Source organism: Callorhinus ursinus, unplaced genomic scaffold (assembly GCF_003265705.2).
Source record: "Callorhinus ursinus isolate GAN/ISIS: 27379988/994484 unplaced genomic scaffold, GSC_fseal_2.0 scaffold27, whole genome shotgun sequence".
NCBI lineage: Eukaryota > Metazoa > Chordata > Mammalia > Carnivora > Otariidae > Callorhinus > Callorhinus ursinus.
The window spans coordinates 3,723,421-3,795,509 of NW_027397089.1; the positions used below are offsets into that span (position 1 = coordinate 3,723,421).

General features: G+C 38.7%; 1 protein-coding gene across 4 annotated transcripts; it reads right to left on the reverse strand.

The window, feature by feature from the left end:
• Positions 1 to 10,710: 10,710 nt before the first annotated feature.
• Positions 10,711 to 38,773, reverse strand: RESF1 (retroelement silencing factor 1). 4 transcript variants are annotated; one of them, XM_025879586.2, is made up of 7 exons: positions 38,661 to 38,773; positions 37,293 to 37,369; positions 35,340 to 35,534; positions 25,001 to 25,066; positions 15,893 to 20,957; positions 14,520 to 14,603; positions 10,711 to 11,449 (listed from the first exon to the last, which is right to left on the reverse strand). In XM_025879586.2, the coding sequence occupies exons 5-7, from the start codon at positions 20,898 to 20,900 to the stop codon at positions 11,283 to 11,285; spliced, it is 5,259 nt and encodes a 1,752-aa protein (XP_025735371.2). In that variant the 5' UTR covers positions 20,901 to 20,957; positions 25,001 to 25,066; positions 35,340 to 35,534; positions 37,293 to 37,369; positions 38,661 to 38,773; the 3' UTR covers positions 10,711 to 11,282. The 4 variants fall into 4 exon arrangements, with proteins under 4 accessions (XP_025735371.2, XP_025735369.2, XP_025735372.2 ...); XM_025879584.2 differs by having other exon boundaries at positions 37,275 to 37,369; XM_025879587.2 differs by lacking the exon at positions 35,340 to 35,534 and having other exon boundaries at positions 37,275 to 37,369.
• Positions 38,774 to 72,089: the final 33,316 nt, after the last annotated feature.

Sequence of the window (72,089 nt, forward strand, 5' to 3'; positions counted from 1 at the left end):
AGAGTCAGATGCTTAACCAACTGAGCCACCCAGGCCCCCCCCCCAGTTATATAGTTTTGTGAATCAGAGAGCACCCCATCATGATGGACAGTTCAGGCTGCATAGTCGTTATGTCCTAAGTAGCGATATAGGAACTTCTTTTCAAATGGAGAATACTTGTCAGCAAAACAGGGCATGATGCTAGGATTCTCCTAAAACAAAACAAAACAAAACAAAACAAAAAAACAAAAAAAATGGTTTTTGAGAGGCTTCATATACCACAGAAATTCCCGGTACCATTTGGCCCTCTGGGCTATCAGGCCTGAGGGGCAGGGCAGCTTGCACCATAGCCTGCATATGCTATAGAGCCTTCTCTTGTGTGAGGCCACTATAAATCTGGAGTTATGTGAATTACATTATAAATTACTTAGGCCAGCATATCCGTATATAGTGTATGTTGCCCACAAACCCCACAGAGGTTCTTCAAACACTGTTCCTCTTTCTTTGTAGTGGGTGGTACAACTTGTGCCAGGCTATAGTCAGATCCCCAAAATCTCACTAATGTGGAAGTCCTTGAATTTTTGACAACATTTATTTCCATCCTCTGGCATGCATGTTTTATTAAATCTTATAGAATGCTTATTCTTTTCTGTCAGGTCCAATTAGCATAATATCATCACTGAAATGGACCAATGTTCTACAGCATATCAAGATGACAAATTTCACTCTATAAAAGAAAGGAAAATGTTTGAAGGCAGATGTCTAAGCTACAAGCAGGTATATTCATTGTTATATGTCCATGTCCTAGAGGCTGAAAGAATTACAATCCGGAGGCCAGAGAGCAGCCACGTGCTGAGTCAGCCCACAAGGAATCTCAGACAAGGCTTCAGACAGGCCCTACCAGGGTCCCACTGATAACTTGCACAAGCCTATGGGGATCCCAGTGACAGAGAAATACACTTGTGGAAATTTGCCACCCATTCCATTAACACTGTACTATCCAAGAAGGGACTGTGGTCAAATAGCCACATGTAGCTATTTAACTTTAAATTAATTAAAATTAAATAAATTAAAAATTCAGTTCCTTAATAGACACAGGTGGCTAGCAGCTACACTGTTAGACCTTATAGATACAGAACTATTGGACAATGCCACTATACGAAGTGCTTCTATTCCAAAGTAGGAGTAGCCAGTGATCTCTTAACTAGCCAACAGACAAGGTTCCTAAAGGTCTATCAAACCAAATAGGACAATCTCTACACAGATTCAGATAGTTACTTAGTGCTGGTTTTGCCCTGTCTAGACTACACCGGATTGTAGCTGCTACACAGGTGAATGAATCAGTGCTCTCTCTCTGCTTTACATTTAATCATATCCAAGAATTTTTTCATAAAAGAACAGTCTATAGGATGTTGGAGGATACTAACTCAAAGGCCATATAAAAGAGTTATTCTTGGGGAGGGGGCACCTGGGTGGCTCGGTTGGTTAGGCATCCAACTCTTGACCTCAGCTCAGGTCTTAATCTCAGGATCATGACTTCAAGCCCCGCACTGGGTTCCATGCTGGGCATGGAGCCTACTTTAAAAAAAAAGAGTTATTCTTAGGGAAAAGACAGTCTCTTCATTAAATGCTGCTAGGAAGACTGGACAGCTGCCTGCAGAAGAATGAAACCAGACCACTTTCTTACACCATACACAAAAATAAACTCAAAATGGATTAAAGATCTGAAAGTGAGAGCTGAAACCATAAAACTTCTAGAAGAAAACATAGGCAGTAATTTCTTTGACATCAGCCTTAGCAATATTTTTCCAGATATGTCTCCTCAGGCAAGTGAAATAAAAGCAAAAATAAACTATTGGAACTACACCAAAATATAATACTTTTGCCCAGCAAAGCAAACCATCAACATAACTAAAAGGCAACCTATTGAATGGGAGATGATATCTGCAAATGATATATCTGATAAAGGATTAATGTCCAAAATATATAAAAAACTTAAACAATCATCAGGAGTTAAGATGGCAGAGAAGTAGTGGCCCCTGGGCTTTCCTCACCCCTCAAACACAGCTGTATTGAGTTCAGACCACTTGGAACATCCAGGAAATTGATTGGAGGATTGTAAGAAGGATCTCCACAGTTGGAGGGAGACAGCGTGACAGGAGTAAGGTATGTGGAAATGAATTGAGGGAGAGAAAACCTGCCGTGCCATAGAGGGGAGGGAGCCCTTTCCGGGGGGAGAGAAAGAGGGATTAAGAGAGAGGTACAGTGTTGGGTTTGCACAAGAAGAAAACCTCTCTGGACCAGGGACTGGGGAGGAACGTTAAGTGAGGGTCACAGGTGTTCTGCAAAAAGTGTGTGGTGTTCAAACTCTGAGGTTTTGGAAGTGTGCAACTTTTGCGTGAGTGGAGCTGTGGCACGCACTCCTGGGGAGAAGGAGAGCACAGGTCAGAGAATGCACAAAGTGGTGTAGGGATCTCCTAGGTCGCTCTGGGAAAGAACGTTCCCCTTCCTGGAGTAGATTTGGAAGAAGGTATACTGCCTCTTCCAGGACAAAACCCTGCAGACACCAGCAAACGGCCTTTCATTGGCAGGGGACAGAAGTGCATGCCGAGTGTGTAACCTGGTCGCTGCTTTTTGTGGTGCTACAACATAGATTCCACGCCCTGCACAGGAGTGGACAGTTTTTCTGGGACAAAGGACACTAGTCACAGCACGATGGGGAGGCTCTACCAAGAGGAGAGAGATCTGCATGGTGCCAGGTCCTTTAAGACGTGGAGTTTTGAATCCCAGCTGTACGCCAAAGATAAAACTCAGGAGAGCTGTGGCGCCAGGAGCACTGATGGCCCTGGATTTTCTGTGAGGGCTTCCTGAACAGCAGGGGCTGTGAGATCCCCTGTCCAGGGACAAAGGAGTGCAGTGGCACCATTTTACCCTCGCCACCAACATGGTCAGACTTCCTAGAATAACAGAGCATTCCCCAGTGAAGGTGGGAGCCACTTACACCAAACCCTGTTCCCCTGTGCCTGGCAAGGGCATATTTACTGGGGCAGGACTGACTTTGAGCCAGCATGGCGGGCCTATCCCCTAGAAGACCAGCATAGGCAGCCCCCTGCATGCACCAAGTCCACTGATCATAGAGTGCTTCAAAGTGTCACCTTCAGTTCTGCTGGAAATAGGACCAGGCTATGTATTTTCTTTTCTTCTTTTTTTCCTTTAGAATCAGGCTCATAGTTTTTGGTTTGTTAGTTTTTTTCATTTCCTTTTCTTTTATTTGGACCAGACTTCTTTTTTTCTTTTTCGTTTCTTCCTTCCTTTTCCTTGGGAATCAGGCTTATAGTTTTTTGTTTCTTAGTTTTTTTCATTTCCTTGTCTATTTTTTGGATCAAGATTCTATTTTTCTCTTTTTCCTTTCTTTTTCTTTGGAATCAGGCTTTTAGGTTTTGATTGTCTATTTGGTTTTTTGTTGTTGTTGTTCCTTTTCCTTTTCTCTTTTTTTTTTTTGGACAGGGTTTTTCTTTCCTTTTCTTTTTTTCTAGGCTTATTTTAACAAATCAAAGCACACCTAGTTAAAGGTCCAAATACTCCCACTGCAAGCAAGGAGGAACTCTGCAGAGGCCTGACCAGAGGGAAAGAGCAGCCAAAATACCACAGCAGAGTGCACACAGCATACACTGGAAACACTTCCTCAAGTGCCAGGCCTTGGACAGAGAATGACCCCTTTTTAACACAGCATTACTCCCAGGTGCAGGAAACATAACAAGCTTTCATAACACGCAAAAGATAGGAACTTAGCCAAAATGACAAGATGGAGGAACTCTCCCAAAAAGAAAGGTCAAGAAGAAATCACAGCCATGGACAAGCTCAAAACCGATATAAGCAATATATATGAACAAGAATTTAGAACAATAATTAGTAGTCATGAGACCACTAACTGGGCTTGAGAAAAGTATGGAAGACACCAGAGAAACCCTTGCCACAGAGATAAAGGACCTAAAAACTAGTCAGGCTAAAATAAAAAATGCTATAACTGAAATGCAAAACCAATTGGATGTAATCACAAGGATTGAAGGAGCAGAGGAGATAATAGGTAAAATTATGGAAAATAATGAAGCTGAAAGGAGAGAAAGAAAACTATTAGATCACAAAGGTAGACTTAGGGAACTCAGCGATTTCATAAAGCAAAATAATCAAATAATCTCCATATCATAGGAGTCCCAGAAGAATAAGAGAGGGGAAAAGGCACAGATGGTTTATTTGAACAAATTATCGCTGAGAACTTCCCTAATCTGGGGAAGGAAACAGGCATTCAAGTCCAAGAGGCACAGAGAACTCCCCTCAAAATCAACAAAAATAGGTCAATATCATGACATATCATGATGAAACGTGCAAAATACAAAGATTAAGAGAGAATTCTAAAAGCAGATACAGACAAAAGGTCTTTAATCTAGTAGGCTAGACACATGAAGCTAGCAGCAGGACTCTCCACTGAAACTTGGCAAGCCAGAAAGGTGTGGAAAGAAATATTCAAAGTGCTAAATGGGAAAAACATGCAGCCAAGAATACTTTATCCAGCAAGGCTGTCATTCAGAATAGGAGAGACAGTTTCCAAGACAAACAAAAACTAAAGGAGTTTGTGAACACTAAACCAGCTCTGCAAGAAATATTAAAGGGGACATATTGAACGGGAGAGAGAGACCAAACACAACAAAAACTAGAAGGAACAGGGACAGGCTATAGCAACAGTGACTTTACAGATAATACAATGGCACTAAATTCATATCTTTCAATACTTACTCTGAAAGTAAATGGACTAAATGCTCCAATCAAAAGATGCAGGGTATCAGATTGGATAAAAAACAAGACCCATCTATATGTTGCTTACAAGAGACTCATTTTAGACCCCAAAACACCTCCAGATTGAAAGTGAGGAGGTGGAGAACAATTTATCATGCTAGTAGACATCAAAAGAAAGCTGGAGTAGCCATCCCTATATTGGACAAACTAGATTATAAACAAAGTCTGTAATAAGAGATAAAGAAAGACCCTATACCATAACAAAGGAGTCTATCCAAGAAGAAGATTTAACAATTGTATATATTTATGCCCCTAACTTGGGAGCAGCCAAATATATAAATCAATTAATAACAAACTTAAGGAAACTCATTGATAATAATACAATAGTAGTAGGGGACTTTAACACCCCACTCACAGCAATAGACAGATCATCTAAGCAGAAGATCAACAGGGCTTTGAATGACACACCGGACCAGATGGACCTACCAGGTATATTCAGAACACTTCATCCTAAAGCAGCAGAATACACATTCTTTTCAAGTACACATGGGACACTTTCCAGAATAGATCACAGACTTGGTCACAAAACAGGCCTCAACCAGTACAAAAAGACTGAGATCATACCATGAATAGTTTCAGACCACAGTGCTATGAAACTTGAATCATAAGAAAAAATTTGGAAAGCCAACAAATACATAGAGGTTAAAGAACATGCTGCTAAAGAATAAATGGCCGGGTGCCTGGGTGGCTCAGATGGTTAAGCGTCTGCCTTCGGCTCAGGTCATGATCCCAGGGTTCTGGGATCGAGTCCCGCATCAGGCTCCCTGCTCCTTGGGAGCCTGCTTCTCCCTCTGCCTCTCTCTCTTTCTCTGTCTCTGTCTCTCATGAATAAATAAATAAAAAGTTTAAAAAAAAAAAGAATAAATGGCCAATCAGGAAATTAAAGAATTAAAGAATTAAATTAAAGAAGAAATAAAATATACATGGAAGCAAATGAAAATGAAAACACACAGTCCAAAACTTTGGGATGCAGCAAAGGCGGTCCTAAGAAGGAAGTGTATAGCAATACAGGGCCTTCCTCAAGAAGCAAGAAAAGTCTCAAATAAACAACCTAACCTTATACCTAAAGAAGCTGGAAAAAGAACAGCAAATAAAGCCTAAATCCAGCAGGAGAAAATTAGATGATATAAAATAAATGATACAGCAATTAAACAGTAGAACAGATCAATGAAACTAGGAGCTGGCTCTTTGAAAGAATTAATAAAATTGATAAACCCCTGGCCAGACTTAAAAAAAAAAAAAAAGGATCCAAATAAATAAAATCATTAAAGAGGAAAGATCACAACGCACACCACAGAAATTCAATTGTAAGAGAATTTTATGAACAATTATATGCCAACAAATTAGGCAAACTGAAAGAAATGGATACATTCCTAGAAACATATAAACTAGCAAAACTGAAACAGGAAGAACGAGAAAATCTGAACAGACCTATAACCAGCAAAGAAATTGAATCAGTAATAAAAAATCTCCCAACAAACAATTTACCTTGAAATATCAGCTATGAAAATAATGTCAGGAAAAATGGTGTGCCCTGAGTACGAGTCCATTCCTCTCTAGAAACTATGCTGGGTTGACTCAACCACTAAAAGGTGTGGGTTAATTTACTCAAGACTGTTGCCTTGTAGGCTGACCTCCAGGTAAAAGCTCCATGGAAACTGGCCCATGCTTAAAGAAATCAATTCCTGGTCAGCCTAAAGACTTCCAACTCTCTATCCACTCGGTGGCACAATCCAGAAACAAGATTCCCCCGTCTTGTTCGGCCTTATCCAATCCATCAAGTTCTATTGGCTCTTCCTCCAGACCACAGATCCAAACTGTTTAGTACATTTTATATTCTAGTGCTCGATACATATACATAAGGCTAACAGTTACCATATTGGACAGCGAGGCTTGTTGATTACTTTCTGGTTACCTGTATTTACTGCATGTTTACTAGGATTACAGGCCTATCAAAATGCTACCAACTTGTATCATTCCTAACCTTTCCTCAAAATGCTTTCTTAAAGGTTATTCACACCCTTCTCAGGGCACCTTCACAATCTTGAAGCATAATAATCTGATGGTCAGTCTCAAGCTTTCTTCAGTATTTCAGAGGCTTTTTGAGTCCTGATGGCCTGATGGCTGTTTTGATGTGATAGTCTCAATTTAAGTCTAAAGGATCACTGCAATCCTGATTCATACTCCATAATCTCTGCTCTGCAATCTAAATTTAATATAGTAAGAGTTTCAAATACTTTTCCAAGTTCTATTTTTAAATATCTAGAGTTAGAAGAAAATGAACCTTGAATGCATTCCTTTAAACATGGAAATAGTTAACAACAAATCAACATTATTTATGTTTCTATTATAATAACAACACATTATTTTTTTATGATTTATTTATTTATTTGAGAGAGAGAGAATGAGAGAGAGAGTACATGAGAGGGGGGAGGGTCAGAGGGAGAAGCAGGCTCCTTTGCTGAGCAGGGAGCCTGATGTGGGACTCGATCCTGGGACTCCGGGATCATGACCTGAGCCGAAGGCAGTCGCTTAACCAACTGAGCCACCCAGGCGCCCATAACAACACATTATTTGTGCTTCTTTCTTTGGACCCTTCTCTTGAAGAGAAACTCAGATGAAAATGAGTTGGTAAGACCAGTAGTTGGTTTTGGCCACTTTCATCTAGATACAAATGGGCAAGAGAAGGCATTAACCTGGCTGTGGTAAGATAATAAAAGGCATTCTAAAGTCAGTAAGAAAACTTCTATAGTAATTTTTTTTTTTTTTTGGTTTTATTTATTTGACAGAGAGAGACACAGCAAGAGAGGGAACCCAAGCAGGGGCAGTGGGAGAGGGAGAAGCAGGCTTCCTGCCGAGCAGGGAACCTGATGTGGGGCTCGATCCCAGGACCCTGGGATCATGACCTGAGCCGAAGACAGACGCTTAACAACAGGCACCCCTATAGTGTTTATCTCTCATTTCATCTCCCCATTTATGCCTCTTATGAGTATTGACTGACATTTGGACACTTGCATCTCTTTATTTTCTAGATTGGAGATTCTTAAGAACTTGTTTTACTCATTTTTGCAGCTTCTATAATAGTACCATACTTTCCACAAAGCTTCATACATTATAGGTATTTACAATTTGCAAATTTATCTCCATCTCCAGGAAATAAGATATATGTAACATGCTAGTCAAGTGCTACCATTCAGATGGATTTTTCACCGTATTTTTCCTTTAAAATTAGTTCTTTCTGTGGTCATTCTTTAGATGAACATCCACTGATTTCTTTGAACTTTCACCCTTGCATCTAACTTATATTTTCAATTCCCTTTTTCCTGAGGGAATTTCATTGGTCTTTCTTTCATTGAGGGTCTGTTTGTCTTTCATCGTATCATGCATAAAGGAATATTCTACATACTACTGTCCTGAACCTCAAATACCTAAAAGACTGATTTTTTTTTTTTTTACTAATTCTATTTTTACTTTTTTTCTTTTAAAGATTTTATTTGACAGAGAGAGAGAGAGCAGGAACACAAGCAGGGGGAGTGGGAGAGGGAGAAGCAGGCTTCCCGCTGAGCAGGGAGCCCGATGTGGGGCTCGATCCCAGGACTCTGGGATCATGACCTGAGCTGAAGGCAGACGTGTAACGACTGAGCCACCCAGGCGCCCCTTATTATTACTTTTTAAGAAGACTCCATGACCAACGTGGAGCCCAACACGGGGCCTGAACTGACAACCGTGACATAAGGACCTGAACTGAGATTAAAGAGGTGGGCCCTTAATGGACTGAGTCTGTCAGGTTTCCCTTTTTGAAAAATTAATTTTCGTAGTCTATGCAGGCTTCTCTCATCTTGTCCTGAAAATATTCTTTGAAATTCAAGGTCATAAAATAATATTCACTGGTACCTATAAGGTTCTAGCCTTAACATGTAAAAGCCACACCTACCATGAAAACATTAATAAAGTATGATAACAGCCAATTCAACATTTAACTACTTGTATTCAACACCAAATGCTTTATATTATTTAAGAAAAGTACTTGCAACAATGCAAGACTGAACATATCCATCTAATTGTGCTTGCTCCTGAATCACCACTATAACCACTCTAAGAGGCATTTGTTTAACCATTTTAAAAACTGTGGAACTAAGATATTTATCAGTATTTATTCCATGAAAAATTCAAACATTTTACAAGTGTTTCCATTACATGTTATATAAATAGCATTTTAATGAAAAATATATATCAAAAAAAATCCATGAAAAGTCTAGCATTTTCTTCCTTTTTTGCAAATCTCTTTAAGGTCCTACTTCATAGAACTCAGTTGACTCTCTTATCTACTTGTGCATTCTGCCTGTTGTTGAGCTATGTCTTGGTTCAAGTCTATCAAGAAAATCCCATCTCACACACACAGATGGCTTTTTACGTGGGTAAGAGTGTTCCTCCAGCTCTTTGAGATCACATATATTCTTCTTTGATACTGCACCAAAAGCTGACGGTTGTTTCCTAAAATGTTAGTTCCAACAGGGAAGCTTGATATGGCATTTTTTTTTTTTGCATTCTTCTATTAAAATCCATTGGTCTACCTAGCATTCCGAGTAGATCTCTTACCAACTTGCATTGGTCATCAGAAAGCATTGGTTCACTAAGTCATGCAGATCTTCCAAATATTGACATACTTTAGCATACATCAAAAATAATTACATTCAGAGGCACCTGGCTGGCTGCTGGTAGGCTAGCATGTGACTTGTTGTCAGGGTTGTTGAGTTCCAGCCCCATGTTCGGTGTGGAGCCTACTTTAAAAATTCTTTTTTAAATAATTACATTCATTAGTATTTCTGATGAACTCATCAGAGAGCTAGTAGTAGGATGCTATCAAACTTGGTCTCAGATACAAGTTTTCCTAACTTCTTGGGGAAGCTCAAATTTTAGCATTGACAACAAATATTTTTATTTTCCTTGAAAAGTCAGGATGACATACATAGTTGAGAAAAATGTCAATGATTTCTTCAAGTAAAAATGATGTCCCAAGGGACCAGTTCAATTTACAAGTCAAAAAATTACATTTTTCCTCAATGGCCGTTGTACCATCATTGCTGGTATATCTCTGCTTCAAATTCTTCTGAAATGCAAAATTTGTGTACTTGCTATTTCATCACTTAGGATATTTAAAAGATGTATACTCAAGGGTTGAGATTTAATAATATTAACAAGTCTTGTTACTTTATCAAAGACATTAAGACTTTTAAAAAAATATTCTGAGAGTTTCCAGCAGTAAAGAATACAACGATCAATATAATGACTATCACAGTTTGAAGCCATTGCCTTGACTGGTGTTACAGTGCTAGCAGTTTTCCTAACCATTGCTTTTCCAACTGAATCTTTTATTGACACAAAACCATCAAATAGTCAAGATGAGCACAGCTACTTAGTGTTTTATGAGAAGCCCACTCTTCTGAAGTCTGAAGTCTTCAGAATGTAGTTTTTAAACTTGTAATAAAGTACACATAAAAGTTAGGATTTTTAAGTGTACAGGTCAGTAGTGTTAAGAATATTCACACAATAGCAAAACTGAAACTATACTCTCATTAAAGTCCCATTTCTTCCTACTCCCAGAAATGTTTTTTAAATGAATATGAACTGTACATATTGCATTGAGATTTTATGAAAATAACCAACACTTTTCTAGTAGCCATAAAGTAAAACCCAGAAACATTTTGCCTTCCATGCTTTCTTGCAATTTCCTGACTCTAGGAAAATGCTCTTCTTCCGAATGCAACCTGAAAATATTTACTTCTAACAGCTTAACTAAAACTGCTCCTTTTTAAAACTCTTCTAAAATGTGCCCTGTTGTGAGGTAGAAAATCAAATACAAACCATTATGATTTCATATATATATATTTTAAAAATAAATGTTTATTTCAAGTATGAAAAGTAATGAATGTTTAAACATTATCCAAAAATTATGTCCAGCTTAGCAAGTACAAAACAAGACTTCTGACAATGTTTACAATTAGGTATAAAATACTTAAGAATATACTTTGACATTCACAGTGAGCATTTTTAAAAAATAAGTTTTGCTAATAAGCTTTAGAAATAAAAACATATTTACAGTCCCAGCTAAAATAAACAAGTACTTAACTGAGAACAGCCCTCCCTCAGGATGGATAGTTAGCATTTCAAAATAAACAATGGTAAACTTTGTTCAATAATGTCAGAATTCAATACCTTGCGGTTTCCCTGACAAATACCATCTACTTCTTATGTCTGGTACCCATGGGTAAGGTCCTCAAGTCATTTTAATTAATTTCAATGATATACATAACCTAAGTGGTAACCAAACTCTCTTGAGAGATTTTATCATGGTAATTCTGAGCATTTCCAGCAAAATATTCTGAACAGAAAATGGCAGAAATTTTCTGGTGCCAATTACAGAACCATCAAAAAAATTAGCCTCAAAATTATTTTAAAGGACTGCTACCAAGGCTTCTGCTTCTCTTTTCCATATACATCTTTTTGTAGGTTTGAAACATTGCTTTTGAATCTTTTACTGGATTTTGTAGTGCCTCAAATCCATCTGCACTGAAGCTTCTCTTGGAGAGTCTTGAATTAGCCAAAACATTATTATCTAAGGAAACAGAAATTTTATTTACTTTATTACTCAGTATTAGTGACCAATATACAATCAATTAAAATGGAGAGGGAAAACCTGCATTCTTTGGGATAAAATAACAGAACAAGGAGTTTGATAAACTATGGCTTTTTGGGCAACCCTCTCGGGTCCCCTCCCTCTTCAGGAGCTCTGTAGTATCACTCAATAAACATTCATTGCTGCCCACAAAAAACAACAAAAAACCCCCCAAAACTATGGCTTTTTACCTATAGAATGGTAAATTATACACACAAGATATCTTGCCTCTCTTTTGGGGACTATTTTCTAATTTCATCCCATCTTCACTGGGCTATTCTGTTCTGCTATCATTTGCACACTATTATAAATGTGACCTTTTTAACAGCTATCTAAACTAGCGATATAAAAAGCATAAACACCAGCCAGTTCCAACCAGTGAATGGAAGAGTTTTAATATTCTGGCCTTGCTACACATTAGGTATTCTAAGACATGTCTGTAGTTTTTCTGTTTTGTTAGACAGTCTCAGCATTGCATTACCCTCATTATCTTTTGGGTCCAGTTTTTCCTACTTCTTGCATTTCTAGATGTGCCTCTATTTCTCAGTAGCCATTTCCCCATTCAGAAGTCCCATGGTTTCCATTCCTGCTCTAGCCACTCCTTTCTAGAGAATAGTCTGGTTTTACCTTTCTCCGCTGCTCTGGCAAGGATTCCATCCTCTTGGTTCTTTACATGATTCAAATTCTTGTACGTCCTCATTAGCTTTCTTTTATGTCAGTAATACTGATACCTGAGATGGGTCCCTAAATCATTTTCCACTGGATTCTGTTACTTCTTCTCTGTACCTTATCCTGACTTGATGTAGTTTCACAACTCGCTCCATCTACACTCCAATCTTTGCTACCAAGTAAGTTTCTTTTAAACTGTTTGGGAGTTCATGACGTTTGTTTGTTTATTATTTATTTATTTATTTATTTGAGACAGAGAGAATGAGAGAGAGAGAGCACATAAGAGGGGGAGGGTCAGAGGGAGAAGCAGACTCTCTGCTGAGCAGGGAGCCCGATGCGGGACTCGATCCCGGGACTCCTGGATCATGACATGAGCCGAAGGCAGTCGCTCAGCCAACTGAGCCACCCAAGCGCCCCGATATTTGTTTTTATCTCTCTTCACGCTGGCTCGTGTTGTCCACCTCTTCATCTTGGTATTTGTTCTTTCATACTTTCCCTGAATCTCATCAGGCTTTTTTGCATTACAGGTGCATTTTATTTGCCTTTACTTTTTAATTGAAATAAGATTGACATACAGTATTATATTAGTTTCAGGTACAACCTAGTGATTAGATCTTACACTTTCGACAGAGTTGTGACTTGTTATCTTGGCTTTTCTCTACCCTGCTTCAGATCTCCTTGAGCTTGTGCCCCAACTTGTTATTTCTTTTCATCATGATTCTGAGTATTGATGTTCATTCAACTTCAGTTTATTGCTCATCCTATTTGTGGCTACCTTTTCTAGTCAATCTGTGCAGGCATCTGTATTTTCATATTCAGATTCCAATCATGCCTCTCACCTTCTCTAGGAGGTAATGTCTCTCCTATTTCCAAGGACCTTTCTTGCCCAATTTCCATGCCCATTCCCACCTTTCTCATTTTTAAATTCCTGTGTTCCAACTTTAGAAGTGTTTTCTACTCTCAGGACTCTTAATTCATTTTCCCCTCTTTCAGCTGTTTTCCTATTCTGATTAAGAGTGCATTTCTTCCTTCTTTGAGTCTTAGATTCAACTTAGTGTTTTCCTATATGCACCTTTAATGTGTAGACTCAATTTCTACAGGCCTACATATTTAAGTTCTCTTCTCAACTTTGTCACACTTCCTCTCTTTTAAGAAATGTGATTCTTAAAAAAAAAAAAGATAGCAGGAGGGGAAGAATGAAGCGGGGGAGACATCAGAGGGGGAGATGAACCATGAGAGACTATGGACTCTGAGAAACAAACTGAGGGTTCTAGAGGGGAGGGGAGTGAGGAGATGGGTTAGCCTGGTGATGGGTATTAAGGAGGGCATGTTCTGCATGAAGCACTGGGTGTTATATGCAAACAATGAATCATGGAACACTACATCAAAAACTAATGATGTAAGGTATGGTGATTAACATAATAAAAAAATAAAAAAGAAATTAAAAAAAAGAAATGTGATTCTTTATTGTTGCTTACGGTGAAACTCTGCTTCCCTCCATTTTCAAGGAATTCTAAACCCTGGTTTTTACATATTCAATTAACCAAAATGAAGATAAAACTCCTGAACCCTAGCTTGTAGTTCTCAGTACAAAACCCTAAAAACCAAGTACATCATTCCACTAATTAGATCAGATACTTTCTGGTTGGCCCTCAGCCCAAATCCCTTCCCTGGAAAAATAAATAAATTTTAACTAGGAGCCTCAGTCTCTTATCAAAATAATTCAAATTCCACACTTAATTAACTTTGAAAAGAAGGGACCCAGTTCAAGTGCCTATTCAGTTATTAGTCATGGAATTTCAGTCAAATGATCTAACCTCCCACTGATAAAATGGGGACATCCCTGTCTACCTGGATTTGAGAATTAAATGGATTAACTTGTAAATCACCCAACCCAGGGGCTGGCAAATAGGACATGGCCGGCAGGCCCCCCGGCCCAGTCTCTAGCCCGATATGGTAAAGCTTAATTGAAACATAGTCCATACTCATTCATTTATTATTCTGCCACCATTTTCTCAGTACAGTGTCACAGACAAGTGTTTAGGAAACCTTATGATCTGCAAAACCTAATATTTACTATCTTGTCCCATAGAAAAAAAGTATGCCAACCCCTTACCTAACTCATGATAAGAAATATTTTCTTAAGACGAACGGTTTCCCTCTCCCAAGTATGACAGAAAATACCGAAAAATATCTTCCTACCACTCATACACACAAATATTGAATCACTAAAAATATGGATAAAAATCAAATTTCACAACAGTTTCGTAACTATAATCCAGCTTCTACATGACCAAGTGCCCAATTAATAAAATAAAAATTTAAATAGATGATGTTTTACCTATTTCTTGGCTGGCTTCGGGCATCCTTTTCTCCTCAGTTACACCTCTTAACCAGTCTTCTTTTGTACTTTTTATTCCTGAAACTATTTAAATATTCATTTTCAGATCTCTAGAAGTGGCTATTCATCTCTCTTTTAGTACTTTAATGAAGGAAAGTCATCTAAGCATAAAACAGACTTTAAAAGGTATTAATATATTCACATATAACACAAGTCTAAAAGAAGTCTGAAAAAATGCTTTCTTCCATTTCAAGTGCCTGAATATCTCATAAATGAAAAAGCAATTGCTTTAAAAGTTTACCTTCACTATGGAATTATGTTTCTCCCACTTAGGCTGAACATCAACCAATCTCAAGGTACTGAAGGGCACATGAGACAGAGAAAGTCACTCCCATTGTCCCCACCCACTTCTAATGTTCTTGTTACACCCATGCCTCAGTTTCCAAAGATCTACTTATATAGCCAAGTGAAATCACCACTACTTTACAAACTGAATTTTATACTCTATTACATATCCCTATCTCCTTTCAAGAAAAGGTACCTTATATTTATATCGTAACTTTCTGTGCCCCAACAGATACCATCTCAACAACACAGGAGAAATTGAGATTGCAATTCAAATCTTTTAGTTCTCCAATCTGAATTCCTCAACACAATGTTTTATATTTAATATCCACAACCCCTAAATGTTTCCTTACTATCACAAAAAATTAGTCCTCTATTTTCTCCTTCCTTCCTGAAACTACACTGAAAATTCTATCATTCAGCAGCTGACACTTATGCTTATGCTCTGGCTTTGGTAACAATACTGGACAAGACTACTTCCACAGTCCTCCCATTTCAAGAGTAGATTACATAGTAATGCTTTAACTTTTGTGGTAACACAGTCACCAACTACTTTAAAGATGACAATGAGACGAACCATTTCCATATGTATAAAGTTTTCACTAATATGTAACGATTATTTCCTCATATTTAGACTGAAACTTCAAATTCACAGGGCTTTGAAATTACAAGTCCAAATGAGAATCAACAAAACACTTGAAATAACATATAACACTTTTCAAACTTAGCACAAAGAACATTTTTCATAATATAGGCTTCTTGGTGCAAAAGAAAATCTCTGTATTTGGCAAACCTTACAATTTTATATACCTCTTGTCATCAGTACAAATTGAGGACAATTTACAGTAAAGGGGAGATAAAACAAATACCGCCCAAAAGAACCATCGACTTAGAAAAACAAATACCAAGGAATGGCAAATGCATTTAAGTCTTTGCTAGCTACCCAGATGGCTTAAGTAGTGCTAACCCACTTGTTCACCTCAATGCCTTACAATGTTCCAGACACCATGAAAAAAATCATACTAAACCTTGCACAGGAACTTGCTCCTTCCTAGGACAAGGCTGCAGATCCTTCCAGTCATCAACATAATTTGTGTTCTTAATCAGTCCATCTGGACATAATTTAAATTCCAGCATGCTTGGTTTTTCTGTGGCATCTTTCACAGGTAAGAGGCTCTGAGATTTATTTTCCGGTCTCCCTTCTTTAAGCTTCCTGGGTGAACTGTCTAACTTTGTGAGACAAATGCTCTCACGCTCAGTGCATTTAAATGCAACTCTGTTCAGATACAGTTTCCTTTGATCCTTTGACTGGGGAGACACTTGACTGAATTCCACTTCATTGTTTATGCTGCTTAAATTTTTGTCTAATTTGGTTTTATCAATCCACATTTTATCAGGTTGCTTTCCACCAACTATTCCCTTAACATTCCTTGAAATGTATGCTTTGGACTCCTCAGAATGGTGAATCTTGAGGTTTTTACCATGGCTTGAACAAATATTTAAGGATTCTTTAGAAGTCTGTACACTGCTGTTAGGGCTCTCATTTGATTTCTCACAACTCTCTACTTGCATGGAAAGTTTACTGGACTTCATGTATTGAGAATCACACAGTGCATTTCTCACATAGCTTTTCTTTGATGCATTGCTACCCATTGCTTCTTTGTGCTTCTGCCTTTGCAAATACTCCTTTGGTGTCAGAACTCTATTAATTTTAGATGAACTATCCTTGCAGACTGAGGACTTAACATTTGATACTGCCTTTTCTTTAACCCTACATCTTTCATTTGGAATTGACAAAAAATTACATAATTTAAAAGTACCATCTGCCACACTTTTATTCTGCTCTCGTTTATCATATTTTTTCCTCTTTATCTTTGAATCAAGTATGCCATCATCTAACTTCCTTTTTTCCAGAACTTTTTGTCTCAAGCCACCTGCTTTCAATTTTATCTTCTCTGGGGATACTGACTGTACCAAAGAACCATTCTTCATACATGGATCTTTTTTATTTGTCAAAAAACCCACCTTTGTTTTTAGTGGACGTGAGTTTTGTGCCATGAACTTCTGGTGCAGGCTCTCTTGAGAAAATTTTGTCATTTTATTACTGGTGTGAAAAATTATCTCATGAAACTGAAATTTTCCTTTTCTTTTGTGACTTTGCATGGAATCTAGTTTTTTATCACCTTTAGATAAAAATGGACCTAATAATTCTTGTTCTGTCCTCATTGACTTTTGATGCTTTGTTTTGGGCATGTCATTTCTATTTTTGCCTTGCTCTATTTCAGGAAAATGGTTTTTCATATCTGGCAAAGTCAAAGGAATATTCAGATTGTTATTTAGAGGACTATTACACCCAACAGGGTCATCAGGGTCATTTCTATCAGAAGTTCTTTCTCCTTGTTTACAACTATTGATCTTCGAAGGAGAACACGGATTTTCCCCTTTTTCTTCCTTTGAAGTTGAGTTGTTGAAGGAATTACACTGACACCGGGGTACGCCTTCATAAACCATAGATAGCCACCCCAATGCACAGCAACCAACATCGTCTTTCTCTGAATCCATTAAGTTATCATCAGTCTTTCCATCTGTGTCTGCTTGTGGGTCACACTGGCTGTGCCCTTCTTTTACAGGTTCTTCTTTCTGATGTTCTGTCAACTTGTCTACTTCACAGAGTTGGTCATCATGTTCAGGAAATAATTCTTTCATTTGCTCTGAGTTTAATACTGTGATTTGTATTTGGTCTGTTGAGTCCTTGGAGTCACAACCAGTTTTATCACAAGTTTGATCTTTTGAGATTTGGTTTGTTTTCTGTTGGGCCACAGAACCTTCATGTGTGTTCACAGCTTCAATACCATAGGGAAATTCCTTTAAAAGTTCTGACAGCTGATCGTGTAGGTATAAGACAGATGCCTTATCACTGAGAATCTCACTTCTTGCAGGATCTTGGGCAGTATAATTGCAGGACGAGTCAACGTCCCGAGGACAACTATCCTGCTCAGAAGACGATGAACACATATCATTACCCAGGCTTTTTTTAGTGATACGGTCCAAGTTGCTCTCCTCTAGAATTCCACTAACTGCTTTAACATACTTCAAAGGTGATGATTCTGGAGGTTGCAGAGATGCTACCTGATCAGTTATTTTATGAGAAATATCTGTGCACTGTAAAAAATTATCATTTTGAAAACCAAAGTCTTTATATTCAGTGAGGCTGTCTGTTTGCTCTTTTTGTTTTCCCTTAGTAATCACTTTGTGATTGGGTAGAGATTTCTGTGGCTCAACCCTTTTCAAAGGAGGCAAGTTGAATATCTTTGCTATTTGGGAATCGTAAGATGTATCACCTTCAACAAGAGAACAAATACTGTCAATATGTAACATATCACCACTATCAAGATCACTGTTTCTTGACTTATATGAGGCTTGCTGTTCACTCACAGAATACTGGGTATCTGGGTCTGACTTGATAGGCTTTCCTTGATTGCTATTAGGTATGTCTTCTGAATCAAGTGACTCACTTTGCTCTTCCTTCTGAATTGGTGAGAACACCTTTGTGTCTGTTGTGGTACCCGCTACTGGTTCCTTAAGATTAGCTTTCAGAGCAGCAGTAACACTTGTATCTTCTGCCAGTTGATTTTGTAAGCTACAAACACTGCCTTCCTTAATAACTGGATACAGTGTTTCAGATACAGCTTCAGGTGTTATTCCTTTGGCAGACAATGTTTTGACATCTGAAAGAATTAAGGGTGAGACTATAGCAACCTGAAGTTCTGTTCCCTTTGTAACAGTTGCACTGGAAGATTCATAATTCTGAACTACTATTGACAAAGTTGTTTCTTGTGAGGTGTTTATCATCTTATTCTGAGCATTTCCTACAACTGAAAATGGACTCTTATCACAGGTTTCCACGGGTTTTGAAACTCCAACTGCTGTTCTGTTTTTTGACTCATTATACTGTTTTTCCTCTGTAGGTTCTGAAGGCTGCTTTTTCCAGAGAGAAAGACATGTTGCTAGCAATTCCATGGAAAAGTGATTGTCACTTTTAGAAGACACCCCACTTGCTGAGGATTTATGCTCAAGGCAAAACGAGTTGTCTAAAACCTTGGCATTTATATTACATGTACTTGGAGTTTCCATGGTTTTCAAAGTTGGTTGGTTACCACAGATTTGGTTATTTGAGTTAATTTCAAAACTATGTGGTTTAGAACCCTGAATAGTTTCACTAGCATTTTTAAATAATTTCTCCTGAGGTTTATCTCTACATGTAAGTAAACTGAGAATTAGCGTATTTTTATTTGGGTATTTTGAAACATATTCCTCAAAGGATGTAGACTGAGGAACAGAAGTTGTTTCAGAATTTGTTGGCACATTTAATTCAACGTTGACATTTCCTGATGAAATCTGGGCGTTATTTAATGTTGCCTGGGTAATGTCAACAGCTGATGCCTTTAAAGAAGTCCTAACTTTTAAATCATGTAACTGGTCTGGCATTGGCAACTTTTCTGAATAGACAGAATTTAGTAAAACAGAATTCATTTGGTTACAATTTCCCCAAATCCGGTCCTGAATGTTGGAATTTATTGTACTGTGTGTTCTATTTGTTTCTTTTCCAGATTCTATTAAGGTTGGTGGTTTATCCTCTGGAGTCACTAGGGTCACCTGTGGTCCAGACTGGATTTGGGCAGTTTGTTTCAGAGACATTTCAGAATTTGGAGCTAATTCACTGTAAGAGGTATCAGTTGTTTTAATACAACCTGCTGCCATCAAAAGATTTTTATTAATTTTAATTTTCCTTGCAAGTTCCGAAAACTTCTTTTTTATTTCTACTAATGTTTTAATATCCCTCACTAACTTTTCTTTTGTGGCGCTTGTGTCCAGTACTTGATTTGAAGTTAGATCACAAGAGTCTATTCTTCTCTCTTGATTATTTTGAGCAAGGGTCTGAACACCATCCACAGAAGACCTAACAGGTTCATTAAAAGGCTGAGTGACATTGGTATTTACTTTCAAGTTACAGGAATTTCCAACGGTGCTGACAGTTTCATTAAGGTTTTGCCAATGCTGTTGAAAGCTTCTAGAGAAGTCTTTCCTCACTTCGGATAAGTGCATTTGAGGAACATCCACAGCAGCCTGTTTAATAACATGCTGAGTACTCTGCAAAGGCTGGCTTGCATATCTACAGTCATAAGGAGGCGGCGGAGGTCTTTTGTCAGTTTGAGTAACTGCATATTGATAGGACTGTATGGCTGCAGTCTGCTTTGACTGTAAAGTCCGTGGAGAATCTGGAGGGTGACTATTTTTAATATGCAATGATGTAGATGGCATAGGGTTTTGTTTCTGAAGAGCAGGATCTTGCAAAAAGCTTCGTGATGAGTAACTGTATTGCTTTGGAAGTGGTCTATAATCTGGGTAAGTCAGTCCACTGGATGTATACTGTTGTGCCCAATCAACCTGTCGTTCTGATAAAGATGGGTTAAGTCTTGAGGCTCCTGGGTAAGTTACAGGAACTCTTGCAGAATTAGAAGGGATCATTTGTAGTTGCATAGAATAGGAATCTGATGTTACAAACGGATTCTGTAGTGCATGTATATTAGGTGTATTAGTTCCAAAACCAGTTTGATGGGACACAGTTGCCCCTGTATGAGAAAGCATAGAATTCCTCATTGGTGAGTTCAACCATATGTTTTGTGTTACTCCTGAAGACATTTGCAAATTGTGATTTAGTTGTCTGGATCCTTTAACATTTGCATATGTGATTCTTTCCACTGAAGTTTGTGAGGCCACAAGTGTCCCATTATGCATATCAGGAATAGGGATCTGCTGAGGAGTTGTATAATTTCTGATGTTTAGCAGTGGCTGTGAAACTGGATTTGAATTACCAAGAAACATACATGCTTCTTGGTTACTTCCAGGATAGTTTAAAGAACTCTGAGATGTTGTGTTAAGTGTATTTATTAAAGCCTGCTCCAAAAAAGATGACTGCTTTTTAGGATACTGTGGTGGTAAGGTGACATTCTCTGGCTTTGCATTCCAATTCATTGTTGATTTGATGTAGTAGCAGTGGATTAAAAGTCAGTTGTTTTGAATGTCAGAAATCTAAAGGAAATAAAGATCTTTTATTAAAAATTTATCTATGTAACACTTCCAAGAAAATTAAATTAACACCAATGCTATGTCTATCCTAATTCCAGACACCTCAGACCAAAGATTCATCTTTAATTTGGGGAAGAGAAACAAAGAAAAGAGCAAAGGAGAATGCAACAATAAATATGGCAAAGATTAATAATATTTCTGGGGTGTTTTACAGGAAGTCATTCTACATAGTATTTTGTTAGTTATATGAAGTGGCAATTACTTTCTGCTATTATTTAATAGGCTCTTTATTCTAAGTAACCCATGCTCACATGGGTTCAAAAGTTCAAACACATGGTAAAAAGTCCTTATTGTCTATCCCCATTATCTAACTCCCTGGGGTGTCCACTGTTACCTTTCCTTTCAGAAGATTTTATACATAAAAAACAAACACATAAAGAAAACCTTATCTTTTTGTCTGATTTTCATTACTACACCTGGGATACCTTTATCATTTCACTACAAATACATTAACTTCATTGTCTGTGTAACATTAAAGTTTCTGGGTATATCCCCATTTAACCAGTCCTCTACTGGCTTTTAAACAGTCCTCTAGTTGGTTTTCTTAAGTTTTTGCATTTATCAACTATCCTACCCTAAGCATTCTTGTATTTATGCTTTTATATTTGTTGCTAAATGTTTCTGGAAATTCCTAGAAATTAAGTCAATGTGTCAAAGGACATTAAAATTATTTACATAAGCAGTGACAAACTGGCCTTCCAAAAAGGTTAAAATAATTACCCTCACCAACAGTATACTGATAAATCTAAAAATGGTCAAACCCATAATCATAATAAATGAAGACAAATTAAAAACACAAAATTAAACAAACTTAACTTAAACATAATAGTACACCCCAAATGCAGAATAAACATTCCTTCCACGCGCACATGGAATTTTTGCCAATATGACCATCTAGCTGAGCCATAAACAAATCTCAATTTTCAAAGTATTACAGTAATTCAGATTAATTTACAGTAGAATCAATCTAGAAATTATAGGGAAAACAGTAAGTAGGAAATTGCCAAGTAACAGAAATAAGGAATGCACTTTATATTTACATAGAGAGAAAAAGTGCTCTCTGGTGCCTCTTCCTCTACTTATGATACCATTCCTACTGGACCAGAGCCCCACCCTTATGATGTCATTTAACCTTAATTACCTCCCTAAAGGCCTTATCTCCAAATAGTTACATTAAGGGTTAAGGCTTCAACTTATGTATAGGGAAAGAGGGACTACAATTCAGTCCATAACATGCTCGTATACTCATGTTCACATAACACTTGAGGATAACTCATAGCATATTCATAGCATAAATAAATGTACTTTAAAAAGAAGACTGGGAGGGGTGCCTGGTTGGCTCAGTTGGTAGAGCATGTGACTCTTGAGGGTTGTGAGTCTGAGCCCCACGCTGGGTGTAGAGATTACTTAAAAACTTTAAAAAAATAAAATAAAAGACTGGGAAATAATCCCCACATTTATCACAAGAAGAGTAGTAAGTTAACCAAAGGAAAGTGATGACAGAGTGAAATAAGCAAAATAACGAACACAAATGTAGAGATTCAACAAGTCACAAGGTGATTTTTTAAAAAAGAATAAAAATCAATAAGCCTCTGACAATACTGATCATGACATTTTAAAAGTGCAATATTGGCAGTAGCGGGGGGGGGCGGTGTTTGGGTGTTTCAGTTGGTTAAGTGGTCAACTCTTGGTTTCAGCTCAGGTCATATCTCAGGGTCCTGGTATCAAGCCCCATGTTGGGCTCCGTGCTCAACTGGGGAGTCTGCTTGTGGATTCTCTCTCTCCCTCTCACCCAGCTTGCAGGCACTCTCTCACTCTATCTCTAAAATCAATTAAAAAGTGTAATATTGGGAAGAGAGGTTACCACTAGACCCTAGACGTTAAAATAACATTATTATTTTGAATTTTGTTCCAATACATTTCAAATTTTAGGTGGAATAGAGAAATTCTTCAAAAAATATACCTAACCAGGAAGAATACCCTATCTCTTTAAAGAACTGCCACTGATAATTATGTATCTTTTCACAAAGAAAATGCCAGACCCACATGGCTTTGCTGGAGTATTCTAACAATCATTTATGAAAGAAATAATCCAATATAACAAAGGATAAAAGAGAGAACACTTCAGAGCTCATTCACTGATGCTGTCATCCAAAAGCTGAAAAGGAAAATTAAGCCCATCTCTCTCAGAAACATAAATGCAAAAATCCTAAACAAAATGTCAGCAAACCAAAAGGGGTGACATATGAAAAGGATAACCTATCATGATCAAACTGGGATTAGTTCAGAAATACAAGGTCTGTCATTTGAAAATTAAAGTAGCAACACAATAATTTTTAAAATCCTAAGTTTATTTCAACACATGCAAGAACTTTTGATAAAATTCAACATTCGTTCATCTGAAGAAAACTGTGTCAAACCAGTAATAGAAATTCCCTTAAATTTGATACGTGGTAGCTTTAAACATTTAGACTGACAAGAGAACAAACACACCACTATTACCCCTTCTACTCATCACCGTACTGGAGATCCTGGAAAGTGTAAGAATTAGGAAGGAAAACATAAAACTGATTATTCACAGAGTTTATGGAGAAAATCCAAAACAATCTACAGCTCTTTGAGATCTATTAAGTTATGGGTCATAGTGTTCTCACTAAGAAGAAAAACAAAACTGAAGAAGGCACATATGATTTTGGATTAAAAACAGATCCCCAGAAAACTGAATGGGAAGAAATCAGAGAGGGAGACAAATCATGAGAGACTCTTAACTCTAGGAAGCAAACTAAGGGTTACTGGAGGGGAGATGGGTGGGTGGATGGGGTAACTAGGTGATGGCCATTAAGGAGGGCACGTGATGTGATGAGCACTGGTGTTATATGCAACTGATGAATAACTGACTCTACATCTGAAACTAATGATGTACTATATGTTGGCTAACTGAATTGGGAGGGAAGGGGGAAGGGGAGGGAGAAAGAAAACAGATCCCAGAGAGACAGATCTGTGTACTCCTCCAGCGCCTTCTCCCAAGAAAGCTCCTTAATAATACAACTGACTGGGGGCACCTGGCTGCTTCAGTCAGTAGAGCATGAGACTCCTGATCTTAGGGTCAGGAGTTGGAGTCCCAAGTTGGGGGCAGAGTTTACTTAAAAGAAAAAAATTATAATACCACTGACTGATCAGGCAGATGCATAATACAAAGTAGCACTTCTACTAGAGTTAATGATGCCTAATAAGTTCCCCTTAGTTCTTATGTGTACTTGAGGTAGAAGGCTGTTATGGAGTGAATTCTGTCGTTCTGCCGCCAAATTCATTATGTTGAAGCTATGATGAAGCCCTAACCCCCAATGTGACTGTATTTGGTGAAGACCCTTCAGGGAGGTAATTACATTTAAGTGAGGTGATAAGGATAGGGCCCTAATCCAATAGGACTGGTGTCCTTATAAGAGAGACATCAGGCATATGCACACGGAGGAAAGACCATGTGAGGTCACATAGAGAAGGAGGGTGACTACAAGCTGAGAGGCTTCAGGAGAAACCAAACACCTTGTTTGATCTTGGACTTCCAGACTAAAACTGTGAGAAACAAATTTGTTGTTTAAGCCACCCAGTCTGCTACATTAGGGGAGCCCTGGAGGACCAATACAGAGCCTATGGGTAGGAAGACAAACGACCTTTGAGTAATTTGGGGTAACTTTTTTCTTCTCTCTTCTTTGCTGGCACAGAAGAAAACTGAAGCCTGGAAAATCATCCCTGAACTACCTGTTTAGAGGGAAGGAATCAAGAGTTGTCCGACTTTTTTTCTGACTATAATCTCTACTTTTGAATCCCAAGTATTAAACCTTTTGAGAATATATTTTAATGGAGATTACCAGAGACAAGACTGGCATGGTCTATCATTTTAATTTCTCTTGAAAAAATTAACTTTTTGCCAAAATCTCCATCCCACTCCATCATTACCCTTCACCTCTGACAGCCATGGCACTCACCTGACAAACCCCAAGTATGGCTGAACTTAAGAATCTCCTTCTCTGCACAGGAGTAGCTGAAGTTTTCTGGGGGGGAAATAAAAATCACACAAGCCAGCAGACTGATTTTATTTCATGAACACAAACATCAAACTTAACACTGCTGAGCAACTCTACTTCATTTTATTTAATTTCCCCCTATTCTCTAAGACCTCTTCTCTCCTACTGGGTCCCCAGCCACTCCAACCCACACACATGCTCCCCTGCTCTAACTCAGCTGCTTATATTTCAGAGAGAAAAAAATAGCATCATCTGCCATCCTCCCATCATCAAATCTATAAAGCCCACCCTTGTAAATGTAACATGCATCTCCAGTAACAGAGCTGACTTTCCTCCTACCAAATCTCTACATTTAAAATCCTACTCCCAGGGCACCTGGGTGGCTCTGTTGGTTAAGCATCCGCCTTCGGCTCAGGTCATGATTTCAGGGTCCTGGGATCGAGCACCACATCGGGCTCCCTGCTCAGCAGGGAGTCCGCTTCTCCATCTGCCCCTCCCCCCTGCTCATGCTAATAAGTAAATAAAATCTAAAAAAATAAAAAATAAAAATAAATAAAATCCTACTCCCCTTCCCTTTATTCCTGGTTATCAACCTGTCTCTATGGCATTAGGTCTTCCACACATTCTCTTAAGGTTGGCAGAATTCAAAAACAACAAATAAACCTCACTGGGCCCCATATTCTTCACCTCTTCTCGGCCTCCGTACCAGTGAGTCTTTTAGTTTGGTTTAAAATCACAAGCATAATAAGTCAGATTTTAAATGCTTAACACCTTTAAAGGTATAGATAAAAATGATTTTTAAAAGTAATTTGTGCTTCCACAAAATATACAGTAAAAAAAACATTGAAATTAAAATGTACACTAGAAAATATTCACTTAATGCAAAAGAAAATACTAAGGGAGGGAAAAAAGACACAAGATCTAAAAAAAAAAGTACAGCAGATGTAAATCCCACTATATTAACGTTAAATGTGAATGGATGAAACTTATCCAAAAGACAGAGAATGTCAGACTAGATTTAAAAACAAAAAAACAAACAAACAAACAAACAAAACAACCTATCTAACTAAATGCTGTCTCCAACAGACACACTTTAGATCCAAAGATACAGAGTGAAAGTAAAAGAATAAAAAAGGTATATCATGCAAACACAGCAGCTAAGAGAACCCTGGAGGGTCTATGTTAATTACCAGACAAAACAAACAAATCTTACTAGAGATAAAGAGAGAGATTTTACAACCATAAAAAGGTCAATCCAACAAAAAGATAAAACAAGTAAAAACACCTAAAAGAGCATTAAAATAAAAAAAGTAAAAACACAAACAAGGGAGAAACAGGCAATTCACCCAAGAGTTGAAAACTTCAATTCCACATTTTCAATAATGAATAGACCTGGCAGAAAAATCAACAAGGAGGGGTGCCTGGGTGGTTCAGTAGTTAAGCCTCTGCCTTCAGCTCAGGTCATGATCCCAGGGTCCTGGGATCGAGCCCCGCATCGGGCTCCGTGCTCAGCGGGAAGCCTGCTTCTCCCTCTCCCTCTCCCCCTGCTTGTGTTCCCTCTCTTGCTGTGTCTCACTTTGTCAAATAAATAAATAAAATCTTAAAAAAAAAAAAACCAACAAGGAATGAGAAGTACAGAGCACATTATATAAACCCACATTTGTTTCTAGTAGGGATTAAAACAAATTGATTATCTTAAGTTGTGGGTTAGTAAATAATTGTCCATTGGCTGCCTTGTAGGTTTAAGGCTCTCTCCGCTTTGGAAACAGTTCAAGTACTTTTGTCAAGTGGTGAAAGGATGAGCAAGCAGCCCGGTAATGGGAGCGGATGTCATTAAGCCACCAAAATACTGGACTTTTATATTTAATTGCGGTAACATCCTTGCTATTACTAGCTATAGGTAAATTAGCAAGCCCTGAATGATGACTCCTACATACAGTTAGCACAAAGTCTGGCTCTACCAACCCCACCCATTTTGCAGTCTGAATAGGCAATACCAATATGTTGACGCTGATAAGATGTCGTGGCCTTCACTGGGAGGCAAGCAGCCCTTATATGTTGACACTGATAAAGTGCTATGACCCAAATTGAGGGAACTCAGAGTCAATTCACACACTCCTACCCTAAAGAGAGGATCCATGGAGGTTTCCTTGCTTGTATGTTATCATAAAAACAGTCCTAAAAGTTTTAACTAAAAAAAAAAAAAAAAAAAATTTTTTTACATCCTGGAAATAAACTTTTTTTTTTTTTTTAAGATTTATCTGAGAGAGAGAGAGAGAGAGTTCGAGTGCAGGGGGAGGGGCAGAGGGAGGGAGAGAGAGAATCCTTAAGCAGACTCCCTACTGAGTGTGTAGCAGGACACAGGCTAGGACCTGAGATCATGACCTGAGCCAAAATCAAGAGTCAGCCACTTAACTGACTAAGCCACCCCAGCGCCCCTAGACAAACTACCTGTAGGTTTGACAGTTTGGGGCTTTAAATTTTATGATACTATTACTATTACATCCTGTGAGAAAACTGGAAGAAAGCAAGTCACTAAAAATTTCAAGTATAAGAAGTTGTGAATAGTAAGCTATGAATTGCAAAATTAATTTGTGAAGCAGGAAAAAAGAAAGAATCAAATGGCTGCAGATTATGTAACAAGGCATGTGATTTTCATATAAAAATTTCATAAAGACCGCACCAAGGTTAAGAAAAGATTTGTGAATTGTCTTTTCATTTTAAAGTATTCTATATCAATTTAATGCAAAGAATGTAGTTTAAATGAAAAATTGTCAACCCAGCAGCTTCCTTTATTTGTAATTTTGCCTTATTACAGAAATTTACAAAGCAAAAAAGAACCTAAAAATCCTAGCTTGGAGGAATAATCATATTAATATCTATCTTAAACACAAATACACAAGCACACACACCCATGAACAGAACTCTATGAAAAGGGACCTGTTATATATATGGTTTGCCATGCCAGGTCAGATGAAACAGTAAGAAAGAATAGGACAAACTAAGCCACATCAAGTGTTAATTTATCAAAGAAACTGGAACATTATTAAAGTGAAAGACAATGTTGGGTGCCTGGGTGGCTCAGTTGGTAAAGCGACTGCCTTCGGCTCAGGTCATGATCCTGGGGTCCCGGGATCGAGTCCCGCATCAGGCTCCCTGCTCAGCAGGGAGTCTGCTTCTCCCTCTGACCTTCCTCCATCTCATGTTCTCTCTCTACCATTCTCTCTCTCTCTCAATAAATAAATAAAAATCTTAAAAAAAAAAAGTGAAAGACAATGTTATTAATAGCCAAGATGAAAGGTATAAAAAAAGACTGTCTCAGAGCAACACAAAAGATGGCAGATCTAGACAATGTCCAGCAGCCTTCAATAAATGTTTGTCAAAGGAATAAACATTATCTGTAAGTGCTGAACACCAAGTTAAAAAGAAGTCCCTATTTAAACTTCTAGATGGAGAAAAAGTTCTGACCCCTCCCCCTTCAGATCTGTGTCAACCATAAACATCACATGATTTCATCAGCAAGCCGAAATCAGTACTTCAAAAATATAGAAACTTCCTAAGAAATATATAGAATACTCTTCTCCTACCTGAAAAAAACAAACAAAACTATTCTGGTATTTTAAATTGGAACTCTCCCTTACGGCTTTTTAAATTCCACTTCTAATGTGTTCCACAAACCAAAGTTTATTTGGAGTGTCCACTGACCGTGGTTAAATTGAGGAAAGCCAGTATTTTTCACTGAAAAACCAATTTGCATTAGAAAAAAGCTACAGCTACCTCTGTAACATCAACAAAGCAAAGCCACAATTACCAACCCTATTCAGGAATGCCAAAAGTATCATGATTTGCTCAACCTATTCTACCTCTTGCTGTTTGTATCCTTAGTCATGGGAGAAATTAGCCTATCAATCCTTGAATTAGGCTTTCAAGAAAGAATTCTAAGTTTTGTGTTATTTATAATACAACTCTAAAATAACAGCTAACATTTGAGAAGTTACCATGTTAAGAACTGTGCTGAATGCTTTAATTACATGATCACATTGACTGCACAGAACAAATGAATGACGCCTGCAGTAGTGCCACGGCTAGCAGGGCTAACAAGTCCTGCTATCACAGCTGGGAGGTCTCCACACTGTCAGAGACACAAAGGAGACAAGACTGTAATTTCATGTGCCATTTATTACTTACACAAACAGGAAAACCAACATCAGTGTCCCTCTTCCCAGAGGGTGATAACAATATGGTTGAGAACACAGGTTACTGAGAAGCCAACTCAACTGTAGTCATTTTAGAGCCTGCTGCTGTATCTCAGGGGTAAGCGAGGTGGTAAACTGTGCTCAACTGACACCAGGGCAGCAGGAAAAAAAAAACAAAACAAAAAAACCATCCTCGTGGCCATTTCTCATAAGGGTTCTTATCAACCTTTGTTCCAGGAGGACCTGCTGGGTGTCCTGCCAAGGTATGGGTCAGACAGAGATTAGGCTTTGCCTATTCGGCCCATGAGAAGACAAAGGTAATCAGAGTACCATGGTGAAGCTGCCTCCCCTACATCTCTACCCTCCACCTTTCATGTGTCCAGCTACAAATTCTATTCAGAAGCACAGGACACTCAATCAAATACCCTAATTAACTGTACTTTCTCTTAGGCAACATTGGAAAAGAGTGACTTGACCCTGACCCCCGGCAGGATGATCAGGTCTTTCATGGAGGTCAAGCCACAACCAGGCTCCCCACAGAGCCAAGCCAACGAAGTACAGTCCCAGGTATCATCAAGGTTCACCAGTGAGAGCCACATGGCTTTCTCCCCAGAAGAACAAGAGAGTGGGAAATAAACTGCTCTACTTTTGCTGACTGATTAATCTAGGTACAGCATGGGGTATTGGCAATCACGTATGTCCCATCATAACTGGCCAGGAGGAAGTTTAGAGGAACGCGTCTCATTCAGGCTAGAAAGTTTACGCTACTTTCTTGTGTCTCCAGAGCAGAGGTCAGAGACAAATTTCGGACTACCTTTATAGTTGTACTATACCCTGAAGTGGGAATTAAAGATCCCAGAGCACACATGCAAAATTCAGTTACCCTTCCTTGGAGTTCTGCCTAGCAACTCATTTTAGAGTGTTCCAGGTAAGGAGGAAACAGGATTCATTAGAGGGGTAGTGGTCTCAAATATCTAGAAATCCCTGACAAGTGCCTCAAGTACACAAGTAGTTTGCCAGGCAAGTGCAAGCTACCTAAGATGCAACATGCTGTTCGAGTACAAAGTGTATTAGGAGTGTAAGTATTGCTATTATATTAGGAGTGAGCCAATTCTGTGCCTCTTGAGGTGGACAAAGTCTCTGAACAGAACTAAACAGGTGCCATAAAAGTAGGTTGAAATGCCTTGAAGAAAAATCTTAAAACTTTTACACACTGTTAGTTACCTCTGTCATTATAAGCCACATTTTATTGTCTACTCTGGTTGTCCCAGGTGTAGTTTAGAGGGTTGCAAGAACGTTTTAACAGGCATTTTGTTGGCATGGAGTTAAGATCCAGATTTTATAAAACTAAAGGTTGAGATTAATGATGCAAGGGGACTTGTAGTACCAGAAGAGACCTGAAGGACAGAATCTACTTTCTTGTTAGCAGGGTCAGGCAGGGCATAACATATCCATTTAAATCCAGAGCTGTAACTGCAGTCTAGAAAACACATACAAGAGAATTCTGCTTTCCCTTATCAGGAAACCAATGGAAATCATGACTAAAAGGATAAGGTATACAAGCCTTGGCCCAAAGGCCACCACTCCCAAGGACATTCACTCCCCAAATCAGCAGCTGCTGAGAGTTTGTAAGAGTCCTTAGATTAAGATCTTCCACTGGCCAGCAGTATGTTGATTGAGGGTGGTAGGTATCAACAGCCTGGGGTAAATTAGATTACTAGTTTCTGCCTACTCCCCCAACCCTGATCCCCTGGGTTTATTTTCTTCCTTCTCCAACTAGCATAGGGGAGCTATTCAAGTTTTGCAGGTGAGAAGGCATGACAATCACTCAATTGTGAACTGATCAATACTATGCTCTAAGCCACCCTCGCCACAACACTTTGTCCAATAACATGGTCATACTTAAGGACAATGTAAAAACGGATAGAAGTTGTGGCAGTGAACCTTCAGCACTGTAATGAAGCAGTGACCTACTTAAGACATCCAATAAACACCCTCAACTACTTCACCTAAAACAGCACATGGCAAAAAATTGAAGGCAGAAGCAGATCTGATATAACTTACATAAACAAATATTCCTTGGGGTCCTAAAGAATTTCTTATGTACATAAATGCTTCTGGAGACCATCTGTCCCTGCCATCTGTAGCTGTAGAGATGGCATACCCATGCAATACTCGTGGAAGGAGAACTGGAAACATGTACCTCACCTCCATGGACTTGCCTGTGCCTTCTCTCTTTTTTCCCTGTTCGTCATATATTGTGTCCTTTGTTGTCATTAACTTTAGCCAAGAGAATACAAAAATAGAGAAAATGAACAAAACCAAAACTTGGGTCTTTGAGATCAACAAAACTGATAAACTTTTATCTAAACTGACTAAGAAAAAAGCCTCAAATTACTAAAATCAGGAAATAGAGACATTATTACCAACCCTTCATTGAAAATAGAGAGAGAATGCTACGAGCAACTGTATGCCAATATATTTGATAATTTGGATGAAAAGAACAAACCCCCTATGATATTATAATTTATACTAAGAAATATGTTTTTGATTTTTGTCCCTATTTCTGGCACAGAGTTCCTAAAACCCTTAGGTTTTCTGAAGTGATGTGATGAAGGAAGGTGCCTTTTGTTATGTTAATAAGGTGACTTTCAGACTGCACCAAAAGATGGTTTGCCAAGAGAACCAGCCATGTGATTAGGGGGTTGGAACTTTCAGTCCCACCCCCCTCCCCACCTCTAGAGAGGAAAGGAGAGATGGGAGGTTGAATCAATGGCCAATGTTTTTAATCAATCATGACTATGTAATGAAGCCTCTATAAAAACCCAAAAGACAGGATTCAGAGGGCTTCTAGGTTTGTGAACACATGAAGATTTGGGGAGAGTGGCATGCTCAGAGGAGGCATAGAAATTCTACTCTCCTTCCCACATACCTCACTCTATGCATTTCTTCCATGACCACTGATTCGTATCCTTTAAAATCCTTTGCAATAAACCTGTAACCTAATAAGTAAAATGAGTCTGAGTTCTGTAAGCCTCTCTAGCAAATAGACTCCATGGAAGGGTTTGTGGAAACCTTTGATCTATAGCCAGTTAGACAGAAGTACAGATAACAATCTGGACTTGCGACTGGTACCTGGTATCTGAAGTCCAAGGAGGGTCATAGAAACCTCAAATCTGTAGCCTGTTGGTCAGAAGCACAAGGGATAACCTGGGCTTGCGATTGGTATCTTAAATGGGGGTGAGGACAGTCTTGTGGGACTGAGCACTCAACCTACAGAATCTGATGGTACCTCCAGGTATATAGTGTCAGAAATGTGTTGAATTGTAGGATACCCACATAACATCCCCAGAGAACTACTTGTTGTTGGTGTGGGGGGGAACGTCCCCCCCCCCACAGTGGAATTGAGTGCATAACCTCAAAAGACCCCAAAAGACACACTGACCAAAATGGACTCAAGAAGATACAGGAAATCTAAATAGGCCTGTAAAGAGATTGAATTAGTAACCAGAAAATTACCCAAAAAGAAATGGTTAATCCCAGATAGCTTTCTGGTGAATCATACCAAAAATTTAAATATGAAAAACCAATTCTACAAACTTTTCTAAAACACAAAAGAGGAGGGAATACTTCCCAAGTTAATTCTATGAGGCCAATATTCTCTAATAGCAAAACCAGAAAAGAGATCACAATAAAACTACACACCAATCTCATGAATACAGATGCAAAAATCCCCACAAAGTACTAGCAAATCAAATACAGCAGCATATAAAAATAACTTTATGCCACAACCAAGTGGGACTTAGCCCTGAAATGCAAAATTGGTTCAACATTAAAAAAAAAAAAATCAATGTTATATAACATATCAATAAAGGACAAAAACCACATGATCATCTCAGTAGATGCAGAAGGATCTAATAGGGCAGAAATGAAATGCACCTTTAAATCAAACACCTTTTCATGATAAAAACAGTCAAACTAGAAATAGAAGGGAATTTCTTTGATATGATGAAAGGCATCTACAAAAAACCCACAGCTTACATCATTATGAACACGGAAAGACTGAATGCTTACACTCTAAGAGATCAGGAACAAAACAGAGATGTCTGTTCTTGCTACTTCTGTTCAGTATGTACTAGAGGGTTAAGCAAAACACCATGGCAGTTAAGCAAAAAAAATAAAAAAAAGACATCCGATTGGAAATGAATAAGTAAAACTATCTCTAATTGCAGATGACATCATCTTGTACATAGAAAACTGTAAGGAATCCACTAAAAAACTAACATTAAATAAACTAGTTCAGCTAGGCTGCCTAGTACAAGTTCAATATACAAAAACCAAATGTATTTCTAAACACTACTCTAGAAAATAATCCATTACAGTATCATTAAAAAGAATCAAACACTTTGGAATAAATTTAACAAAAATGAAAAATGTATACTCTATAAAACATTGCTACAAGAAATTAAAGACCAGGGGCGCCTGGCTTGCTGGGTCAATAAAACATGAAATTCTTGATCTTGGAGTGGCCAATTCAAGCCCGATGTTGGGTGTGGAGTTTATTCAAAAAAAAAAAAAAAAAAAGGTGTCATAATTCTAAAAAAATAACAAGATAAAACAATCAAAACATTGGGGCACCTGGCTGGCTCAGTTCAAGGAACATTCAACTCAATCTTAGGGTTGTGAGTTCAAGCCCCACATTCAGTATAGAGATTACTTAAAAAAAAAAATGGAAAAACATCCCACATTCAGTGAATTAAAGGATTTAATACTGTTAAGGTGGCAATACTCCCCAAACTCATTTATAAATTCAGTGCAATCCTTACCAAAATCCCAGATGTCTTTTCAGAAATTGAGAACCTGATCCTAAAATTCATTTTGAAAGAGTAAATTTGGAGGACTCACACTTTTCAACTTCAAAACTTACTACAAAACTACAATAACAAAACCATGTGGTACTGAACAGGATAGACAATGATCAGTGGAATAGAATTCAATAATGAACTCTTACAACTCAACAATACAAGAACAACTCAAATTGAAAGTCAACAAAGATTCTGAATAGACAATTTTTCCAAAGATCTACGAACAGCAAATATGCACATAAAAAGATGTTCAACATCATAAACTATCAATCAAAAACAGTGCCATACCACAAAAAGACAAATGTTTGCCATGGATGTGCACATACTGGAACTCTTAGGCATTGCTGTTGAGAATATAAATGGTTCAACTACTTTGAAGAGTACTCTGGGAGTTTCTCAAAAGATCAAATATAGTTATCATATGATGGAGCAATTCTGCTCCTAGGTATATACCCAAGAGAATTAAAAACGTATGTCTTTACAAACACTTGTACGTGAATGCTCACAGCAGCATTATTTACAATAGCCAAGTGTCTGTTAACCGATGAAAGGATAAACAAAATGTGGCATATCCATACAATGGACTATTACTTAGCAATAAAAAGCAGTGTAGTACATACATGCTTCAACATGGATAAACCTTGAAGAAAATATGTGGAGCGAGAGAAAAGTCACAAAAGATCACATATTATTAATTCATCTATAAGAAATGTGCAGAACACACAAACCTAGAGATAGAAACAAGATTAATAGTTGCCTGGGAACTGTTAACCTTGTGGTTTCTGCCTATATAAGCCTGCACTCCCCACTCTTTGTAGCACACTTTGGATTTCAGTCAACTCTGTGTGTCCCAGATTGCAGGCCGAGGAAGCCAAAGAAACCCTTTTGGTTGCTTTACAGCCTCATCATCATTTGAGTTGACACCATTAATGAGCATGGAGATTATTGGTGGTGGGGGGGAGGGTCAAGAAACTGTTCTAAAATTGATTGCAGTGATGGTTGCAAACCATGTGAATATACTGAAAATCGCTGTACTCTGTAAATGGACAAACTGAATTAATGAATATGGTATATGAATTATATCTCTGAACTGTAGTTTAAAAAACCAAACGCAGCATTTCTCTGTTATTAGCACAGACAGGCACATGACCCAATGAAAGCCAATGAAATTAATTACAGACTTTTGGTAAAGCAATCATACACAAGGCATGTCAAAGTTGAAGCTGTTTGGATATATACCTGGAGATGCTGCAGCCACTCAATGAAGGGAGGTGTGTCTGCGAATGAAGTCAATGCTGAAGATAGCAGAGCTCAAAATGGAGTGTCTCAAAAGTCTTTAAAATCTTCTTTCCTTAGATTCAGATTTTAGATCCAGCCGAAGACGGAGCTATTTGAACTTCTAAATGATGTGATCCAATAAATTACCTTTTGGAGCTTAAAAAAATAATTTGCTTATGATTTGTTTGTTTCTTAAAATCTAAGGTGGACAATATTTCCTGTAACACTTTGCAACCTTAACCATAAATTAAAGATTTTACTTACAAATGAAGTCTTGAAATTTAATACATCTCAAGAGAATCTTAGTGATTGCCATTAAATCTTTGCAGTCATTACAACTATGAGCAAATGTCTCACTTGAGACATTTACCTCAACAGGCCAGCCTCCAACATTGCCCTTCAATTTACAAGCACACTTAAGATCTCAAGGATATACACGCTACAACGTTGCCTCCCAACAAAGCATTTAGAATTCCTCAAAGTCCACAAGATTACTTCTTTCTTTACAGGGCCTATTACAAAGTAAATTTTAACTTGCATTTCTGGAGACAGAGTTGGTAAACTGTTGTCTCTTTATCTCAAACTGAATGTTTTCCACGTCTGTTTCAGAATATGCCTTACATAGGGGGGATGGAGCAGAAGGGTGGAGAAGGCCTCGTTACACACACAAAAAATCTGGAAATTCACCTTTGTAAATACCTTTCTATTTTTTAAGATTTATTATTTGAGAGAGCGAGCCAGGGGTGCCTGCATCAGAGGGGGGAGGGCAGAGGAAGGCATGGGGCAGAGCTGGACAGAGCAGAGCTGTACATGGGGCTCAATCCCAGGGCCCTGAGACCTTGACACGAGCAGCAGTCAGATGCTTAACTGACTGAGCCATCCAGGCGCTCCTATAAATACATTTTTAAAAGCAAGATCAATTCCCTTAACATTTGCACTCCTATTTGTGCAAGACATCGATAATCTAAACAGGAAGAGATTCCTGTACATCACACAATAATGTGGAAAAACAAGGCTTTGGAGCAAATCTGCCCTAGATAAAGAATTTAACGGAGGCATTCCTGATTTCAAATTAAGTCTGCAGGTAAAAACTAGAGCTGTGTCTGGTATTTCCCTACAAAAACTGAACCTACAAAAGCATCTACAGTGAAGGGTTTAATCAACACAAAGCTGGTAAACTGACTTGGAGTTGATAAACTTAGAGCTTAAATGAGCAAACTGAATTTCCTGTTAGACATAATGTTGTCTTAGGCCGTAAAATATGTTTCCTCTAACAGAACAGCTAAAATTTATTGACCACTTACCACTTATAGCTGACAGCTGTTCCAAGTGTGTTATATGAATAAAAATCATGTAATTTATCCCAACAATGTTATGAGGTAGGTGCTCTGTCATCCCCATTTTACAGATGAGAAAACTGAGGCAAAGGTTAAATAATTTTCCCAAGACTGTATAGTTAATAAAGCTCAGCAATCGACTGCAAGGCCATGGTCTTAATCACTAGAGTATTTCCTGACACAACTTGGTGTTTACAGAAGGGAAGAGCACCTCAGCTTTCCAGGTTGGTATCTCACAGAATGGTTCTAGACTGCGCTGCCTTACCCCAACCCCTAGCCAGAAATAATAAAAACAAATTTAATAAAATCAAGAAACACAGCAATCTTAGGTAGACCTCTGCCTGAGTAACGTGAACCAGTCACCTCACCATAATCTACTCTCCCTTATCCAAGATTAACAACTGAATTCTCTACGCTTTGTCAACCTTACTATTTCTCCTCAAGCTCTGTCATCAAATCCATTGTGTCCTACCATTTAATGTTTAACCAATGCTGATTCATTTAATTAATAATTTTATTCCCTAACATAAAGTAGGTTACTTGGAGGTAACATACTTACTTATAAGTACAATCTTACTCTTTTATTATGGTTTATGTTCCCATTTCCCCTCCGAACATGTGTTCCCCCTTCACACAGTGTTTACTTCTTTGGTCCTAGGAAGAGCAAGAAACATTTTGTAATTAATAATAATTTAATATAAAGTTTATTTTTATTTATATGAAATTTAAAGTTACAATAAAAGCACATGCTAATCTGTTTACTTGATAGGACACTGCTGTGCAAAACTGTGCTCCTTTAAGGTTGCACCAAATACATACCAAGTTTACAAAATTCTTATTAGGTGTGCAAAGTAACAGAAATAGAAACTAGGTGTGGCCTAAAATACCATTCACTGTTCAAGTTAGAATTCATGTTCAGTCCTCCAGGTTCACTACTGTCCTACCAATTCTAAAACAAAAATACTTTATCTTTGCAATTTTCCTGACTGGAATAGTAAGAGAATCCGACTGTACAGGAGGGGAAAAAAGTAACTAAAACCTAAACATTCGTGCATGTTAACACTGAATAAAACATACGGTTTACAGCCAACCTTAAACAGAAAAATCCCCAAACAAGCTCTGCGACCCGCCTATTCAAATGCACCCCAAGTTGAATCACATCACCGGCTGTTCTATTTTTAAAAAGTAGGCTCTTTAAAGTATTACAAATACATTATTTTCACTGAAACGATTCCCCTTAAGGTTGCTGAACTCAAGACCCCAAGGACACTTGCCCCTTAGGGCATTCGCATCCTCCGAGAACACCTAAAATCGATATGCATTTAAAAATGCCTCGAGGAACTAACTACTGCTGAGGAACAGAAAGCATCTGCGGAACAGAGGCGTTCGCGGGCCACTTGGAGATACAAGCCGAGCAATCCTGTTTCGGGAGGGTCAGCATAATGGAGGTGGAGAGGAAAGAACCGCTCCAGAAACAGTAAATGCAAAACAAAGATTTTTTTTTTTCACGCAGACGACAGGAAATAATTAAAAACATAAGCTTTCCTCACACCCACCGCCTAAACAACCGCCTTGTAGTTGAACAAAATGCGTATTCGCTCTCTCCACCCGCGACCTCCACCGCAAGGAGTAAGGCAATTTAAAGAAAACACCCAGTGAGGCGCCGCCCTCCGGCTCGGGCTCGGCGTCCGCGGCTGGCCCCGGCCAGCGCCGCGCGGCCCACAGGGCCACGAGCGGAGCGGCGGGTCGAGCTGCTCCCGGGCCGAGGCCCGGAGCCGCCTGAGCGCTCGCGACCCCGCGACTCCGTCCTCGCCTCAGAACAAAAGCGCCCGCTGCCGCGCGCCGGGCCTCAGCCCGCGGGCCCCTGGCCTTCTGGCGCTGAGCGCCCCGCCGGGGACCCAAGAGGGCGAGAGAAGGCTCGCGGGCTACCCGGCCCCACACTTACCGACGGGCGTACAGGCCAGCGCGGGCAAGCGGGGAGTACGGTCTGGCCTCCCGGGCCCCAGAGTTTAAGTCAGCTCGGTCCGCCTCCAGGGGCGGGTCGAGCAGCGAGGCCCCGGCTCCCCGCACAGCTTGGCCCCGCCCCCGGCCGTGGGCGGCAGGAGTGAGGCCCGCGCCGCCCGGGTCCTAGTGCCACCCGTGTAAATAAGGCTGTGGCCAGCCCGGCCCTCCAGCCCCTGGCGGCGAGATTTGCAAAGGCACGTTCACGTGCCTGATGGAGAAACCTTCTGTATCAGTGGTTCTCTGCCTTTCACTTGCATCAGAATCGTCCAGGGAGCTTGTTACAAAAGGATTAAAGAGCACCACCTGCAAAACTGCCAATTCAGTGGGCTAAAGTAGGGCTGAAAATGTAGATTTCTAACAAGTTCCCAGGATAGGCTGTTGCTGCTGGTCTCAGAAATCAATGATACAGAGAATGGGGTCCGCAAACTTTCTATAAAACATGTGAAAGAAAGCGCATCAAGTGAAGCTGAGGAGATAATTTTTTTTCAGGCCATTGGAATAGGGCGAACATCCATTAATACACAGGAAACTTCTCAAAGAAAATAGACCTTTTTTATATGAGGGCTTGTAGAGGAAAAGGTAAATAAGGGAATATGACTGAGTGGTTAAGAATAAGAAAGGGCAGAGGTGGTTAGTTCTTGCTGTAGGGAGGGCAGGGTATTCCTTTGCCCTTGAGGTTTGGATCTTGGCTCTGCCATTCACTAGACACACAACTTTAGGGAAATCACTTAACCTGTCTCTGCTCAGTTTTCCTGCCTCTAAAAGAATTAACAGGAATGCAGATTTCTCCTGCTCTCCAAACGTAGAGAATTCCTATGAAAACTTGCCTAAGCCAAAATGGTGTAAAGTGAGGAAGCGATTACCATTAATTTATATGGAAACATTTTTGAGCATTCCCAGACCCAAAAAAACAACTCCTTTTAGGCTTTCCTTAGGACACATCTTGCTAACAGATGCACAAAATAAATTGGGATAAAGCACAGATGCTCAGAGACATAGTTAAAATCTACAGCAGCTTAATGCTAAGATACCCAGTGAGTTCCCAAGGAAGGAGTTTGGTGGTGCCACTCTGGCTGCTCAGGGTACATGCAGTAAAATCAATGCTAAATGCTATTTTCACTTATCACCTTTTTTTTTTTCATGAAAGCAAAAATCCTCTTCAGATTTCTTTGGGTTAGTGAAAACAGGTACTAATGTAGGTCTTTCATAAAAGCCAAGTGGCATAAGGAGACCTTTCAAAGAGTGAAAAGCAGGGGATACCTATACTTTCTTTATAGGATTATTGAGATCATTACATAAACTAATACATAACTTAGACCATCTCCTGGAACATGGAGTGCAAGTGCACTTGGCTCAGAAAAGGGGTTTTCCAGAACCTACGCCACACACATCAGCTATCAGAAATCAACCCAAGGGAGAGGGAATTTTATTACCAGAAAGTCTGATGCAGACCCCACTCCTATACCACCTAAGGAAGCCTTAATGCCCAGCAAGATTTAATGCCCAGGAAGATACAACTGTGTTTGGGATGAAGTTGCTGATCTCTCTGCCAGGTATCCTATCCTGTGTTTATGCTGACTTTCTCCTTTCTCCTTTAGATAAGTAAAGCTTGTCTGACTTCCCAAAAGTGTTTGGTCTTTCCACAAATCCTAAAGTACAACTGGCATTCATCAGTATAGCAGCCCTGAAGGATCCCCAGCAAGGAGACTTGCAAAGGGAAGACACAATCTCCAGCACTTGAAAGTATGTTTAATCCAGGGCTAGACCTTACACTGCCTTCTCTTTAAAAGTTTTTTTTTTTAAGATTTTATTTATTTATTTGAGAGAGAGAGAGCATAAGAGAGAGAGAGATCACGAGCAGGGAGGAGGGGTAGAGGGAGAAGCAGACCCTGAGATCGTGACCTGAGCCGAAGGCAGATGCTTAACTGACTGAGCCACCCAGGCACCCCTACATTGCCTTCTCTTTCAGGTACTTACAACACAGTGTGCCAAAGTATCTTGTTATCCAGATGTTCAGGCTGAGGAAAGATTTCCCCAAAAGATTAGATTGCTCTATGTTATCTTTCCTATCATAAATTACACATCCTCTCCCTATTCAAAAGCAACATTCATTCATTCATTCATTCAAAAGCAACATTTCAACATTCTAAAACAAAAATTCAAAATTAATTTGACTATAGATACTATCTCAATCTTTCAAAAGCATAATACTTAGCCTCAAGGCTTATTAACTCCTAAATTTATAAAACATGTTTTAGAAAAGTACATGATACGGGGCACCTGGTTGGCTCAGTCGGTTAAGCATCTGGCTCAGGTCATGGTCTCAGGATCATGAGTTTGAGCCCCATGTCAGGCTCTGTGCCCAATGGGGAGTCAGCTTGAAATTCTCTTTCTCCTTCTGCCCCTCTTCCCCTGCGTGCGCACACACACACACACTCTCTCTCAAATACATAAATAAATCTTTTTTTTAAAGATTTTATTTATTTATTTGAGACAGAGAGAATGAGAGAGAGAGAGAGAGCACATGAGACGGGGGGAGGGTCAGAGGGAGAAGCCGACTCCCTGCCGAGCAGGGAGCCCAATGCGGGACTCAATCCTGGGACTCCAGGATCATGACCTGAGCCGAAGGCAGTTGCTTAACCAACTGAGCCACCCAGGTGCCCTAAATAAATAAATCTTAAAAAAAAAAAAAAAAAACAAAAGAAAAGTGCATGACATCATTAGCATGTCTATAGTAAGAAATTATAGTGCTGTACAAAAGGTGACTATTATTCATTTAAGTTGTAAATTAGGTCATTGATTTTCTTTTTCTTTTCTTGAATGTCCCCTATATTCTGTTTCCCCTTCCTGTTAGTAACACTTAGCTGGGTACAGGGTCACGTAACTGGAGACTACATTCCCCAAGCCTCTCTTGCAGCTAAGTATTGCCACATTTCAGTTCTCAAAATGACATATGAGCAGAAATGTTGTATGCAACTTTTGCCTAAGGGAATGCCTTAACCCAAAATTCCTCTATCATTCTCATTTGTTTGGATTGCAATGTAGAAAAGGCAATAACCAAATTTCAACCATACAGAGGAAGAGAATTCCTGAGGACAGGAATTCTTTTCCTTTTTGGGGCCATAAACCTCTTTGGTAGCTTAGTAGAACCCATAGACTCTTATTTAGAATAATGTTTGGTAATGCTTAAAAGAAAATACATAAGATTACAAAGGAAATTAATTCAATATGAAAGGTCTCAAAATATTTTAAAACCTAATTGTGACATGGTAATATGTATTTCTTTATTAACAAATAAGATCTAGTAGCAGATCTAATAACACCTGATTTTTTTTAACTGATGGACTGAAATGATATTTCAAGATCATCTGCTCTAATAATATGAAAATATCTGTGATTTTTATGGTGACAAATTTACTGTTAATACTGTTAATACTGCTATGTTACTGTGGATTTTTTTTTTTTTTGCCAACATTCATAATAGAAGATGTGAAAGAAGATTCAAAATGAAGTAACTATTGCTAAGATAGTCACTCAAAATAGAAGGATATTGAGGAAATAAGGCCTATAAACATCTCCTATTTCAATTATCAGAACACCATGAACTTTTGACTTTTGTCAGTTGCAACTGGACCACCTCCTGGGACACGTCCTTCTACTTTGGACTGAAATACTTGTTAGCTAAATAGCCAATCATGTATTAGATAGTCAGTTGAAACTTTGCCAGCACCAATTATAATTCTTCCAAAACAAATTATGTTAACTTGTGGTTTTTGTCTTTTATAGGCCTGCAATTCCCACTCAGAATTTGCAAATTCCCAATTCAAGCATTCTTTGGATTTCAATGGACTCTGTGTTTTCCAGATTGCAACCCCTAAGACCCCCAAATAAACACTTTGGTTGCTTCACAGCCTCTTCTCGATTGATCGACAAAGGATGTGAAAATAGTGAAAATAGAGTTAATTGTTTTGCCGTTATCAAAGGAGCAAGGTCGCCCTCAAGGGTCCTTCTAACTGGATTAAGAATCAAATTGACATGAGACAGATTAACTGGAGAAAATCAAATTTAATAGCATATGTATGAGGAATCCACATAGACATGGAAATTCCAAAGATAGGTAAAATGAGGTATTATGTGTCATTCTGAACTAAGGAGAATAGGGTAGGGGTCTGGGACTTCAGAGGAAAGGAATGGAATTCACAGGGTGATAAGAAAAGAGCAGATGTTTGGTAATTAGATGTTTGCCCTGCCATAGAGATGGGTCACTCAGATAAAATTTATATTTGCTAATAACCCTTATTATTCTGAAAAAAACCCTCCAATTTAGATTCTTCTAGTAAAGGGAGAGGCAAAAGTTTCTCCTAAGCCCACAAGGTCTTGATTGCCTTCAGCTCAAAATAGTCCACATGCCAAATGCCAAAGTGGGGGCGGTGGGGGTAGTTTGTCCCACTGTCCCAAACTCCTTCACCATCCAAATTCATGGTATTACTAAATTCTATCCATGAATGTAGTAGCAGAATTTTGGCCCCTGTAATCTTTACCTCCTGATGTTACTCCATGGTTATGTTACTTATATACAAAAGGGATTTTACAGAGATAACTAGGATTACTAATCAGCTGACCTTAAGATAAGCAAATGAGTCTGGATTATCTGGGTGGATCCAGACCAATGTAATCACATGAGCCCTTAAAAGCAGAAGAGGAAGATGGGGGAGGAGGCCAGAGAGATGTGGCAGAGGTGGAAGTCTGAGATTGAAAGCACAAGAGAAGCTCAACTCACTGTTGCTGGCTTTCCTTGTTTCAAGGAAAACATGAAAAGGAAGTAAATTCTGCCAACAGCCTGAATGGGCATGGAAGTCAACTCTGTGAGATAATAAGTAGGTGTTGTTTAAGCAGCCCAGTTTGTGGTAATTTATTATGGCAGTAATAGAGAAGTGATATAACAGACTCCAGGTTATAACCCCCACCCAAGGCAATGTTTAAGGAACAAAGTGGAAGGAAAATAGATACTGAAAGATCTATAAAGAAGAACTCTCCACCAGCCTGGAACAGCTAGATTATTTTACTGAGAGAGAAGTAAATTTCAATCTTTTAAAAGTTTATTAAAACTCTGGATATGAAGGAGTATGTGATTTCATTTCATTATGTGAAATGAAAAATGAGAAATGAGATGAAGACCAAGCCTCAAAAAACTCTAAAGTTTAATGGCAAGAGAGAAGGGTAAGCCTTAAAGAGACAAAGGAATAGCCAGAAAGAAAGAAGGAAAACCAGGAGAATGTTGTTTCACAGATGAAGAAAGAGAATGGGCTAGGTGAGTAAAAAATGTTCCATTTGTTACATATCAAGGAAGAGTAAATAGGAAAATCTCCTTGGGATTTGACAAGAAGAGGATAATTGGAGACTTGAGCCTGGAAATAGAAAGGAACGAGGACAGCAAAAACCATCCTGAAGAACACTTGAAGGACTTTCACAACTTGATTTCAAGACTTATTCAATAATAATACACATGGTTTGGGTACAGGGATGAACCACCAATTCCCCTTCATCCATGTATACTTCAGTACTTTTCTCCATGCCCACTCAACCATGTATTAATAAACATATGTTCATACAGAGAGATGTTAGTCACCATTTTATTAAATAGCATATGGTACACACTTCTCTGATTTGGCCTCCAGGTCATGGAAGTTGCTATAAGTCATTTTTAATAATTAGTTAAAATGTATCATTATCCAATTGAAATTCACTTTGTTTCCAATTTTTGCCGCTTATGAACAATCCATAAGTATTGGAAGGATTCCCAGGAGGAAAACTGTTGGGTTGAATTGTAATTTTAACATGACAGGTATTGACAGATTATTTCCTTTTAAGGCTATAAGAATTTCCATTAACACCCAGAAAGTTATCCTTTCCTCATCATTAACAATGGCTATTTACTTCTCAATTTATGTAAAGTGATCTCCTTGTTGTGTTTATTTGAACAGTCAAAAGGATCAGGTGAGTTGAATTACCAACTGGAAAACAAAATTCAAGGCCAATTTGGGAAAACAAAAAGCAAGGAGAGTAGAAGGTGGCCATAGGGTTCAGCAATCAAAAAGGAAAATAGCCCAGCAATTCAGATGCTAAGAACTTTGAGTTTGGGAGATTGAATGTAAGATGCTAATAACTAATCAATTCATTCTTTGTTGAAACTACTGTTCTGTTCAGATTCATGGTCAGGGAGGATAAATTCTACCACGGTAGGGAACTAGTTTTTAAAGACCGAATTTCAGCCCAGTTTTGTTAGGTCAATTCATTCTCAGTGGTGGTATCCCAGGTAACATTGAATATTGTTAGAGACACTGACACTCTGAGAGTTTTCCACACCTATTACTGTTCTTGTCCCCACAACTGTTCCTCATCACACCTTCTTGCACATGACCATAGCCCCTACCTATTATCACCTTCCACTCTTCTTGACAAAACAGATCCCATCCTCTAGGTAGGTGTAAGTTACCAGTTGGGGATGGGAAATGTAAAGTAAAGTTGCATTGAGTAGTAGGCTCATTACAGGCTATGCATATGCAGTTGGCCTCCAATACATTATTAGATGCAGGAGAATACACAAAAAGGATCTCCAGATACTTACTCTAAAAGTTCCCTTCCCATTATGGTTACTATAAACCCAGACCCCATGAGACCATTGACCCCATCCAACTTTTGGATACATATGGCTCTAGATATTATGAATCAATCTCAGTTTTGTGTTGCCAATGGTAACTCCCCACAAAACTTGCTTTTCTTTCCTTTTTTTTTTTAAAGATTTTATTTATTTATTTGTCAGAGAGAGAGGGAGAGACAGAGAGCAAGCACAAGCAGGGGGAGCAGCAGGCTGAAGGAGAAGCAGGCTCCCCGCATAGCAAGGAGCCCGATGCGGGACTCAATCCCAGGACCCTGGGATCATGACCTGAACCGAAGGCAGCCACTCAAATGACTGAGCCATCCAGGCATCCCCAAAACTTGTTTTTCAATAGCCTGGTGGGTGTGGGGCCACCCAGGCCAAAGTTTTACAACTCAACAAGTGTCTTGCCACTCAGTTTGGAATAATTCCCTGCAATTCAGGCCCCCAATACATCTAAAACATAATCAGAGCCAATTGCATATGCATAGCCAGTAATGAGCCTACTACTCAACACAACTTTACCTTACACTTCCCACCCCCGACTAGTAACTTATACCTTCCTAGAGGATGGGATCTGTTTTGTGTCTGTATGGCCATTTACATCATCCCTAAACAATTCTCAGGGCTATGTTCTATAGGCGAACTAGGATTATTGATCACGTCACACCCAGGGACACATTATCAAGAAGAGTTGCTTCATCCCACCTCACCCTAGCCCCTATTGCAATGATAATGTGGATCTCATATCAGATAGGGAAACAGCAGCGTTGGCCCTCTCCCTGGTGGGACTCCCAGCACTTGGAAAAATCTTATACCATGAGATAAAACAAACTGCCTATTCAGTAGAACCTTAAATGACATGTCCTAAGAGTTAGATGCTCTAAATCAAGAACTGAGTGAAGTTAGGGCAGGACTTCTGGAGAATTGGGCAACCTTTGATTACTTACTACTTCTACATCACTTAGGTTGTAAAAAGGTTTCCACACATGTGCTGTTTTAATGTAACTGACAATTCTCATAAAGTCTCACAATTAATAAACGACATTCGAGCCAAACTGGACAAAATCAGGGTCTCTCCTGGATCATTCCACTGGCTTGGAGAATGGGGTCATTATTTCAGGGATGCTATTTTGCTGGTGGAAATAATCGTTGGTTTGTGTTTTTCTCTCTGTTTTTTACTATGGCTGTGTTGCCTCCTGCCTTTCGACATCTCCCCAGAGCCATACCGTGGACCTCCTGACCAACCCCTGGGTAGACTTTGACTGCCATACCCTCACACCCTCCCCTTCCAGCATGAAGAAGTCAGAGCTGTCATCATCCTTACTCCCTAATGGCAGTTAGGGATCCTCTTCCAGGGAGAGGAATGAATAGGGAAAGGATGGGACTTTAGGTAGGGAAAGAATAAGGGCCCCAATTAGGCTCTGAGGGTATTTCAGATATGTAGGCACTGAGACAGAACAAAAACAAAAATCAGGAAGAAAAATCAGACCACCCTGCCCTAGCCGCTAGGGTTGAAATGTTTGATGATAATTACATTGTGACCACAGAAAATAGAAAATGACCACACACCAAAAAATGACCAGTCCTCAAAGAAAAAGTTAACCATCAAAGATGTTATCATAAATCCTTGCTCAACAAAAGACGTCATGGGAATTCCAAGGCTACAAGTTTCCTGGTCAGTTTTAAATAAAACAATGCCAATAAAAGCCCTCATTGGCAACCCCTGGTCAAGACCCCTCTCACTCCTGACAGCTTCCTCTGTATCTTTGCTTAATAAAACTCTATTGCCTTGCTCACTCTCCCTTGTCCACAAGATTCATTCTTCGACTCCGTGAGAGAAGAACTTCATCTCCTGCTTCACTCTCGACCAAACAATGATAACCAATCCACAAGAATTTTTCCTCTCTTAAGGATCCATCTTTGACATTCTGTTCCCAAAATTAGCCAAACTTCAACTGACCCCTCCTGCTAAGATGCCATCCTTTTATAAGTGATACTGTTCATTTGTAGACTTCTCATACCTGGCATTCTCTAATAAACATTGTTTCTGTAAAGACAGGAAATGTTATTTTGGTCATGACATTACTGCACAAAATGGAAGAGTTTCTTTCCCAACACAGTGGAAGCTCTTCATGACTTTACCTTGCTAATCACCAAAGCATAATGTAGAAGAGTTCTCGGACTCCTGGGATATTGTAGATATTGCATTCCTAACTTTTGCTACTGGTTGTCCCTTTATATGATCTTTAGTTGACACGTGTCAGGGATCAGGAATTTCCTATTCCTTCCAATGTCCTTCTAGCCAGACTAAGAATCAAATTGATATGAGACAATTAACAAGAAAAAAAAATCTAATTTACTTTTGTATGTACAGGGACTCTACATGGACATGGAAATTCCATAGATGGTCAGGGAAAAATGAGGTATACCTGTCATTTTTAACTAAGGAAACAGGGTTAGGGGTCTGGGACTTCAGAGGGAAGGAATGCATGCAATTCACGGGAAGATGAAAAAAAGTAAATGTTTGGTAAACAAATGTTTGCTGGATCACTCAGAAATAATGAGCTATAGAGGACGTGGCTCAAACAGGCCCTGTCTACCATACCTAGTTCCTCTCCAAATGTGGTCCTGATCAGCTCTCTTCCTGGAGCAGGTTGCCTATCTAAATTCCTTTTAGACAATTGAGAGGGAGGTAAAGAGTTTTTCCTGAATCTATTGGGTTTTGCTTGCTTTTTAACTTGAAGTAATCTTCATGCCAAAGGATAGCCGGCTGTTGGCTCCTACACACACCTGGGTCTTTGCCCTGAGTAGACTCACTACCCTTGAGTTTCCTAATTGTCACAACCTTTTCTTTCTATTTGTATATAAAAAAATCAGGACAAACTCTAGGGGTCTTAACAACAGCATAATGGACATCAGAGACCCATTGATTATGTCCCCTTATTTGACCCCATTGCAAAAGGTCACACTCCCCTTGTGTGGGTGTGATGACGGCAGTTGCCATAGTCTGGTGACTTAAGACTTATTACCTTCACTTAACCTCACGGTCCCTGACACTGCTCAGACTTTATTCTTAGCTGAAAATAGCTGCATTTTTCTACCTTTAGATTGGCTTCCTAAAAAACTGAGTAAGGGACAAGCAGGGCTAGGTAGGGAGAGATAGGTAGGGGGCCATGGGATCAGGCTCCCAAAATTCAAAATGTGGGAGATGAAAGGAAACCAGAGATAAGGGAACAAACCAGACCACCCTGCCCTAGGTGTCAGAGGTGGGGTCTTGGTTGGTCACAAGTAGCTGTTATAACAAGAATTACTGGACCCTAAAAAGGAAGTAATCCATTGAAGGTGTTATCACTAGTTCTTACTCAATGGTGCTATCAATAGAGATGTTAAAAAGACTTAAGTTCCCTGGTTAGCTTTCTACAAAAAACCATCCCTAAAAGCCCTCAGTGGCAACCCTGTCAAGACCCCTCTCTCTCTTGAGAACCTTTTTCTGTATCTTTGTTTAATAAACTTCTATTGATTTACTCACTCTCCTTTGTCCAGGAGATTCATTCTTCGACTCCGTGAGACAAAAACCTCGATCTCCTGCATCAAAATCATCTCCTCTCCCCTGTACCTATTTATCCATTGGAGGGATACTCTAAAACCCATTGCTGTTGTTCCTCATTCAAAAGAAGGCAAACCTCTTAACTGTTATGGGATTATTTGGGAATTGTACCTACCTCACTCTCATTTCTTTGAAATTCCTTTAGATGATCCATATCTAAAGCCTTCTGTAGGGGCGCCTGCGTGGCTCTTGGTTAAGCATTTGACCTCAGCTCAGGTCATGATCTCAGGTTCCTGGATTGAGTCCCGCATCAGGCTCCATGCTCAGTGGGGAGTCTGTGTCTCTCTGCCTCTGCCTCTCCCCCAGCTAGTGCTCTCTCACTCTAATAAATAAATAAAAATCTTTAAAATAAATAAATAAATAAGAAATAAATCCCTTGTTGAGGACCAAATAAGACTATCATGCTGGACATGCTGTTACAACCCTCTCAGATTTCCTTGGACCCAACACTCTCCAGAGGACAGTTCTCCACAAGAGTTTGATAGTCCTTTGCTAAACAAATTTCTATATGCTGTGATACATGATTCACTTGAAATTACAGGTTCTGAAGGAAATAATACTTGTTTTCCAAACAAAAATTCATCAGATAGAATATGGAAAGTGAATTTTTGCTATTAGAAGTCCCCAAGTTTCAAAATAAAAGAGCTAGGCTTAAAATATCTGAATGGTACGGTTTGTTTTTTCCTCTATGTTTTCAGTTTCAGACTGAAGTAGGCAGGAATACAAACAATACAAGGAGTATGGTGACTTTGCACTACATTAACTCACCTAACTTCAAACTAACTTATCCTGCATGACTTTCCTGCATGATTCTGAGTTATAGTTGGCCACAGGAGAAATAGGAGCATGTTTTAGAAGGCTTAAGTGAAGCAGTTGTCATTTTTTTCATGCTGAAAGTCAGTATAGGGTGCCAGGTATTGTGGTAGTGAGCACATGTTGTTGCTGATGTTCTAGCTCACCTAGTAGTGAATGGTAATACCCAGTTCATATTTCCTCACACGTATACCATATCTCTTCCTTCAGCTTTTCCTAATCCTGGGACAGGTTTGTGGGTAGTCCAATGATGAAGGGCACCAGCTTCTACCACAGGTCACCCAACATCATGGTCTGTCCTTGTGGTTTCTATTTTCTCCTTATGGAATCCAGTTCTTTCTCTTCCCTACTTCACATCCAGCTCCCCTGATTGCCAGCCTGCATGACATCAGGCTCTTCACAACAGCCTTCACAACCAGCTACCATAATCGTCTAAGTTCTAATGCCTACAATAAACTCTTTATTCTGTTATTGATAGTGTTTCTGCTTCTCAAATCTAACACTGACTGATACAAGGATTCAGTGTCCTTATGAAATAAACATCTTTTTTTTTAAAGATTTTATTTATTTATTTGAAAGAGAGAGACACAGCGAGAGAGGGAACACAAGCAGGGGGAGTGGGAGAGGGAGAAGGAGGCCTCCCGCTGAGCAGGGAGCCCGACACGGGGCTGATCCCAGGACCATGGGATCATGACCTGAGCTGAAGGCAGACCCTTAACCACTGAGCCACCCCAGTGCCCCTGAAATAAACATCTTCTAAAGAGAAACATAAGATGATATTTGCAGCATTTATTGTTTACTATGGGCCAGACATTTTGCTAACTATGCCTTATCTTGTTTAATCTTTACCACAATAATATTCCACAGGTGAAGAAATTGAGCTCAAAGAGGTTAATAATTTTGCTGAAGGGCACACTACTAGAATATGAAAAGCCAGGCAATCAAGAGTTTTTGCTCAGGGGTGCCTGGCTGGCTCAGTCAGAGAAGAGCATGGGACTCTTGATCTCTGGGTCTTGAATTTGAGCCCCACGTTGGGTGCACAGATTACTTAAATAAATAAATAATAAACTTAAAAAAAAAGAGTTTTTGCTCATAACCATTGTGGCTTCCTGCCTCCCCCAAAAGCATAAATTTTGCACAAGCAATAAATTCTCTACATAGAACGGTGAATTTTTACCCTATAGGCATTTTGACTTTATCCATTTTTGTTTGAAAGGGATCTAAATATGCCTTTCCCAAATATGCCACTTTGGCATAAGGATTATTTATTTTAAGATTTTATTTATTTATTTGAGAGAGAGAGCACGAGCAGGGGGAAGGGCAGAGAGAGAGGGAGAAGTAGGCTCCCAGCTGAGCAGGGAGCCCCATGTGGGGCTCCATCTCAGGACCCCAGGACCATGACCAGAGCCAAAGGTAGATGCCTAACCAACTGAGCCACCCAGGCACCCCAGGCACAAGGATTATTTTTGTGCTGAAGACATTAAGAATCACACCGCCACCCCCAACCACCACCACTACCAGAGAGACAAGAGTGACTCTTATTGTCCAAGCCAAGGAACCATCCCCAGGATGAATTTACATAAACAAAACCTTATTAAAATAGCCCTTATCTTCCATTAGTTGCACTTTCCCACCATGTATTGTCTTTTGAAGCCCAAACTCCCTTTCTTTTGTTAAAAGAGTATATAAGCTCTGCTTCTCTGAGTTTCACTTCTTTTCTGTGAACTCCTACACACATTTAAAAAAAAAAAAAAAAAGAGTGCCTTTTCTCCGGTTGTTACTTAATTTGCATACGCCCAGGTATGAAACCTAATAAGGAAGAGCTTTTTACCTTCCCATGTCTATTAAAAAAATATTTTCCGAATAAACAAACCATATGAAGAAGTTCCCTTGATTAACAACACAGTACAGAAATGTTGTCTTCTTAGCCAAACTTGCAAGACTTTAATTCAATCACAGTTTAAAGTGTTAAGCTGCACTCCTTTAAAAAAAAAAAAGTCACCCATTATGTGAGGTAAAATTCTTAGTTGTGGGAGGGAACACAAACTCTAAGTTTTTGTAAAAGTCACAAAGGCCAAACTATTGCATCACACATCCTCAAAGAAAAGAGTTAGAGCATGCTGAAACATGCTATGTTCTGTTAGTATCAATGTTTTCCTCATTATTAAAGTAATGTGCTCATTAAACAATGAGGAAAATACTGAAAAATAAAATAAAATATTAATAGCCTATTACCTAAAGATAACTATCATGAATATATTTTTCCCTCCCATGATTTCTTTTCTATGCTTGTAATATTTGGGGTGCGTGGTTGGATTAGTAGGTAGAGCATGTGACTTTGAGCCCTACATTGGGTATAGAGAGTACTTAAAAATAAAATCTTTAGGGTCACCTCGGTGGCTCAGTCGGTTAAGCATCTGCTTTCCACTCAGTTCATGATCCTGGGGTCCTGAGATTAAGCCCCACCTCGGGCTCCCTGCTCAGCAGGGATTCTTTTTCTCCCTCTCCCTCTGCCCCTCCTCCCCACTTGTGCTGTCTCTCGCACTCTCTCTCTCTCAAATAAATAAATAAAATCTTTAAAAAATAAACAAAAAATAAATTTTTAAAAATAAAATCTTTAAGATAAAATAAAACAGTCTTCACAAACATAATTTTAATGATTGAATATTTTTCCAAGGGAAAAAAAATCATAGTTTGCTAAATCATTTCTCTAGTGAACACAGAGTTCATGGAGACATTCTGTTTTCTTTGCTTTTACTACCTTTTTATCGACACAATAACATTTTTGTTATTAAGGGATGTTTAAAATACAAAAGTAATAAAGAAATGTAAAAATTAAGGGACATTTAAAATACAAAAGTAATAAAATATAAAAGTAATAAAGAAATGTAAAAATTCAATTTCCTACTTGCATCCCCCAAAAGTAAAACAACTGTCCAATTTTCTTTTGTACATTCCTTCCAGAGCCTTGTCTGTGAATATACAATTATATTGAAAGGCAAAATTCTCAGATAAATCTGTTAGTACATGCAAAGCTTTTTTTTTTTTTTTTAAATTTATTTGAGAGAGCGAGAGCACAAGCATGGAGGCAGAGGGGCAGAGGGGCAGAGGGAGAAGCAGACTCCCTGCTGAGCAGGAAGCTCGACACAGGGCTGGATCCCAGGAACCTGGGATCATGAACCTGAGCTGAAGGCAGATGCTTAACCAACTGAGCCACCCAGGCACCCCAGCACATGCCAAGCTGTTATTGAATTGTGAAGGAACCAGCAGCTAAGTAAAGAGCTGGCTTGAGAAGCTTTTGTAGAACAGTCTTATTTATATGGTAGGAGGAGAAAGAAATGCCAAATAAGAGTGCAAAATTAGCCGTAAAAAGAGCAATAAAGGCCTATCATATTTGGGGTTACCATCTCTACCAGGTAGTAAGTAGTATCCTAACAACTTACAGGTTTACATGTTAACTTCTAATCTTGTAGAGTAGTTGTCTTTCTGCACCTTCATCAGATATTGATTATTGTCAAATAGATAGTGTCATTTCCCAAGAGTATCACATTAGTGTTGGCAGAGTTAGGGGCGTCTCCAGAAAAAGAAAGATGAGACATAGCTTTCTTGACATAAGGAAAGTCATTTTAGAGCCTGGCCATCTTGTGATCTCTGCTTGATTAGCACTGCTTGTCCACAGCACATTTCTTGCAGAATTTCCTGGGATATGTTGAAATGGCAGAAGAATAGACCTCAGTAGTTAATGATTTTAAGAGAACAAAAGAATGTAAGAACAAACTGCCACTATCAGGCCAGGAGATAGGCTAATCATATCAGAGACAATAAATCAGTAGTAAAACTCCCAGGGCTGGTTCAAAAGTAAAGATTGACCTTATGCACATTCTTGAGTTATCTTTGCAGGATTTAAACCCCTTTGAGCACTGAAATACCAGACCTGCTGGAGCCAGAGAACTGACAATTCTGACCCTTGCTGGCCCTCATAACTTCGATCAACTAAGACCTAAACTCTGTCACCTTAAGATGATTTTTGCCCCAGTTCCATGTTAAATTCCCCATTGCACAAGCCCTTTCATGAATATATATGTATCCTCAGCTTAAAACTTCCCTAGATTTGTTCATTTGGGAAATAGCCCCAATGTTCTCCTTTACTTGTTGCAAGTAAAACCCTTCCTTTTCCTATTCTTTGTCGTGGTTGTATCTTTTTGGCTCAACACCCACCAAGAGGTGAACCTAGTTTCAGGCAATGTGAGGGCAAGCAGACTTAGTGTGTATTAAAAAAACAACTAATTATCATATTACCTCTTTCCAAGTTTGAGATAAATTTTCTTTGAATATGTATACAAATATATATACAATATGCAAATAAACATATGTACAAAAATATACAATGTATATTTAAGGTACACACATGCACGTGCACACACACACACACACACCCTGTCACTTCAAAATTATAAATGTATTCTCCTACAAATTTTTTTCTGACAACCTTATATCTTTATCTTTAGATTTTTAAGTGTCTCCCTCTCCAAATATTTATTATTATTATTATTATTTTAAGTTTCACTGATTTAAATAATCTCTGCACCCAACGTGGGGCTCAAACTCACCACTCGCAGATCAAGAGTCACATGCTTTTCCCACTGAGCCAGCCAGGCGCCCCTCAAAATATTTATTATTTTTGATGTGATGCATGAATCTTTTTTTTCATCAGAACAGACAAAACACCACTTACTGAATTGTTCATTTTTCTCCACTGATTTGAGATAAACTTCAGGTAACTATACTATATATTGTATAATATAACTACATAGTATAAATATATGTCTTTAAGGTAACTACACAATATAAACATATGTCCTTAACTGTTTCTGAACTTTCTTCCCTTTCAGTGGTCAATTTATTTATAACTGCTTCCATATGACAATGTTTTAATAACTTTATATTTGGATATCTAGAAGAACATGTCCCCTATGTTTATTCTTCTATTCAAAATATTTATGTGAACCTGCCCTCCATATGTCCTTTTTTATTAATAAATTATTCTTTTGAATTGATAGAAGTGGAATTTTGGAGTTGTTGGGTATGTTTAATGTCAAAACTGTTTCTCAAAGATGTTGTCCCAGTTTACACTCCCAACAACAGGGCACAAAGGTTCCCACTGCTCACTGTCTCACCAATATGTGGTGTTATTAACCTTAAACTCACTCATTCTGCTGGGTATATAGACATAATCTTCTAGTTTAATCAAGAAATAATGAGTGATTCAGGGACACCTGGTGGCTCAGTTGGTTAAGTGTCCAACTCTTGGTTTTGGCTCAGGTCATGATCTCAAGGTCGTGAGATTAAGTCCCATGTCGGGCTCTGTGCTTGGAGTCTGCTGGGAATTCTCTCCTCCTCCTCCCTCTTCCTCTGCTCCCCACACCCAACCCCCACCAACCCCAACCCCTGCCGCTTGTGTTCTGTCTCTCTCTAAAATAAATAAAATCTTAAAAAAAAAAAAGAGAGAGAGAAAAGAAATTCCTTTAAAAAAAAAAGAAAGAAAGAATGAGTGATTCAGTAATTGTTGATTGGGTAAGGCTGTGACAAGGCCAGACATATACTCTTCCCCTTTGTCTGAATCTGCTTTCTACCTCGCCAACTTCCCATTCTTTGTCTCCTTATTTTCAGCTAAGATTAGAACTATTTGTCTCCTTGAAACTAGCCAACTAGAGAGAAAAACATTTGTTCCAATAACTGACTGAGACTTCCCCTGCTTACAAAACAACCTCCACTGTAAATCACCCCAGCTTGTTTATCCCTGCCCATAAAAGTCCTAGGCAATACCATCCTACTGAGATACTCTGATCTGAATAAAATCATTCTTCTTATCTGTGTGGTTTTTGTCTTTGACCACTGCAAATGAATAGTATGTATGTCCTACCAGGAAAAGTCACACTTAACCAAGATAAAGCCATTTTTTCTTAAAAACTTTATTTTCCATACCCATTCATTATTTTGCCAGATGTAGGAAGCAAAGTACATATTTACCAGAGCCACCATAAATGATTTATCTTCCTCATAGAGCCTAACAAACCTTGATCATGTGAGGTGAATAAGGAATTGAAAAACTGACTTTAGTACTCCTGGGAAATATTAATTACATCCTCAGGAATTCATCCAGAGTGATCATCTTATCCAGAATCATTAAAAGGTAGCTAAACTCTTTGTTTAGCTGAGTATGCTCTCTCACCTATTAGTTATTGAACTAAGAGACAGAGGTTGAGGTGTGTAATGAAGCATCTCATAAACTACACACCACTAGGTTATGAATCAGAAGATCTGAATTAGAGTTCCAATCCTGGTACTTACTAGCAAGTAATTTAACTTTTAAACATTTGATTTTTTTCTTTAAAAAGTCAAGGAGTTGAACTAGGTTGCTTCTAGATCTCTTTGCATCCCCAAACTATAGCATTATACAATTAGCCCATAACTGGCAGAGCACTTTTTTTCAAGGAAACCTAGACTCCAGGCTTTACTCTTTCACATCTGTTAGGTCACTGAGTATGACTTTTCATTTCTAGGCTACTTGCTTTCTCCTTTTTGTTCACTTTTCTTTCCTCCTTCCTTCCTTCCTTCCTTCCTCACTCCTTCCTTCCTCTCTGCCTCTTTCTTTCCTTCCTCCATTCCTTCCTTTCCTTTCTTTTCTTCTCCTTTCCTTTCCTCTCCTTTCTTTCACCATCATGAGGAAATTCATTATCTCACATAATGGGAAGTCCAGATGTAGAATATTCTGTCTTTTAACCTAATACAAGAAGTACAAAAATTTTTGAGACTCTTTTGGGAAAAGGAAAACTTGATCTTCATTACCCTTAGGATGGCTTCAGTATGGCTTGGTGATTTAGGCATCTTTGGGGACTATCCTAGGGTAAACACACTAATAATGGTTACCTTTGTCCGCTAAATTTAGAAGTAGCCATTTAAATAAAGCTGCCACCTGAGTCCTCAGTCTTCTAATCCTCTGGGATTTATTAAGTTCAGTTGTTAGGGACTCTTTTTACAAGACAAGTCTTTATGCTTAACCATCTTACTTTACTAAGATCCCACAAGAGAACTCCACTATTTCCAATCCACTGAATTAATAACAAACAAAAAAAGAGTGGAATTACTTAAAAAATATGATAGAAATTTTTGCTACCTGAGAGAATTAGTTTTGTGAACAAGTTAAGTTCTATCAAATTTGGATCATTTACCTCTTCTCGAATCTTTTCCTATATCCAACTCGTCCTTGGTTTACATCAACCCTTACTACTCTTACCCCAATAGATAGCCTACAGTCTTTAATCCTGTTCCAATCCAGGGTTCACACTACCAACTCACATACCTCACATATACCGTAATATGTGCTATGACAGAAAAAAAAAATGATACAACCCTGACCTCATGGAGCTTGGAATTTTAGGGGAAACAAAATATATAGATATGAGGCTATTATAAATCAGTACAAAGAGTTGTTTTGAAAATGAAAATTAATGATAAAAAATGGAAAAATCCCATCATATGCCATGAGCTCTGAAAGATTTTAAACTGAAAGGATAGGCAGCATAAAGACAAGGGAGGGTGCCTGGGTGGCTCAGTTGGTTAAATGACTGCTTTAGGCTCAGGTCATGATCCTGGAGTCCCGGGATCGAGTCCCACATCGGGCTCCCTGCTCAGCAGGGAGTCTGCTTCTCCCTCTGACCCTCCCCCCTCTCATGTGCTCTCTCTCTCTCTCTCTCTCTTTCTCTCATTCTCTCTATCTCAAATAAATAAATAAAATCTTAAAAAAAAAAGACAAGGGAATTTGACAAACTATAGATTTTTACATTTGAAGAATCTCCAAATTAAAAGACAAACTAAAAACAAAAATTTAAATAACATGACAAAAGCTTAATAACTTTAATATAAAAAACTTAGTATTAGAAAGTTTTTAGGCTCCTCAAAGAAAGATTCACAGTTCCATAGCCATGATAACAAGCAACTCTTCTTTTAACTACTGCTTTTGTGAAAATGCCTTTGAAAGCCAATCAGAGACAGCCCAATATTCCTGAAAGCCAGCTAGTCAGTAAGGTGTTGGGGAGGAAAAATTTTTCTCTATCCTTCAAAATTCATCTGGCTGGTCTAAGAATGAACACGAGACAGATTAACAGAATTAAAAAGAAAAAAAAAGCTTAATGAGACACACATGGAGGCCCAATAATTGAGACCCAAAGAAATGAACAAGGCAGGCAGTTTTTATATGCTTTAGACACAGAAACAGAAATCTGTGAGGAGTTGATAGGACAAAGAAAACTGTGACCTTTAATTAATAAGGAATTCTAAAGAGAATTTGGGCTGAGATAGTAAATTAGTAGAAGTAACAAGGTTTGTCTGTATAGGTTTCTTCAACCCTGAATTCTCTTCTCTGGTGATAACGATACTTCTCTCAATCTCCAGGTAAAGGTGGGGGTGCCCTTCACATGGGAGAATTATTTCCTGCACTCAGGGAGACAGAGGGTCAAGATGCCCTTCTTGCACTGTCTGCTTTTCAAGTAATTCAAAATAATCATTGTGTCATTGTGGCATATTTGAGGGTGGTCTGCCCTGGGCCCCCACAAAGGCTTACCAGAATAACCCACTCTCTTCTCTGTAACTAGCCGAAGTCACATTTCTAAGGCTGATGTAAACCCACTCTTGCCTCTATAATCAATACAACCACTAGACAAATGCTTCCCAAGAACCTCATAAGACAAGGAGTTTGCTTTCTTCAAGGATACTGTGCCTGATCATATAATTTTCCCTTACTTAAGTAATAAGATCCCATTTCTCTTAAGTTACAGACATTGAGTGGTAATCCCCTCCTTTGATGGAGTTTATACCTATAAACTATGCAAAAATGCTATTAAATGTGCAAAGAGTATGAGACAATAATTCATAAAGGAGGAAATCCAAATTGCCCCCCAACAAAATTCAAAATATCTTTATAGATAATCTAAATAAAACATCATACTTTTTTCCCCCTGAAAGATTAATGCTGGTAAGGGTTTACTGAAATAAACAAATTTATTTATTTATTTTTTAAGTAATCTCTACACACAACCTGGGACTCTAACTCATGACTCTGAGATCAAGAGTGGGATGTTTCACTGACTGAGCCAGTGAAATAAGTGAAATATTTCAGGTGCCCCTGAAATAAATTTAACACCTTGAAAATCTTTATTTTACCCTAACTCAGGAGTCTTACTTTTAACACTGCCTCTTCCAGAGAAAGAAAGAGAAAAGGGGAAAAAGAAAGGGAGAGGAAGAGGATGGGAGGAGAGAAGGAAAAAGGAGGAAGAAGGGTGGTGATAGGGAGGACAGAAGGGAGAGGAAGAAGAATAAAGCTGAAGGAAAAGAGAAAAGAAGATGCTTTATGAACAGATCTCTGCTGTGATAATAGAAAACATAAGAGATACCACCATGTTTTGATGGTCAAATTATATAATCACAAGGACGAGTGAGCTATGGATAGTCTTATATTCTTATCTTTTTTTTTAAAGATTTATTTATTTGAGAGAGAGAGAGAAAGAGAGAGTGAGCAGCAGGGAGGGGCAGAGGGAGAGAGAGAATCCCAAGCACACTCCATGCTGAGCATGGAACCTGACACAGGGCTCAATCCCATGATCCTGAGATCATGACCTGAGCTGAAATCAAGAGTCCAATGCTTAACTGACTGCACCACCCAAGTACCCCTTATGTCCTTAACTTGATCACCGTTGGCACCAGGCCTTGTTTATTTCTAATAATGTTATTTCTGTTGAACTCCATTGTTCTCATTTTGATGTAGCTATGCTGGTTTTTCTTTTTGCCTATATACTTTTGCCAAGTATTTACTTCTATTCTTTTCTATTACCATTTACTTTCAACCTTTCTAAAGTCTTGCATGCAGCCTATAAATGAATTTTTACAATCCAATCTTCTTCTTTTAATAACTAAGGCATCAAGTTCATCTACCTTTACTTTATGAAATTAGTTTCATAAAAATCTACCATCCTAGTTTATGCTATCTTTTACTTCCTATTCTTTTTTGCCTCCTTTTGGATTAATTTTACTATTTTTTTTCTACTACTTTGGAAGTTATGCATTCTATTTGGTTCTGGGATGTGGTTTTTGTTTTTGTTTTTTGTTAGTGGTTACCCTATATGTTGCCATGTGATCATTTAAATTACAATGTCTGAAGTTAATAAATATCCTTATCTCTTCCAGAAGATGAAACTGACATATAATATTATTTTGGATTTTTTTTCTTTTCATTATACAAATCATTAAACATCATCATTGTTTTATAGTTGATATGTGTTTAGATTTATTCAAACACTTACACTTACTACTTTTTTTTGCCCTTTGTTTCTTCTTATATCTTAGACCTTTCATCTAGGATTACTTTCCTTCTGGCTAAGCTTTCCCTCTCTTGGAGACTCAGTTTTATTTGTCTGAAAATGATTTTATTTTGCCCTCATCCTTGAAAGATACTCTCACTGGGTTTAGAATTCCAGGTTGTCAGTTACTCTCAGCACACGGAAGAGAACATTGCATTGTTTTGTGGATTATAATGGCCCTAAGCCAGGTGTGACTAACTTTGCTTCTTTGAGGATTATCTCATTTCCCTCTTATTCCCAATGATAACCTCTTCGCCATTGTTGTTCTGCAGTTTCACTATTTTGGACACAGGTAGGAATTTTTTTTATAGGTACCTGAAATCAAAGCCTGAAAAAACATGCATAAAGCATAGACTGATAGAATCACCAGAAGAAACAGATAAATCTATAACTATAGTGAAGGAATTTATCATAACTCCCTAGTAACTAACAGAAAATGTTTGACGAGTTAGAAGAATTGATGTATATAACTTACAAAATTTTACATAATGGAAACATAATGTCAGTCTGCACTGACACCTACAAAAAAAAAAAAACCAAAAACCCATGTTCTCTTTCAGCACACATGAAATTTATGAACTGAATATGTATTTGGCCATAAAGCAAATCTCAACAAAGTTCCCAGGATTAAAATCACATAGATGACATTCTCTGACAAAATGCTACTAAATTATAAGTAGACAATAAAATGGTAACTAGAAAATCTCCACGTGCTAGGAAATTAAGAAAGACACAAATTAAGAATTCAAAATGGAAATTATAATATGTTCAACCAAATGATTTTTTTCTCTTCAAATTTTTATTTAAATTCTAGTTAGTTAATATATAGTGTAATATTGGTTTCAGGAGTAGAATTTAGTGATTCATCACTTACATATAACACCCAGTGCTCATCATAACAAGTGCCCTCCTCAATACTCATCACCCATTTAACCCACCCCCACCCACCTCCCTCCATCAAGCCACAGCTTGTTCTCTATCCTTAAGAGTCCCTTATGGTTTGCTTCCCTCTCTCTCTCTCTCTCTTTTTTTCCTACCCCTATGTTCATCTGTTTTGTTTCTTAGCTTCCATATATGAGTGAAATCCTATGATATTTGTCTTTCTCTGACTGACTTATTTTGCTCAGCATAATACACTCTAGCTCTATCCATGTCATTGCAAATGGCAAGATTTCATTCTTTTTGATGGTTGAGTAATATTCCACTATATATATATATATATATATATATACACACACACACACACACACACACACACCATACCTTCTTTTTCCATTCAACAGTCAAAGGACATTTGGGCTCTCCCCATAGTTTGGCTATTGTTGATAATGCTGCTATAAACATTGGGGTACATGTACCCCTTCAAATCAACATTTTTGTATCCTTTGGGTAAATACCTAGTAGTACAACTGCTGGGTCATAGGATAGTCCTCTTTGTAACTTTTTGAGGAACCTCCAAACTGTTTTCAAAGTGGCTGCACCAGTTTGCATTCCCACCAACAGCATAAGAGTGAACCAAATGATTATAAAAATATTACAGATGGGGTGCCTGGGTGGTTCAGTCGGTTAAGCATCAGCCTTCGGCTCAGGTCATGATCCCAGGGTCCTGGGATCAAACCCCACATTGGGCTCCCTGCTCAGCAAGGAGCCTGCTTCTCCCTCTCCCTCTGCCTCCCACTCATGCTTGCTCTCTCTAGTGCTCTCTCTCTCAAATAAATAAATAAAATCTTTTAAAAAATATTACAGATGGCAAAAGTAGGATGCAGATAAGTAATAGAGAGAAGTGTATAAATTTAAAAAGCTTGTATTTGAAAAATAAAACAGAAAAATCAATAAATAAACATCTATAATAAATCAATGTAGGGGAGAAAAGTTTTCCTTGATCCTCTTAGGGTTCCCAGTTGGGTTTGAAAATTGAATACAGACAGATCAGCCGAAGAAAAGCATACATATTTATTTAATATATCTTTTTGTGTGACACTGAAGCCTCTATAAGGAAATGAAGACCCAAAGAAACAGTTAGACTGAGTATTTTATGGTAGGTTTGATGAAGAGCGTGCAGTCCTTTAGAAATATGATAGTAAATTGGGAGAAACATAGCAAGACTTGCTTGTTTGGATTCTTCTCCATGTTCCTTTGTCCTTGGAGATAAGGACACTCCTTTCCTTGAGCAGAGGGAGGGCACCTCTCATATGATGGTTTTATGACCTGTTTCAGGGGTAGAGGACAGGGGAAAGGTCAAAGTGACTTTCCTGCTTCTGTTTACTCAAACCCCTTCATTTTAAAATTTTCAATATCCCAAGGTGTCATATTTAGGGGTAGCATGTCCTGAACCCCATAATCACAAAAACAGCAAAAATAAATCCAAGTTAAAAACAAGAGTTATTTTAAAAGAACACACAAGGGACACCTGGGTGGCTCAGTCGTTAAGCGTCTGCCTTTGGCTCAGGTCATGATCCCAGGGTCCTGGGATCAAGCCCCGCATTGGGCTCCCTGCTCAACGGGAAGCCTGCTTCTCCCTCTCCCACTCCCCCTGCTTGTGTTCCCTCTCTAGCTGTGTCTCTCTCTTTGTCAAATAAATAAATAAAATCTTTCAAAAAATAAATAAATAAAAGAACACACAAATCTGACAAGAATGATAAAAAACAAGACAGAAGTGTGAAAACACACTTTACCAAAGAAGCTATATGAATGGCAAATAATATCGTTTAGTCTTTGGGGAAATGCAAATTAGAACCATGAAATACCACTTCACACCCACTTGAGTGATTCAAATTAAAAAGACTAAGAATACCAGGTGTTGGTGAGAATGTGGAGCATTTGGGACTTTAATTCTTTACTGGTAAAAATAATAAAAAATGGCACAAATACTTTGAAAATAGTTTGTTAGTTTCTTCTCTTTTTTTAATATTGTATTTAAATTCCACTTACTTAACATACAGTTGTAACATTAGTTTCAGGTGTACAATATAGTGATTCAACACTTCCATGCATCACCTGGTGCACAACAATTGCACTCCTTAATCCCCATCACCATCCCCCCACCCAGCTCCCCTGTGGTAACCATCAAATTGTTCTCTTTAGTTAAGAGTCTGTTTCTTGGTTTGGCCCCCTCCTTTTTTTTCCCCTTTGCTTGTTTGTTTTGTTTCTTAAATTCCACATATGAGTGAAATCATATGGTATTTGTCTTTCTCTGACTGACTTAGTCACTTAGTATAATACTCTCTAACTCCCTCCATGTTGTTACAAATGGCAAGATCTCATTCCTTTTTATGGTTGAGTAACATTACATTATATATATATATACCACCTCTTTTTTATCTTCATTAGTCAGTGGACATTGGGCTGTTTTCTTAATTAGGCTATTGTAGGTTATGCTGCTATAAACATCGGGGTACTTATATCCCTTTGAATTAGTGTTTTCGTATCCTTTGGGTAAATTCCCAGTAATGCAATTGCTGGGTCATAGGGTAGTTCTATTTTTAACTCTTTGAGGAACCTCCACACTGTTTTCCTAAATGGCTGCACCAGTTTGCATTCCCACCAACAGTGCAAGAGGATTCCCCTCTCTCAGTTTGGTAGTTTCTTTGTCTCTCTCTCTCTCTCTCTCTCTCACTCTCTCCCTCTTTTTGGTAATTTTTTATTAAGTGAACATATACTTACCACATGACCCAACAATTTAACTCTCAGATATTTACCCAAAAGAAATGAAAACACACAAACAAACATATATGTCTTTGTGAAAACACAAAGACTTGTATACAACTGTTCATTGTAGTTTTATTCATAATATCCAAAACCTGGAAACAACTGAATGATAAATGAATAAGCTGCAGTACAATACTACTCACCAAGAAAAATGACCAACAATACCTATGACAACATATATGAATCTCAAAAGTATTATGCTGGATACAGAGTCAGACACAAAAGACTATACTATATGATTCCACTTATATAAATTTCCAGAAAAGGCAAGCTATACAGTGACAGAAAACAGATCCACAGTTGCTGGAGACCAGAGTCAGACAGATTGACTGCAGGGGCGCCAGGCTGACTCAGTCAGTACAACATGTGACTCTTGATCTTGGGGTTGTGAATTTAAGCCCCATGTTGGGTGTAGAGATTACTTAAAAATAAAATCTTAAAAAAAAAAAAAACAGACTGACTGCAATGGGGCATGATGAACATTTTGGGGTAATAAAACTGTCCTTTCCTATCTAATTGTAACCAAAACCTGAGTTCACTCCTTGGTGAGTCACAAGATAGAAACTACACAAGGTTGAGTTGGTGCACAAAGTAAACTTTATTTGCACCAAATAAGGAAATCACAGGGAATAAATTCCAAAGCTATGACTCTTCTATAGCAAGGGTGGATAGATTCCTTTTATTTAGTGTGAGGATGAAAACTTAAAAAAGGGATCGTTGTCATCATATGTAGAGGCAGGCATAACATGCCTAGACATACATTGTATGTTATGTAAATGAGGCTTGTACCCTCTTGGGGGTAAAATTTAGTATTATAATGAGGTAAAGGTAATTGTGAGTCATTCTAGAGGTCACTCTATGGTCCATCTATGCCGGTGCAGGTCAGAGGTTATGCTCAAACTGGTCTGTCACTGGAGGTCTTGTCAGGGCAGTTGCTATTTGCTTTCCATTTGCCTGAGTTAAGAGATAAGCCAGGGTGCCTGGCTGGCTCAGTCAGTAGAGCATGTGGCTCTTGATCTCGGGGTTGTGAGTTCGAGCCCATGTGGGTGTGGAGATTACTAAAAAATAAAAGAAGGGGGAAGAGGAAAAAAAATTTTCTTAATTTAAGGAAAAATGTGGGACAAAGATTAGTGATTACAAGTAGGTGTGATGTGGGGAACAAAGGCAAAAGAAAAAAGTTAAATTTCCTTACAGCTTACAGCCCATTGACAAGTCCTTGAGACAAGCAGAGTGACCTTCAACTGCCTTGATGTTGATACTTGGCTAAGGGTAAAAGGCAATCTCACCTTAACATTATCCTGACCTCCAGGATCCTGTAAGTCTCCTTTAACATATAAAAATTCCTTTGGAAACTTCCTTTATCTCTAAGCCCCCAAGATATATGTTAGCAATCATCCTCTAAGCATATGGCCCACTGATATACATCTGAAGGGTCTGATGACTAGGGTTTTACTAGACCTTTTCCTAACAATAGCTAGCCCCTCAAGGTCCTAGAAACCTTGCTTCCAAATTCCTTAGAGACTTTTGCTATCTCTGAGCCCCTCCCAGCTTGAAACTATATAATGGACCACGGCTCAGGACCCCAGTGCAGCTCTTTCTGCCCATGGGGCCTGTCCCAGGGCTTTAATAAAACCACCTTTTTGTACTGAAGACATCTCAAGAATTCTTTCTTGACTGTTTGATCCTGAACCCCAACATTTTCACATGAGGTGGGCAGTAAAACTCAGGTCTTGGGGTCTAGCTAGTGACACAACAATCAGATAATCTACTGCATTGGTTCTCACTTTTCAAGTTACAACCCATTGGTCAATTCATAAAACCACATGGATTAAAAAATGAAGTGGAATGAAATGGGCTAGAATATAACAGAAAAGAGTAGAATATGTAATGTCAGAGTGCACTGCAAGACTACCTTGCAATTATCTTGTGAAACTTTTGTTTCAATTGTATATGCCTATGTTTATATTGTGTGGTGATAAAAAGCTGAACTTGAACGCAGTTTCAAACAATGTTCAAAAAATATTGACTAAAAAACAAAACAAAAACCCCACACTGACTTAGGGGGTTAATGTAGGAAGGGGTCTTGGCAACATTGATCCTAAAAAGAAAAAGAACATACTAAGGATATGATCCATCTGTATATTTCACAAAAGAAACAATAACAGAGGTAAGTCAAACAATGAGAGGAAAAGTTCGGATGAAACATAAAACTGCAAAATCATTAGCAACTATTGGTGTCTTATGCTGGCGTTGCTTAAATCAGAGGAAGACTTCATAAATGATCATCCAAACCAGGGTACCACTGAGAGTGAAAGCAGAAGCCAAGACAACAGGTATAAACTGGGATCTTGCCAGGCAATTGAGGATATACCTAAAATTGTGTACTCAGCTATTTTTAACTATGAAGAATGAGTAAGTGTCAAAATTGATCATCTAACTTCAATGTTTCATCATCACCAGTGAATTATGAAGGGCTCTCTGGGTATCTGCCTTCATTACCACAGCCTTGCCTGACTGTCTGCCTCCACCAAACCTATCCTTGTTATAATCAGGATGGTTCAGCTAGTTTAGATTCTAAACTACAAATCTGATGTGCCAGTGTGATATTGTGATTTATAAAAATATATATATATGTGGTCTCTGTCTACTGTTCCTGGCAAAACCCTTATAATTTTCAATATAAGAGTTTTAGGGGCATCTTTTATTTACAATATTGATTTTTGTTCCCAGTTCCTGAAATAGCTCCAGGGCAATGATGGGTGTCTTTTGTTATTCATGTAATAAGCCCCTTTCAGCCACATCTGAGTTTATGTTAATAAGGAGACTTTTGGAATGCATCTAAGGATGGGGGTTCGTTGCCAGGGGAACAAACCATGTGATTAGAGGGCTGGAACTTTCAGTCTCTCCTCACTACCCCCCATCTTGGGGGAGGGGAGAGGGGCTGAAGGTCAAATCAATCACCAATGGCCAATGATTTAACCAGTCATGCCTGTGTAATGAATCCTGAACTGACGGGATATGTAGAGGTGCTGAGAGAGGGGCACTCCTAGAGAAGACACACAAGCTCTGCATACTTTCCCACCTTTCCACATACCTTGCCTTATGTATTTCCGCATCTGGCTGTTCCTCCGTATCCTTTAAAGTCTTTGCAATAAACTGGTAATCTATAAATGTTAAAGAACAAAAATTCAAAGGAGCAAATTTGAGTATCTGATTGGTTTCATTCGATTCATGAACTGGACAGCAGCCCTTCTAGCAAATAGATAGGATTTTTGAGGAATTGTACCACATAAAAGGGTTTTATAGGCAAAAGGAGAGTGGGGCAAGGAAGTTATTAGCAAAAGAAAAGACAGGTGTTTCAGGCCAGGCCATCTCCTTTTGGGGGGAAGGGAATATGGGAGACTTATTATGGAGATTATCTCACAAGTGCTGATCAGGAAATTTCAGATCCATCCTTTAAAGGTCACATTTCTGGGAGCTAAATCTTGGTTTGCTGTGCTGGGGGCAAGTGCCCCATTTTGAGCCCACTGTTTCTTTACCAACATAAGTTAGCTGTTTTCCTGAGTTCTATGAGCTGTTCTAGCAGATTAATTGGAGGATGGGGTGAACCTCCAATTTATAGCCTGTTGTAAGAAGCACAGGTGACAACATGGGCTTGAGATTAGAGTATGAAGTGGATATGGGGGGGGGCGACAGTCTTATGGCACTGAGCCCTTAACCTGTGGGACCTGATGCTACTGAGTCAGGGGAGCCTGGGTGGCTCAGTCAGTTAAGCTTCCAACTCTTGATTCCAGCTCAGGTCATGATCTCAGGGTCATGAAATTGAGCCCATGGTTGGGCTCCCTGCTGGGAGCAGAGCCGGCTTGGGGTTATCTCTCTCCCTCTGCCCCTCCCTCCTGAGCTCACGCGTGCTCTCTCTCTCTCAAATAATTAAATAAATCTTAAAAAAAAAAGAATTGAGTTAAATTGTAGAATTGATTTAAATTGTGTCCCAGAATTGCATGATGTGTGAAAAACCCATGTCTGCTGTCTTAAGTGTTGTGGAGTGCTCTGAATACTCAGATTAGTCTGTGTAATATATATGAAGACTGTAGTTTTCCTTGACAACCAGACACAGCTTCAAACCTTTTCATCACAAACAGGATTCGATTCGTGTTTTGAAGATTTGAAGCTCCATAGCATGGTTTACAAAGGAAGGCTCTTCAAAACTTGCAAAACTCTCAGGTAGCTGATACTCTTTTGGAACACTCTTCCAACTTTTTGGAACTTAAAAAATTCATTTTAACCCATCCTCCCAAATTCATTTTAGCTTATCTTCTCCTAGAAGCCTTCCTCAGAGTTCCAGGATAGGATAAGGGCAGAGGTGCCTGAAATTCTTCCTAGGGGAGCTTTAGCATGGCAGTCTGTCTGGATGGGTTGAATGCTTAAGGGATTTATTTTGAAATATCATTTGCAAAAGATGGACACTTAGGGAAAGGGGAACATATCCCCTCTCCTCAACCCACCCCCCTCGCCCACTTGGTTCTTGTGGCTGGTCTAATAATTAAATTGACACAAGACATATTAACAAGTGAGGGTCCTGCTTTTTTTTTTTCTCCAAATTTTTATTTAAATTCTAGTTAGTTAATATATAGTGTAATACTGGTTTCAGGAGTAGAATTTAGTGATTCCTCATTTACACATAACACCCAGTGCTCCTCACAACAAAGTGCCCTCCTAAATACCCATCACCCATCTAGCCCATCCCCCACCCACCTCCTTACATCAACCCACAGTTTGTTCTGTATCCTTAAAGAGTCTCTTATGGTTTGCTTCCCTCTTTTTTTTTTTTTCCCTTCCCATATGTTCATCTGTTTTGTTTCCTAAATTCCACATATATGTAAAATCATATGGTATTTGTCCTTCTCTGACTTATTTCACTTAGCATAATACGCTCTAGCTCCATCCTTGTTGAAAATGGCAAGATTTCATTCTTTTTGATGGCTGAGTAGTATCTCACTGTGTGTGTATGTGTGTGCGTGTGTGTGTGTATAACTTCATTATCCATTCATCAGTTAATGGGCATTTGGGCTCTTTCCATAGTTTTGCTATTGTTGATAAAGCTGCTGTAAACAGTAGGGTGCCCCTTCAATTCAGTATTTTTGTATCCTTTTGGTAAATACCTAGTAGTGCAATTGCTGGGTCGTAGGGTAGCTCTATTTGCAACTTTTTGAGGAAACTCCATACTGTTTTCAGAGTGGCTGCACCAGTTTGCATTCCCACCAAGAGTGCAAAAGCATTCCCCTTTCTCCACATCCTCACCAACACCTGTTGTTTCCTGAGTTGTTAATTTTAGCCCTTCTGACAGGTATGAAGTGATATCTCATCAAGGTTTTGATTTGTGTTTCCCTGATGATGAGTGATGTGGAGTATCTTTTCATGTGGCTCAGCCATCTGGATGTCTTCTTTGGAAAAATGTCTATTCATGCCTTCTACCCATTTCTTAACTAAATTATTTGTTTTTTTGGGTGTTGAGTTTTATAAGTTCTTTATAGATTTTGGATATTAACCCTTTATCAGATATGTCATTTGCAAATATCTTTTCCATTCTGAAGGTTGTCTTTTAGTTTTGTTGATTGTTTCCTTCACTGTGCAGAAGCACTTTATCTTTTTTTTTTTAAGATTTATTTATTTGAGATAGAGAATGTGAGCATGAGAGCAGGAGAACAGAAGAGCTTGAGAGCACAAGCAGGGGAGGGCAGAGGGACAAGCAGACTCCCTGATAAGCTGGGAGCCCTGATGCAGGGCTCCATCCCAGGACCTTGAGATCATGACCTGAGCTGAAGTCAGACACTTAGCCGACTGAGTCACTCAGGTGCCCCAGGAGCTTTTTATCTTGATGTAGTTCCAATAGTTTCTTTTTGCTTTTGTTTCCCTTGCCTCCAGTGACATGTCTAGTGAGAAGTTGCTACAGCTGAGGTCAAATGGGTTGCTGCCTGTGTTCTCCTCTAGGGTTCTGATGGTTTCCTGTCTCACATTTAGGTCTTTCATCCATTTTGAATTTGTTTTTGTTTGTGGTATAAGAAACTGGTCCAGTTTCATTTTTCTGCATGTTGCTGTCCAGTTTTCCCAACACCATTTGTTGAAGACTTTTTTCCATCAGATATTTGTCCTTGCTTTGTAAAAGATTAGCTGACCATAGAGTTGTAGGTCCATTCGGGGTTTTCTATTTTGTTCCATTGATCTATGTGTCTGTTTTTGTGCCAGTACCATACTGTCTTGCTGACCACAGCTTTGTAATATAGCTTGAAGTCTGGAATTATGATGCTTCCAGCTTTGCTTTTCTTTTTCAATATTGTTTTGGCTACTCGGGGTTTTTTGAGGTTCTATACAAATTTTAGGATTGTTTTTTTGACGTCTGTAAAAAACGCTGGTGGTATTTTGATAGGGATTGCAATAAATGTGTAGATGGATTTGGGTAGTATAGACATTTTACAATATTTGTTCTTCTAATCCATGAGCATGGAATGTTTTCCCATTTCTTTGTGTCCTCTTCAATTTCTTTCATAAATGTTCTAGTTTTCAGAGTACAGATTCTTTACCTCTTTGGTTAGGTTTATTCCTAGGTATCTTATGGTTTGGGGTGCAAATGTAAATGGGACTGATTCTTTGATTTCTCTTTCTTGCTGCTTCATTATTGGTGTATAGAAATGCAACAGATTTCTGTACACTGATTTTCTAGCCTGTGACTTTTCCTGAATTTGTATATCAGTTCTAGGAATATCTTGGTGGAGTCTTTCAAGTTTTCTACCTAGAGTATCATGTCATCTGGGAAGAGTGAAAAGTTTGATTTCTTCCTTGCCGATCTTGATGGCCTTTATTTCCTTTTGTTGTCTGATTGCTGAGGCTAGGACTTCTAGTACTATGTTAAATAGCAATGGTGAGAGTAAACATCCCTGTCTTGTTCCTGACCTTAGGGGAAAAGCTCTCAGTTTTTCCCCACTGAGGATGATCTTAGCTGTGGGTCATTCGTATATGACCTTTATGATGTTGAAGTATGCTCCCTCTATCCTTCTTTTCTTTTCTTTTTTTTTTTTTTATCAAGAATGGACACTGTGGGCACCTGGGTGGCTCAGTTGGTTAAGCTGACTGCCTTCGGCTCAGGTCATGATCCTGGAGTCCCGGGATCGAGTCCCACAACAGGCTCCCTGCTCAGCGGGGAGTCTGCTTCTCCCTCTGACCCTCTCCCCTCTCATGCTCTCTATCTCAATCTCTCTCAAATAAATAAATAAAATCTTTAAAAAAAAAAAAGAATGGACACTGTACTTTGTCAAATGTTTTTCTGCATCTATTGAGAGGACCATATGGTTCTTATCTTTTCTTTTATTAATGTGGTGTATCATCACATTGATTGATTTGTGAATATTGAGCCACCTGTGCAGCCCAGGAATAAATCCCACTTGATTGTGGCAAATGATTCCTTAATATACTGTTGGATTTGATTTGCTAGTATCTTGTGAATTTCTTTGCATTCATGTTCATCAGGGATATTGGCCTGTAATTCTTCTTTTTAGTGGGGTCTTCGTCTGGTTTTGGAATCCACGTAATGCTAGCCTCATAGAATGAGTTTGGAAGTTTTCCTTCCATTTCTATTTTTTGGAACAGTTTGAGAAGAATAGGTATTAACTCTTTTTTAAATGTCTGGTAGAGTTCCCCTGAGAAGTCATCTGGCCCTGGACTTTTGTTTGTTGGGAGATTTTTTGCTTACTGATTTAATTTCTTTGCTGGTTATCATCTGTTCAAGTTTTCCATTTCTTTCTTTTCAGTTTTGGTAGTTTATGTTTCTAGGAATTTATCCATTTCTTCCAGATTGCCCAGTTTGTTGGCATGTAATTTTTCACAATATTCTCTTATAATTGTTTGTATTTCTGTGTTTCTTGTGATCTCTTTTTCATTCATAATTTTGTTTATTTGGGTCCTTTCATTTTTCTTTTTGATAAGTCTGGCTAGAGGTTTATCAATTTTGTTAATTCTTTCAAAGAGCCAGCTCCTAGTTTCATTGATCTGTTCTACTGGTTTTTGTTTGTTTGTTTGTATATCACTTATTTCTGCTCTAATCTTTATTATTTCCCTTCTCCTGCTGATGTTAGGCCTTATTTGCTGTTCCTTCAGGTGTAAGGTTAGGTT

Bases quoted from the DNA above. Each gene is read 5' to 3' on its own strand.
- RESF1 (XM_025879586.2), bottom strand. From the start codon at position 20,900: ATGAATTGGAATGCAAAGCCAGAGAATGTCACCTTACCACCACAGTAT. The intron at 14,604-15,892 runs GTTTAGTATGAT...ATATTTAAATAG, and splicing joins GGAGCAAGTTCCTGTGCAAG to TTTCAGGAATAAAAAGTACA. The intron at 11,450-14,519 runs GTAAAACATCAT...CTGTTTCCTTAG, and splicing joins CGAAGCCAGCCAAGAAATAG to ATAATAATGTTTTGGCTAAT.